The 72,089-nt window shown below is 37.5% G+C and overlaps 6 protein-coding genes across 6 annotated transcripts; 4 read left to right on the top strand and 2 right to left on the bottom strand.

Moving 5' to 3' along the window:
- The first annotated feature begins 40,302 nt into the window (after nucleotides 1–40,302).
- Nucleotides 40,303–41,982, top strand: LOC124177588 (tigger transposable element-derived protein 6-like). Its single transcript, XM_046560108.1, has 2 exons — nucleotides 40,303–41,355; nucleotides 41,494–41,982. Exons 1-2 carry the CDS (start codon nucleotides 40,303–40,305, stop codon nucleotides 41,980–41,982), a joined length of 1,542 nt encoding a protein of 513 aa, XP_046416064.1.
- A 1,219-nt stretch (nucleotides 41,983–43,201) lies between these two features.
- Nucleotides 43,202–43,923, top strand: LOC124177586. Its single transcript, XM_046560104.1, has 3 exons — nucleotides 43,202–43,415; nucleotides 43,572–43,648; nucleotides 43,732–43,923. Exons 1-3 carry the CDS (start codon nucleotides 43,202–43,204, stop codon nucleotides 43,921–43,923), a joined length of 483 nt encoding a protein of 160 aa, XP_046416060.1.
- Nucleotides 43,924–45,061: 1,138 nt separating this feature from the next.
- LOC124177585 (putative nuclease HARBI1) lies at nucleotides 45,062–46,086 on the bottom strand. The gene is made up of 4 exons (XM_046560103.1): nucleotides 45,853–46,086; nucleotides 45,452–45,781; nucleotides 45,218–45,359; nucleotides 45,062–45,117 (listed from the first exon to the last, which is right to left on the bottom strand). The coding sequence occupies exons 1-4, from the start codon at nucleotides 46,084–46,086 to the stop codon at nucleotides 45,062–45,064; spliced, it is 762 nt and encodes a 253-aa protein (XP_046416059.1).
- Nucleotides 46,087–52,270: 6,184 nt separating this feature from the next.
- LOC124178698 lies at nucleotides 52,271–53,552 on the top strand. The gene is made up of 4 exons (XM_046562257.1): nucleotides 52,271–52,593; nucleotides 52,721–52,943; nucleotides 53,044–53,157; nucleotides 53,245–53,552. The coding sequence occupies exons 2-4, from the start codon at nucleotides 52,757–52,759 to the stop codon at nucleotides 53,322–53,324; spliced, it is 381 nt and encodes a 126-aa protein (XP_046418213.1). The 5' UTR covers nucleotides 52,271–52,593; nucleotides 52,721–52,756; the 3' UTR covers nucleotides 53,325–53,552.
- LOC124178697 (putative nuclease HARBI1) lies at nucleotides 53,014–55,621 on the bottom strand. Its single transcript, XM_046562256.1, has 4 exons — nucleotides 54,756–55,621; nucleotides 54,348–54,644; nucleotides 54,018–54,226; nucleotides 53,014–53,919 (listed from the first exon to the last, which is right to left on the bottom strand). Exons 1-4 carry the CDS (start codon nucleotides 55,095–55,097, stop codon nucleotides 53,625–53,627), a joined length of 1,143 nt encoding a protein of 380 aa, XP_046418212.1. The 5' UTR covers nucleotides 55,098–55,621; the 3' UTR covers nucleotides 53,014–53,624.
- Nucleotides 55,622–56,843: 1,222 nt separating this feature from the next.
- Nucleotides 56,844–57,789, top strand: LOC124177582. Its single transcript, XM_046560101.1, has 5 exons — nucleotides 56,844–56,890; nucleotides 57,068–57,093; nucleotides 57,183–57,386; nucleotides 57,476–57,548; nucleotides 57,656–57,789. The coding sequence occupies exons 1-5, from the start codon at nucleotides 56,844–56,846 to the stop codon at nucleotides 57,777–57,779; spliced, it is 474 nt and encodes a 157-aa protein (XP_046416057.1). The 3' UTR covers nucleotides 57,780–57,789.
- The last annotated feature ends 14,300 nt before the right edge of the window (nucleotides 57,790–72,089 follow it).

The raw sequence follows: 72,089 nt of genomic DNA, 5'->3' as shown, positions 1-72,089 counted from the left end.
TACCTTGCAAGGTCAAGGACTAGCTCAGACTCTACAGGTGTTACTACCTCTGCGATTGACTGAGGAATAATGCTCATCGGGTCAAGACGTGCGATATTTATACTCTACGCTAGAAATACCGTTATCACCGCCAGTTTCAGGATGGCCAATCAGGTGCCGCCCTAATGAGCAAAGGGACTACCTGGCCGGCCGAAGGGTGTTTCGTGATTCGACGGTCCGCCCGAACCTCTGCTGCACTCGCCTTGCAGCAGACTTTTCGAAAATGTCGGGAGAGGGGCGGTGCGGTGTTAGATTTTAACATTTTTCGATCTGGGTAAAAAGTTAGAAATATCGAAAAATTGAAGGGTCGCAATATCAAATATTCAAAAACGTGAAAGCGTAACTCTTACATTTAAATAATGTAAAAAGTCGAAGTGTGGAATAAGGCGAAGCACAAGATATGGATTTGAATCATGACGATTGTATGTTCCGGTCTTAATCATTCCGAAGACTTTATATTTTGGCATTTCTACATTTTTAAATTCTATGAAATAGATTTTCGCGGTTTAGAAAATTCTATGCTGTGAAGCTTGGCAATTTTTATCCTTTAACCGAAAAATTTGCATACATCTTGTATTCAGGGAAAAGAAGAGATTTTGTGCCATTCTTATCATTGTTATCGGACGAAAATATTTCTCAAGTCTATCGGAAATGAATTCCGACGAATTCCGTTCTCGTACGTATTGAGCGGTAATGCTTTTTTTATCTATCTAACTTATTGTGTTTGTTATTGTTCAGGCTTCTAATTATTGACTGGAGCATTTTCTTTCACACGATTGTCCCAAGTTTAAAACAAGTTTATCATTTTTCTTGGATTTGTTTTTCTACAACGATTATACTCATTCATGTATCGTTGTACGAAGCTAAAAAAATGCCGACTTTGAACACGTCGAAAAGATTCTCCACATTCTTTGCCGGCAAACGATCATTTCGAGCAATCGTCCAGTCGCGAATTATTTTTATTTTTATTTACACGCTTCTGATTCCGAAAAATGTTCTCCTATCCGTTTTTCGAAATACGGACAAATTGAAAATGAATGATACTCTTTAAACAAGGTACACCGAGAAAAAAAGTTATCGGATTTGATAAATATTGATTAATCCAAATAATCCATGCGTTTGTCAAGTCGTGAAACCACGTTTATTCAAAGCGACAATTCATTTAGTTTTTAAATTACGTCCGAACACGTAATGTACTACTCTGGGGCATATAAATGTCGTGTAAATTTGCTGGGCTACATAATTTAAAAATTTTTTTTTTCAATACGTTGTGCTATTGTTATTGATTGCCACAGAAGTGTAGCAGCGTCACTCCAAAATAGTTTTTGGAAAACATGGCCGGATCAAAACTATGAACCAACATATCGCTTCGGATACCCTTACGAAAAAAAAACCCTCAATGTGGGGGTAAATTCGTACCCTCAATTCTTTTGTTATGGGAATTCAGCAATACCTATGAATTAGGGGTACGAATTGACACCCAAGTTGGGGGTTTTTTCCGTGAAGGTATCGTTGGCAGATTCCTATGAATCTAGATTAATTTAATGCTAAGGATTCGGGTACACTAGCATCTTTGAAGCTGCTTTTCAATCGAGGAAGCTTGCCGTCCACAAGGGATCGAAATTTGTACTACTACAAATCAATTATCATTTTGATTGAAAAAGGTGAAACATTCACGTCAACATCGGGGTGACCACTGGTCTGTGAATTCTGGAAAACCTGGAAAACCTGGAAATGTCATGGAATTCTGGAATTTCCGCATAGTCAGGGAATCGTTTGCTATATACTTTCTCCATACAAATACGTCCCAAAGTTTTTTTAAGCTTTAGATAAATTAGATCGAATACCAATTTGCTTAACATCACCGCAAGGTTCGCTTCAAACTTGAATTATTCCTGAACATTACATTACAAACGACTGCGCATCGGCTAGCTGTGACAGTGTAACTAAAGTTGCAGTTCGTACTTTCGTTTAAAAAAAAAAAAGTAGAAATTGTATGGAAAATACGTATTTTTTTTCAATATGTTTCAACAAATATAGTCAAATGTTTCAGGGAAAATGATGAGATTTTTGTCTGGAAAACCTGGAAAAGTCGGGGAATATCGTGATGGATATTCACTGGCTACGCTGCAGCTTAGTCGGACCGAGTTAAGTACGATCGTACACTCTTGGATACAGTGGTGAAATGGTTTACATGAATTCCAAGTATGACTCGTCGAGTCAATACATTGCTGGAACTTATTCGGGCCTTTCAATTATTCTCGCTTTAACATTGTTCCTGGAACTTGTATGGTCGACTCCGTTTGCAAATAATGTTCCGAAGTTTATCGGCGTCACTTTATTGGGGGTCAGGTAAACCGGACGTCTGGCAGCGTGACTCGTACCCCCGGGGTGGCTTTTTCTTGAGTGCGATTCCTGCCCAGTGAAATTGAAAATTCATCACCTGCCCCGGACAGGAAAGGTGAGAATCATGTTGGGGAATTATAAGCCGCTCGACATTGTCGGGTTAATAACCGCATATCCCTTGACATTCGAGACTTATAACTGTATCCTTCATTGACGGATTTGGATTATGGACTTTGCCCGGGCTCGTCTATTTGAAGAAGGACAAATTGCCGGAGTATCGAAACAATTAGCTGCGAGGGCACTAAATTCCAGACGAATATTGCTGTAAGGTTGTTAAATAGAGGCCACCGCTGCACACTTCTGGGAAAATGGAGTCATGGTGGCATTTTGGTCAATCCATAATCCTTAGCTGTAATTCAGACCAGAAAGGATTTTGCTTGTTAAAAGGAACGAAGTGAGTCCCTTCGTTGAATGTCGGACCAGATTACCGGCTAAAACTGAGGAAACGAAATTTTTGAAAGTCGAATTTTCAACACAGCGCTTACGGCGGTTTCAGCCTTTTTTTTAACGGAAATGCTATCACAATTATTACATAAAATTCGTATACCTTGACGAAGAAGATAATCGGCCTTAGTTTTTTTCGTTCGCGATAAATTTCGACATTCGGTTTCACACAAGTCTCGTATTCGCGGTGTCGCTTTTTCACGAGCCGCTTAACCGCTGGAGCAAAGTTTGAAGCCAGCTATCGCGCTTATTCGGCAATTGGCATGAGTGGATTGAACCAGCGTAAAATATCTTCAAGCTGCATTTCCTCGTAAAAAATTTTACTTCATATTCGAGCTGATCAAATAAACAATTGATCGATATAAACGCCTTTCCTTTACGTATTATAAAAAAAATTTCAAATCATGTAGCCCAGCTAATTTACACGACATTTATATGCCCCAGAGTAGTACATTACGTGTTCGGACGTAATTTAAAAACTAAATGAATTGTCGCTTTGAATAAACGTGGTTTCACGACTTGACAAACGCATGGATTATTTGGATCAATCAATATTTATCAAATCCGATAACTTTTTTTTCTCAGTGTACCTTGTTCCAAGAGTATCATTCATTTTCAATTCGTCCGTATTTCGAAAAACGGATAGAAGAACATTTTTCGGAATCAGAAGCGTGTAAATAGAAATGAAAATATTTCGCGACTGGGCGATTGCTCGAAATGATCGTTTGCCGACAAAGAATGTGGAAAATCTTTTCGACGTGTTCAAAGTCGGCATTTTTTTAGCTTCGTACAACGATACATGAACGAGTATAATCGTTGTAGAAAAACAAATCCAAGAAAAATGATAAACTTGTTTTAAACTTGGGACAATCGTGTGAAAGAAAATGCTCCAGTCAATAATTAGGAGCCTGAACAATAACAAACACAATAAGTTAAACAAATAAAAAAGCATTACCGCTCAATACGTACAAGAACGGAATTCGTCGGAATTCATTTCCGATAGACTTGAGAAATATTTTCGTCCGATAACAATGATAAGAATGGCACAAAATCTCTTCTTTTCCCTGAATACAAGATGTATGCAAATTTTTCGGTTAAATGATAAAAATTGTGAAGCTTCACAGCATAGAATTTACTAAACCGCGAAAATCTATTTCATAGAATTTAAAAATGTAGAAATGCCAAAATATAAAGTCTTCGGAATGATTAAGACCGGAACATACAATCGTCATGATTCAAATCCATATCTTGTGCTTCGCCTTATTCCACACTTCGACTTTTTACATTATTTAAATCTAAGAGCTACGCTTTCACGTTTTTGAATATTTGATATTGCGACCCTTCAATTTTTCGATATTTCTAACTTTTTACCCAGATCGAAAAATGTTAAAATCTAACACCGCACCGCTCCTCTCCCGACATTTTCGAAAAGTCTGCTGCAAGGCGAGTGCAGCAGAGGTTCGGGCGGGCCGTCGAATCACGAAACACCCTTCGGCCGGCCAGGTAGTCCCTTTGCTCATTAGGGCGGCACCTGATTGGCCATCCTGAAACTGGCGGTGATAACGGTATTTCTAGCGTAGAGTATAAATATCGCACGTCTTGACCCGATGAGCATTATTCCTCAGTCAATCGCAGAGGTAGTAACACCTGTAGAGTCTGAGCTAGTCCTTGACCTTGCAAGGTATCCCGAGTTAAAGTTTCGAACGGAATCTGTTCAAGTCCAGTTGGATTTAAAGTTTGATTTGTCTAGTTGTTGAGTAGGAAAAAAAAAATCGACTACGATGGCTTCGATGTCTGTTCCCTGCTGTTTCAGCAACACAACTTGCCAAAACGAGGAAGAAGACGTAAGTTGAAAAGTTTTGAACTTTTTTCATTTATTCTTTTGCTAATTTCACACAGACGTTGGTGTTCAAACGATATTAATAGACGTAATGGTTATTTCGAGAACTTTGGAGTGTTCGTCTTTTTCCGAATAAATGACACGATTATAACCATGTTTCTTTCCTACTTATTTCAGGAGCCACGTCGACCGAGCGAGATCGAAATGAGGGCCAAGAAATCATCCGAGCGGCTGACGGTGCCCGATTGGTTTAAGAATAGGCGTAGAGCTTCGCTGAAAATCCTGACTGACCCACGACCGATCCTGAGCCGCCCATCCCCTTGGAAGAGCTATCAATCGACTAGGACACGCTTGGGCAAACTCTGCAAAAAGCACAGTGCGGCAATGGAAGGTAAGAATCGATGTGGCATTACAAAAAAGCGGTGTAAACGAACCAAGTTGACCGACAGTTAGATACGCGGTTCAAATCTTTAATTGAATGCTCCATACTCATCGTCTGAAGGATCTATGTTCCGGGTATTGAAATATTTGCAACGAACGTATCTTTGTATGAAAAGAAAAGGTAAAAGAAAAATTAGAAATTTTAACCTCATGATTTTCGAAAAACTAGATTCTCAAATTCGGGAAATAAATTGAATTTAACGTCTCGTTTCTTGGGAAAAATCAATTTCGTGGCGGCTGACAAACGGTGTCTTATTTAAAATTGTATCATTTTATTTTTACAGCCGGTGCAATGCCGATTTTGACAAGGGCCGCACAACTGTCTCCACGTCCGGAATTAGACATGCGTGGGGAGATCATGAAACTGTCAGCGGCTTACTCGAAGATGCACGTGAGTAAGACATTGCCGAAAATGTCACGGTCACGGAAGGTAGAGAACTTGAATCTGGTCCTTCCGCCTGTTCCTACGGAGAAACTAGAAAACCTGAAGGAAGACGAGATGGTCACAGACAGCGTAATTCGCGTCGAGGAATTCGCTCCGGCGAAGAAGTCTAGTTCAGAAGACCAGGAACCGCCCGAGGATAACGTCGACGATAGCGAAGTCTCGTTGTCGGAAATTCCAAACTTCGAAAACGCTGAGCAAATACTACCACTAGCCACATCGACTCCGAAAAAATTTAATTGCCCGGTGAAAACGCAGGGCGAAAAGTGGCTGAGTGATATTGAAGAGATCCTGACCGATAGCCAAATGAAATCCGAAGAGACAGAAAAGAGGGACAATTTTCTCGAAGACGAATTGGACGCGGAGGACCTGAACCGCTTCTTCGTGTCGTCAAGGAAGTCGACTGTGATGGAAAAGATAATACGAAGGCACAAGCAACGATCTCCAACCAGAAGTTCTGTGGAATCGGCCCTTCTCGATCACCGCCAAGAGTTCGGGCAGCGCTTTCCGTTCCAGGGCTTCATGTTCGAGCAACCCACGTCCCTCTTGTAGCTTTCACAAGGCGGCGGGTTTGAGAACCAAACGTCCATCCTACAGCTACGTAGTGCAAGGGAGGGACAGAAACGGAGAGATAACGTTTACGACCTGCACCGTGGAAGGCGGTGCGATCTGGTCATCGCTACCAAAAGACAAGAAGAAGAATGGTCAAGAGCGGGGCGGAAGTTGCATTCGTTCGCCGCAGGCTGACGGGCAAGACGGCTGTGGAAGGACCTTCGATCGAAACAGGAAAGCCAGTCCCAAGAAGGTCAGGTTCCGCGACCCGCTGGTCATCGATTCAGGATTCTGTGAAGGCTCGCGAGCCGTTCCCTGAGTCAGTTCATTAATGAACCGGTTATTTTTGTATAACAAAGATACCACGTGCACCGAAAAGGAGACTGACAACATATCAGGAAACGGAGGAAATTTGAATGACGCACCGGACACATCCGATCGCCACATGCAGCTTACGACACTTGTGTAAGTTTTTGACGTGACTTAAGCGTCTCTTTCAAAAGAGCTTGTCTCATCTTACGACAAATGGTACGCAAGTTATTGACTAAGACTTATGCTTGTATCTATATATTAATTCTTAAGAATTTTTCATTTTTTCCATTTTTGTAAATTTCTTAATCCTAAGACATATTTCAAAGTTTCTCCATCTTTCTTCGACGGCAACTAGTAATTCTTTCGATTGACAATAAATGTTAAAGGCCGTGAAAGTAACGTGAACGATTTGATAATAATACTAGCGATATAGTAGAATAGAAAAAAAAAATTTAAAACACGAAAAAAAAAAAATTTCATCCCAGTATTTCTGTTAGAGGGATAGGTGTAACATATAGGTTTAAAACACGTAATGCTATATTTCTATGAAATTTATCATGCATTGATTAGAATGTGATGATAATTTTGAACCGATCACAACGTAATTCATATAATGATGTATGTACGTAACGATAAGAACTCGCATATTTAATTTGTAACGCTCTGTTGTCATTGTAAATGATTGAATTGATAAATAAATTTATAATACTAAGATCTGTAATTCTGATACTATTATTTCGCTTCAATTATCGTTTTAAAAACGGCCAGATTATAAATTGCAAATCAGGACATTTTCGTTGATTTTATAAAATCATCCTTGCAGACTGAATCTATAATCTAAATTGTAAAATTTCATCAGTTAGTCATCAAAATGCAAGTGAATTTCTCACTCGAAATATTTGAAAAAAACTTTTCCCCGAATATTAGATCAGTAATTATACTGAACAAGCATGCAATAACGTATTCTTCTTCACTTAGTTGTCAGTGAACTTCGGGTCGAGATTAAAATATTCGATTTTAGAAATATCACATTTTCTAAAAAAAAAAATAAAACCTCAAATAGAGAACTCGGTTACCGAGTCTTATAACTAACAATAAAGAACATACAAGTGTAAGTATAACTCACAGTAGATTTATTCGACACATCAAGTTCACCTAAATATTTTTCGCGCTTACTTACTGCTGCAGACTTGAATTAAAACTGTCTTTGCAATTATTTAAAACCGCAGGAGTGTAAATTGTATTTTATCGACGATCTAAAATATCAACTCGGTATCTTTCCATGAAATTTTAGCGACGTATACATGATACCTTGGAATTGTACAATCGTAGAAATCAATTGCCCGTATTCCGTAACAAATTCGGAACGCACTGCAGCCATTAATAATATATCCATATACCAATCTTCTAGTTGCCATTTCGCGCATCAATAAACGCAGATATTTATTTCCATCGCGCGATTCGACATCTCCAGCCCAATAAAATAAAGCCGTGTAACGGAACGTATACCAGATGCTACATCCAAGCCTCGGACAACGTCACAGAACCCTAGACGTAGTTCATTCTCCAGCGGGGTGATATTACACCCCATTCCGCATTAACCGTGCAAAGACAACAGCGGACGTTCAATACATCCCACGTTGTGTGTTTTACCACTGTGAAAAAACACGCGAAATAACTCCCGAGCAAACAAATCCACGCACTGACTCGGAGACGAATCCGACGATTGATTCAGATATCGATAACAAATAAGCCCCCAAAAAGTAAACTCGCGAAAATGAAACGATAGACAGACAAACAAAGCCGATGAAATAACGAATTAAATCGAAAAACAAGAATGAAATGAAAACTATTGGAACATTATTTACTAACATTAGACTGCTTTTGAAATCACTTCCGATTGAAACTGGATCGATAAATGGTAAGAGAAATCCAGATCGAGACATGAGTATCTTCAACACATCATTGACCATTCGATTGTAGACCAAAATTCCCTTATCACTAGATAATATTTTATCCAACTATTCTATTGTTGAAATCATTCAAATCAACCGATTGTTTGATGCTGATTTTCAAGTTTGTCAGGCGCCAAAACTTCCGGAATTAGTCGAATAGCACAGTTCGGAAAAAAATGCCGTTCAAACCTGTCCATGTCGACTCCTATAAAAGTTTTGAAACTCCAAAGTTGGAGCTCGTAGCGTAATTCGGAATAAATCTATATAGTCTGAAAAATAGAAATTCAGTTCTCAGAGCTTTTCTTCTCGCTTCAACTTAGAAGTGATCAGGTTCCGGATTTGTTCAGTTAAGTAGTCTTTGAGTAATTCATATAACAAGCTCTTTTTTATAAGTCATGTATGATTAAATTCTGAATCTAATCGGTCCAGTAAAAAATTTTTTACGATAAAGTATTTTCAGTTGAAAATAGATTTCAGCGGGAAATTTTATTCAACCTCATTGTACAGGTCGGTCCAACAACTGTTTGTTCTAATATTTTTTTGAGTGAATGTATATGCGGTATTCCAGTTCAACCGAGACAACAACAAAGTACCTACAACCCGTCCTTACTGAATTTTGTTTGAAACCGTATTTCTGAAATTTTTTTTCTCACTTGCTAAACCTAAAAAGTACTCTTTTCACTTCCAAACCGTCGAATAATTATCGCCAATGTCGAAATTTCACAAAAAAAATATATATAATAATAATAATAATAATAATAAACAAAACAGTAAATACGGAAAGCCCGAGTTGAGCTTTGGTAAAAAAATGCAAAAAAGAAGTTTAAAAACAGCCCAAGTGGTCTTTGAATTTTTGCAATCTCAGATTCGCAAGGGGTAGAGGAAAAATTTGAAAAAATTAGGTCTTTTGTTAACACGAGGAGTCTGGTTTTCCACTGTGGAAATCTATCATCAGCGACAGTGAGGGAAACAGTTGTCTCAGTTGAGCTGGAATATTCCATATTATTCGAAAATCGATTTGTTTCTAAATTTCGTGCATTGATGCCCATTCCGACGATTCAAAACGACTCGCCTCGTCAGATGTACAGGTTACATGTACAGGCAAAGGCAGACGACATCGGTGGCCTTGAGACGGTTACTATCCACAGCGGGAGGTGCGCACAAAAATTCCAGCCACACGATAGTCTCGGTCTAGATACATGGTAGAACCGAGTTTTGCAGTAGGGGGTATCAATGCTTGGGCAGCCAAGTGTACGGCTTGCTCTTCTTAGCGGTTTTCACACCATCGCCGCGTCTACATTGTCAGACATATTCTTACATTCCCTACAGACTTCTTTTGGCAGCCTTATCCAGACGAGCATTTTTTTTCAATTTTTTTTAATTCTAAATCAATTTCAAAAAAAATCAATTCGTCTTGACCAACAGCTGGAACTGAACTATCAAATTACTTCACCCTAGATTCGAAAGCTCATTCTTACGAAACTTTGGCTGACCGAACATATGACATGGTGATTTTTCAACGCGATAGTGAACTTCTAAGCAGAAACGTGAGTGAGATGTTCGTTACGCATGGACTTCACCGTCATTCGGCTCCTTAACCTTATTCCCCATAGAACGATCACCCTCGTTCCCGGTTTTGGACTTCCGAGTCAAAGTGCCTCTCTTACTTTGAATACCCAATTCAGTATAGCGATCGCGTGAACAGAAAATACGGGACACTTTTCTTTCAGGCGGAATTTCATTGGCACTTCATCAGCCAAAACTCAATCTCCCGGCTCCAGATGATCAGAAGTATTTGATGTGATGAATATATCACGGTCTGAAATACCACTTCCAAATACGTCAGACACAAAACATACACCTTTATTTGGAGTACATCCAATCAGTGCTTTACAAGTAATTCGAGCTTTGTCAGAGTATAAATTTCCTTGGTGTTCGAAGTTTGATTGTGACTGACATTGGAATTCCGTATAACGATAACTCCCATATTTTTGAAAGATTTGAAAGTTTTTGGTCAAGTCTCTGCAAGTTTTTTCCTGGACGGGAACATAAATGGCTTCAAATTAAGTGTAAATTCATCGAATAAATGCTATATCCAAAATTTGATAGTTTTAGAAACTAAAGCAGTGGAAATTTCAAATCTAAAAGCCAAATCTTCAATTAGTATGCCTAGACGTAATCGAATAAGCACTAAAATCAGTTGTTGTATTCAGGTTCATTTTTTGTGACAATAATCACTTTTCTTTTCTAGATTATTTTTCTCTGTAACACTTTTGCAATCCGAATTTACAAAATTGTGTAAAATAATAATTTCAGCATACTCCAGGCTAGTGTAAAATTTACTTTTTTCAATGTTACCTTTCAAAGACTCTCCAAATTTATCCATCACCGAAGCTGGACGTACACTGACTTGAATTCTTTCACTTGTAAATTTTTCAATGTCAGTTTGAATACCTTGGTCGCCTGTAAAGTACGGGGATATTCTATCGTGCTCGTGAGTTTCTGTTGTTAAAATCTCACAGTTGGCACTGGTGACTGTTGAGTTGGATGTGTCATCAGCAGTACAAGAGTTAGAATCCAATGTTGTAGTTACATTTTGACTCAACAAATCTTCCATAGTCTCTTCATTCGTACCTACATTAATAGACTCTTCATCAACATCTCCATCTGCACAATCCATGTTTTCTGTTGGATTATTTGACGTCTCAGTACTTTGATCGCTATCGTGAAACAAAAAAATTTTTTTTCACTAGTTTGGAGCAGATGTGAATTTTTTTCAACAAACTGCAATATTTACCATCAAAGTTGTTATTGAGAATAATCTTACATGATTTGTTTCTTTATATTTCTGATTCAACGAGGTCCTTGTGATTTTCATCTGAAAGCAAATCTATTATTTGAGGTTAAATATCACCAGTTACGTTAATAATTAAATGTATTTTAATTTCATGATTGCAAGATTTATTCTTTCCACAACTAATAGGGTCTGGATATTCTGTTGTTGGGCCCATTCCTCCTTCAAAATGAAGTGAAAAAATGTGTATCTTTATTAACATTATGTATCCGTTGAAATCGACCATCACCTCGTCCACATTGTTTAACCCATAAATTACATTTGGCACACTTAGGGCAAGTTTATAGATGATTTTTTATTGTTATGACACGTTGTTGACGATATTTGAAACACGGCTTTGGGAAACCAACAAAATAACGTAAACTCTCCAAAAAGGATTTACTTCGCGGATCACTAAAGCATACCCAATAACAACAATGTTTTTTGCACCTTTTTTGACCGATAACATTTTTGATTTAAAAAATAATACTTGTTCAATTTTGTTACAAGTTTGTATTAATCAAAATTTCATTACTTATAGCATATAAGTGATTGAAATTACTGTTTTTTTTTCAGCAAATTACATTGAAAACGTGGTATGTACTGCTTATTTATTCGTAAAGTGCCCGAAAAACATGGCGGAAGTTGGGGCATGCGCACAAAAATTTTCAACTATTAAAAAGGCTTTATGATTACGTATTTTACTAGGAACGAGACTAGTTGTCGAGTAATTATCAGCATTAATGATTATATTTTTTTCATTCGCAATTAAGTAAAAGATTTCATGTCATGAAAAAAAATGTCCACTTTAATTTCAATAATTCGTACTTTTCTAGTATTGTAATATGATTACGTATCATACTAGGAACAAGACTAATTGTTGACTAATTATTAATTTAGATTATTCTATTTTTCATTATAAATTCAAAAAAATCTCATGTTACATAAATAGACGTTTGAACTTTTCATGTTATGCTTTGTTCTTTAAAAAAAAAATAAACAGAACTTGCTATAATCATCAATATATTTTTCTCCATGTTGAGTATTCTTACTAAATTGTTTTAAAAGAGGAACGAACGAACTAATAGAGCGAATTAGTACGCCATTGGATAAAGAACTAACTTGTGCGCTCTCACAAGGGGAACGCAAACTTGGTACAGTTTTCTTACTCCATTAAAACAACGTAATTTGCAAGTAGCAAGGCGTACAACTTCGGCGTTTTCCAGGAAATCGCAAGGGAATTTTTACGTAATTCAATATCTACCGGTGCGTAGCGGCACCGACAACGAGGCGGCGGCGCCGGAGCGGTGAGCCTTCAATATCCGTGGTCGCTGGATCGCTGGATCGAATCCCGCTCATGTTTTTTTTTTTTTTTTTCTAATTTCATTTTTTTTCTCCTATAACACTGGTCATATTCTTTTTCATATATATTACAATTTAAAGGTGGTGTCATGAAAAAATACGTGTATTTGCATGAACCTTTACCGAATTTCCAATGTTATACTGCTATATTCAAAATCATCGAAAAGTAAACGACCAAACGAATAAGGTTTTCCTCAAAGCCTATGCCTGGCGAGATTTGCGAAATCCCTTATAACTGAAAGCGGGTAACGTACCCGAAACTGTTGTGCACGCTCCGACCTGCAGACACAGATTTGAAAGGATAGGGGAGGGCCATCAGGTTTGGACCTGGGCTCTATTCTTGTAGGAAATACAAGGTATGATGCTATACAACAGGCTTCATCCGACAGTTAACTCGCGTAGCAGTGAGACATTGCTAATGTAGCAGGAACGAATAGTATACATAAGAATTTTTTGAAAATCACGACATTTACATTTGTACTGCAAAAATGGAAGAGACTCCCGGTTCTTCGAGTACTGTGGATGAATTTCATGAACATTCAATGCATGATGCAGTTGCAAAACGTCGGTTGAAAGATGCGTTCGTTTACTGCGATAGTCATCTTTAAGAAGTGGGCCTTATTGTTACAGAATCATCAGCAACGATTCGTGAAGATGCAATGGCGATTGGAGAAGAACTGTATCAGTCTGTCATCGAAATGTTAGGAGAAAAGGTGCTTATTACTGGCGAGGACCTCATTCATTTCAAAGAAGTAGATGAAGAGAATCTATTCCGTGAAGTTGAAGGAGATTTTTCCGACGATGAGGATTATGAGCCAATAGAAAAGAAGACAAAAACCGAATACAATCCATTGAAGACGAAAATCAAAGTAATGAGACTGGTAAAAGAACACCCCACGTGGAGTCTACAAACTCTCCGGATAAAAGGATCTCGAAGTTAAAAAGAAAGGACGATTTGAAGAAATGGGAAGAAAAATTAAAAAACTGGAGGAACAACGATCGATAAATATGCAATAATTGATTCGTGGACCAACGACCGCTTCGTAGAGGTTCGCAAAAATTATCATCAAGTAAGTGTACATTTTTATCACTTCACATTCATTTTTTTTTTCTATTTTCTACAACAGTCTTTGAAGAACAAGTTATGGTAATGAAGTGAAACTTTGATTTGACGTTTCAGGTAAAAACAAGGAACTTGCAGGAGTGGGCTTTGGCGGCTGCGGGCCAATTTCAATCGGAGGGCTTCATCTTTCAAGCATCACGTCTATGGGTTGACAAGTTCAAATAACGGCACAGAATTCGGCAAAGGAAGATCACGCGATATATGAGTAACAGGGAATCTTTGACTTTGGAAGAAACAATAGAAGCCGCAAGGAAGTTTCAACTGCAGACAAACGCAATTATTCCAAATTTGGAAAAAAAATTTGTGATTAATACAGATCAGACAGGTTGCCAGTACCAGTCAACTTATGACAGAACTCTCGCCGAAATAAATTCGAAAACTGTGTTTGTTCAAAGGCGCGATATGAACAAAGTCTCACACTCATACACGGCACAATACGCGATTACAATGTCCGGTAAATTATTGCCTCAAGTATTTTTGCGTTTGCAAGAAGCCAAGGGCAAGTTTGGTCCAAGGGTTCAAAAAACTATTGACGATTTAACGAAAGACCTTCCGAATGTCGTTGTAACAAATTCGAAATCCGGGAAACTTACCACACAGCTTTATAATTCATTTTTAACCAGCGTCATGCTTCCTTATGTGGAAAAAAAAAATTCTTGCTATCAATAGATTCTTGGGGAGGTCAAACGAATCCTTGTTTGTACGATGAAATCTTTACCGATGACACAGGTCTTGGGACTTGCACGAATAAAGTCATACCCCCGAAATGTACTCCGCTTTACCAACCGTGCGATGTTTATCTCTATAGACAAGTAAAGAACTTTATCAAGCGCCTTCGAAATTGTTCATATTTGATTGAAAACGAACGAGAAATTGCTTCTCGTGAAGATGCTATCAAAATACATTCTATCGTCCACCATCAATTATCAACACCGAGATTTACGAAAATGTTGCGTTACGCATGGTTTGCATCCAAATTACCGGAAGAAAGAGAAATTTTTCAAAATGTCAACGATGTTTGTTTTTCCATGGAAACTATGAAGATTCCTGGCGCGTGCGGGAACATTGCATTTATTCAATGTAGCAGATGCCGTTATAATTTATGTTCTCCGTGTCTGTATGAAAAATATCATCCTGCAAATTGTAACGTCGAAAGCACAACCTTACACTGATATAGTGTGACTCATTGTTTTATTGAATAAGTTTAATTATAGCACATATATTTATCGATGTTTGACTATATAACATTGGAAATTCGATGACGGTTCATGCAAATACACGTATATTTCCATCACACTACCTTTAAATTGTAACATATATGAAAAAGAATATGACCTGGGTTATGGGGGAGAAAAAAAAAAAAAAAAAAAAAAAACGAGCGGAATTCGATCCAGAGATCCAGCGACCACGGTTAGTAAGGGCTCACCGCTCGGCCGCCGCCACCTCGTTGTCGGTGTCGCTGCGCACCGGTAGATATTGAATTACGTAAGATCTCTTTCGATTTTCTCGAAAACGCCGAAATTGTACGCCTTACTACTTGCACATTATGTTGTTCTAATGGAGTACGAGAACTGTACCAAGTTTGAAGAATATCCGTGGATCCGAACATCGTGCGTTCCCCCAGTCAGTGGTGTCGCCGACTAGTTTTCAATATACCGACATTGCGACAACGCCTTCCCGCATCAGTACTTCTGACCGAAGGATTGTATTCATATAGAGCACAAGTTGAACGTCGGAATATCTCTTAGACGGTTGCAGCCAATAATCATCATCACACAGATTCGTTACTCATTTGTTTACGATAATCGCGTATCAACGTCACCCGCTGACCGGCGTGCGGAATGACCTTCCGCAGCTCATCCTGGGTGCCCCCGGGGCAGTGGGATATATACCTGGCCGGCGTCGCTGGAGTTGCGAGAGACGCGCGCCCCTAGCGCGCGCGTGCGGTACTTGGACAGTGCCCGCGGTACGGCGCGCGGCGTCAAGATAGCGGCAGCGGAGGTCTGACCCTGAGACGTGAGGTGTTTCGGAGTGAGTTCCGAGTCGCTTCAATCTTTCTCTCGATAGTTCCGGGATATAATCAAACACAGCTCAGACCAGAAATATACTGAGAGAATACGCCTCTTGGATAAGTCTAGTGGCGCGGCTCGGTCGCAGATTCAAACAACACATGGACGTGCGAGTGCGGTCAGCTGTGCGATTTATGTATTAATTCAATTAAAACGTACTCTCCGAAATAAACAAAAAATGGGTGATACGAGGCACCATTGTGTTGTGGATTGCAAAAATACCCAATCGAAAAATCCAGAGTTAACTTTTTATTCGTTTCCGAGACGAAATTGGGGAATCAGCAAGAGAAATGAGTGGATAAAGGCTGTCAGAAGAATGTCAGCTATATTATGTACAACAATTTGATACAAGGAATTAACGTATTGAAAATATGCAAACGTCAGATTTTCTGTAATCTTTTATTGTTATAGTACACCAGTAGTCCGGTCAAATTAGACCAAAAAATAGGGGTAAGGTTACGAAATTCACACTCATCTGAAAATTGATAGGATTGTTCAAAACACTATTATACACGGAATATGAGAAGTCCTCATCGATCCGACGCCTGAAAAAGAATTTACTCAGGTTCAAAGGTCACAAAATCGGGTTTTTCGCGATTTTCAGCAAAACGGTAAGTTTTATCATAAAATTAGCCCAGACAAAAACTGTAGATCAGATGATTATCTATAAAAAATGTAAAATACTTGTTTTCTGAAAGCCACTGTTTTAGAGATATAACGATTAAAAAGTTGAAGGAGTTGTAATCGTTATAATATGTATAAGTACACCACGTATATACATCACTGAAACTGTAATGCAAGTAAAAATATCGTTCTATCGGTCAGTGTAACTTACAGATAAAATATTATAAATATGAGAATTTCGGGCAAAAAGAAACCCAGTCCCTCATTTTATACGCCAGTGTGACCTTGAGTAACATCTGTCTCCCATTCAACTTATAAGGGATTGTTTGTGGTTAACATCAGTTATGAAAATATTAGTGAGAGAACATTTTTATTTATTGGCGTTTTGACACAGAAACCGGCAAAATGGGTTTACAAGGTGACTAAAAAATAAGAAAAAAGAAACCATTCACACATCACTCACACCAAAAAACTTAAAATACGCCCACCAGCCTGTGGTTTTCCAAATTAGAAAGGCAAAAATAAGGTTATACTTGTAACTCTAAATACGAAAAGCAAATGACTCTAAGTTAAATGAAATATGGGTACAGGAAAAGATACTGGAAGGCGAGAGAAAGGAAAGTAGTAGATGACGTTACGTGTGACTCGATACAATGTTAAAAACTTATCTTTTTGGTGGTCTAATGGCCTGAGTAACGAACTGTGACACAAAACGACTACTAATTCGTTACTATCGACGTTGGCTCTCGCTGCGTCCCACGTGGCGACGATCGGAGAATGATAACGAATATTATGGTGTTCTGGTCTGATGACATTCCATCAGGATTCGACGTGCTTACTGGACAGTGTGCTAGCAGTTACATTTATACGATTTGATTTGACGAAGGAATTTAAATTAAAAAACAAAGAAAAATGAAGGCGGTCTACGAGGTATTAGGTGTGCGACTCATTGCCGCGGCGTCTTCTCGCAGAGTGTCTTTGCCGCGAACGGATATCCCGTGAGTATGACAAGTATTGCTATATTTGTGAAGTATTAGTGACCAGGAGGTGGATTGAAGAATGAGGAAGGTTTAGTCAAAATCCGGTCAGATAAGTAGATATGTTTAATTGTTGGGCAAACGAACATGTTGGCGTTTGCGATGCTTCAGCCGGGCCCTGCCGACCATCATCAGGCTATAATAATTACAAAATGTTTTAGAAGACAATTCTAGTTAGAACGGAAATTCTATTTTTTAAATGTTGTGACGTCTGTCCAATATAACTTTTGCTACAGTCTCGACATGGTATTTTATACACACAATTGATTTTTTCTAAATTAGGAGTTACAGATCTTAAGTGAGAAAAATGAGGATGTTTAGTAATATTATTAATTCTAAACGTAATTTCGATGCCTTCAATTTTCAAAACTTTTTCAATCTGGCTAGATAGATTTTCAATATAGGTTATAGAGATGGTGTTCTTAAATTTGTCATTATCATTAGGTTGATTGATAGAGTCTACATTCCAATCTATAGAATTGTACATTTTTTCAGCTCTATACTTTTGAATATCATTGCTGAATTTTAAAGGATAGCCATTTGGAATAAGAGTTGTTTCCACGAGTTTGAATTTTTTTTTTGGAGAAATTGAGGGTTTCAAATTTTGAGACAACGTTCGAAGAAAGCTATGGCGACAGATTTTTTATGTTTCATAGGATGATTTGAACGATAATGAATGTATATATCTATAGAAATCCACTTGAATCTTACTGTCAAATAACTTCCAAAGTAAATCAAACATAAGAATTTTTGAAACATCATAATCACTTAGTCGTTACTGATGCTGACAAAGGCAATATAACGGTCGTCATGGACAAGATGGATTTTGCACAAACGTGCCAACATATTCTTAATGATTCCAACACATACACTCTTATCTCTCGTGAACCCACCCATAAGATACAAAAACAAGTCAATGATATGATAAACCTGTGGCACCAGAAAAAATTTATAGATTCAAACTCGACAAGAAATCTCAAAACCTACAACTCTCTGCCTCCTAAGACATATTTTCTACCAAAAATACACAAAATCAATGTACCTCTCAGACCAATTGTATGCAACATCAATTCACCTACGTACAAAATCTCCAGGTTCTGCTCTAGTGTACTCTCTAACATCACAGATAAATCCAACTATCACATCAATGACACTTGGTCCTTTGTAAATAAAATCAGAAATACACCAATCCTCAGAGAACACCTATTGATCTCCTTAGATGTCAAATCACTGTTCACTAATATTCCAACAAATTTAGCAATTTCTATAATTAGTAAAAATTGGCCGAAATTAAAATCACACACTAACGTCAACAAAAAAGAATTTCTTGTAGCTACAAAACTTTGTTTTAACTCTTGCTACTTCGCCTACCAAGAAAAATTTTACCAACAATTTTTCGGTGTAGTCATGGGCTCACCAATTAGCCCAGTGGTAGCAAATTTAGTACTTGAACATTTTGAACAAAAAAATTTCTCGCAGCTTCCCTTTAGTCTCCCTTTCTACTACCGTTATGTAGACGATATTGTAACGTTCTTCGACGTTACGGAAATAAATATGGATCCGCGAGTTGCCTTATCAAGTCAAAATCAAAAGCGTGAATAAAATGTTGTGAAAAAACTTCAATTGCGTAATATGTGTGTCTCGTCTAAAGTCTGAAACAAGACTGTTTTCACAATAATGTTGGTTGACGCAGCAACCTTATTCTTTTGAAAGACATAAGAGGTTTATAAACGTCTTTTATCTGCGATGACTACTAGATCATTAAAGAGGGGGCAAAACGGGTGATTTTACCCTTTGTAACAGTACTCCCCCCCCGAGGAAAAGAGTCGTCCCTACTCGGGAAAGATAAAACAATTATAAAAGTGATCTAGCAGTCAGTGCTCAAAGGTGAGTTGGAGCTGTGACTCTAAAAATTTAAAGACTCCCTTTTTTACTATCTGGCATTTGCCCACAGTCTCAAGGTAAACCACAGAAAACCTTGAGCAGATGGTTGAGCGTTGAATAACTTCGAAAATTTATGTGCCTTGTTTTATGAAGGTAAGTGTTATTTAGTGTTGTGTGGCTTCATGAATTCGAAGTTATTAGCATCGGTCGAGATCGATGTCGAAAAGAAATCCATTCCTCTTCTCGAAGGATCGCCCAAACGAAACAGGTTCGGGTGAAAACATCGAGGCGGGAACCGAAAATTCCAGGACCAGACGGAATAAAACCAGACTCCTTTTCACAGGAAATAGGAAAATAGACGGGTGACTGATCCTAATCTTCTTGAGAGACAGCTCACCCTAGAGTTTTGGGAGGTTAAATGTGAGTGATGGTGTAACGATTCAAATTCACTAAGTGAATTTGGGAGAATACACGAATAAAATAAATCAAAATGTGTTCAAAAGAAAAGGAACGATCTTATCTGAATCATTTCTGCGTCCTTCTTCGAAATAAGGCCATCAGTCGTTCTCAGGAATCGAGGAAAGATTGGATGGAAAAAGGCTGTGTCAAGTAACCTGAAAAAGTGCTCACAAAAACTGACAATTAAGGTTAATAAAATGTGAAAATCAAGCAATCGCTCGACGACCTCGAAAAATAATCGTGGCCCTATTCACATCATAAAAGAAACCAAAGCCTATCCGACACAAAATCCGATTCAAAAGAAGTTTCTAGAGAGAAACAATCGAAGAAAACCAATTTCGAGTTGATTAGCAACCCAGAAATAACAAATCATTATCGAGTTATCTTTATTAAAAGAAACATGTCAGAAATCCATTATTTAATCAATGCCAGAATTCTGGCTCAAACTTTCAATTTTACGAAATTCAAAAACCTATCAGAAGAAGAATTGGAAAGTAAATTTCAAGACACATGGAAAAAGTTTTCCTGCGGTTTTTTTGAGGAAAAAATCAAAAAAGGGAAACTTGGTTTCCTCTGTTCGTCATGCTTCACCCACAGGTAAATGAAAAAATGAACACAAGAAACAACCCCTTCCTGATAATTAATGAATTTTTTTTTAATTGGTGGAAAATCTTTGAAAATTCCAGTCCCGAACATCTTCGTGGTGAAGCAGACTTTCATGCAACCTTTCTCAAGAATAATACCTCCTATGAAGACTGTAAAGAAAGTCTAATCTTCATTGAAAAACCAACCGAAGGCGGTCCAGAATGCGAGGCCGTAAAAACTGAATTAAGAAGTATTATCAAAACTGCCTATTATTTCCAAATTATTTAGTTTCTCCTGTTTAAATATTTATGAGAATGTAAATATTTGATTTAATAATTTTTTTTTTAATAAAAAATAAATTTAAAGGTTCAACCTTGTCCGTGTGTCATTGCAAGACAGAAACTAGAATATACTTGATCGGCTGTGGATTCTGCATTGATAACCAAAACAGGAGCCGATAAAGAAGATGAGGTTTGTTTTACTAGCCAATCTTCATGAACCTCATGAATAGTGCTGAGTAGCTCTGAAGAAACACTCGATTCCTCCTCACGAGAACGGGAACTGACTCGAGCAAAAGAGATTTCTGGGGAAACTCGCAAATAAACAATCAAATCTACTCTGAGTTCAGACGAGCGAATGAGAAGATCGAAATTTTTCATCAATGAATGAGATTCGTAGTCGCGAAAATTACCTAACCTTCGACGAGCTTCTACGAAACAATTGCTACTGAATATCGATTTTCCATCACCTTTGCAGGCAATGAAGTCGTTTCAAAATGTCTATCTAACATAACCATTTGAGCGAAATGCTGAAAATAACAGCAATAACGATCTGGGTCCTGATACATCAAATCTCAAAGATTGATTCCAGCTACATCTCGATATTCCTCAAGAGGTTCTAAAAGTGTACAGACCTGACGATCTGCTAAAAACCTCTTGGTGAAAGTTGTTTTTCCGCATCCGATATTCCCTTCAATAACACGACTCTACAAAAAAATTTTCGTTCTTTCTCCTAAAGTTTATACTATTATTTTCCAATTAGTTATGCACAAAAACGAAAAGAAAATACCTTTTTTCGGTATAAGGTTTGCTTTTGTGATAGTTATAATAATAATACTCATTTTCCAATTTTTTCATAAATTTTAATTGATTTTAATATTTTTAAAAAGACCGCGCGGTGAGAGTGGGGTATTAACGTTTACACTGTGCCGCTAGATGGCACCCGAGTGATAAACAACCATCAGGTGTTATTTACAAGCCCAGAATAACTTAAAATGTCGTCACGAAAGTGCAAATACGATGCCCATGCATTTTGTTTTATATGTGGTCAATTTATTAAAGTTCGAGACGTGAAATATGAACTAAAGACATCTCACGTTCTCTGTGAAGCCTATGAAGCATATTTTGACTGTTCTGTACGGAATCAAGATAAGCCATGGGCTCCACATGTTGCTTGTGGTTATTTTAAAAGGTGTTTGGAAGGTAAGCAATTTTTATTTAATTAAGCGATGAATCCAAAATAATAGACATATTAATTTTTATTTTTATATTTTTAGGTTGGTATCGAGGTGAGAAAAGGTCTATGAAATTTGCAATACCAAGGATTTGGCGAGAACCAAAAGACCATATTACTGACTGCTACTTTTGTATGGTGAATCCGAGTAAAAGACGTAGAGGTAAAAATGCAAAACCTATTGAATATCCTGACCTCGAATCTTCTTCTGCTCCAATTGCTCACGACCTGACACGACCAGTACCTGAGCCACCAAAAAAATTATCGCAGAAAAGTAGCTGATCTTTTAGTTCTTATAAAAGTAATTCCGATAAGGAGTTTTTGCCTACACCTGAACAACCAAAACACTATCTCATTACTTCAGAAGATTTTAACGATCTAATTAGAGATTTAAATTTGCCAAAAAATAAAGCAGAGCTTCTAGGCTCTCGGTTAAAACAGTGGAATTTGCTTGATGATGTTAAGATCACGGATCAGCGGACTAGGCATGAAATGTTTGCAACGTTTTTCACGAAGGAAGATGGACTTTGTTTTTGTAATGACATTAAAGGTATGTTTGAAGCAATTGGCATACCCTGTGTCCCTAGCGAATGGCGTTTATTCATTGACAGCTCTACAAAAAGTTTAAAAGCAGTTATATTGCACAACGGAAATAAATTTCCGTCTCTTCCAATTGCTCACTCAGTACATCTTGAAGAAAATTATGAAAGTGTCAAAATTTTGCTTGAATCTGTTAAGTATCGTGAGTATAACTGGGAGCTGATTGGAGATTTTAAAATGGTGGGATTTTTAATGGGGCTACAGGGTGGATATACAAAGTATCCGTGTTATTTGTGCTTGTGGGATAGCAGAGCGGATTCTAAACACTATATTCAACGGTCATGGCCTGTAAGAACAGAATTGTGTGTCGGAAAACAGAACGTCAAATTTGAGCCGATTGTTGAAGCGGAAAAAGTGTTAATGCCGCCTTTGCACATCAAGTTAGGGTTGATAAAACAATTTGTTAAAAAACTGGATGAAACTTCAGAAGCTTTTGGATACTTAAAAAAATTTTTTCCGAAGTTATCGGAAGCAAAGGTTAAAGCTGGGGTTTTTGTTGGTCCGCAAATAAGACAGATTTTCGCCGATCAAAGATTTCCAACGTTGCTGAATCGTACTCAAAAAGCAAGTTGGAACAGTTTTAAAGCAGTAGTTTCTGGATTTTTAGGAAATAATAAAGCTGAAAACTACGAAAAGTTGGTTGAGGATATGCTTACAAATTTTAAGGCCATGGGCTGCAGGATGTCGTTAAAAGTACATATGCTGCATGCTCATTTGGATAAATTTAAAAACAATATGGGAGCCTATTCCGAAGAGCAAGGAGAACGTTTCCATCAGGACATCATGAATTTTGAACAACGCTATCAAGGCCAATACAATGAAAACATGATGGGCGACTATATTTGCGGTTTATTGAGAGAAAGTAGCTATGAACATAAAAGAAAAAGTAAAAGTGTGCACTTTTAAGTTATTTTCCACTTTTCTGTAAGCTAATTTGATAGTAAGACTTAATAAAAATAATAAACATTTTTATTTCAATAGTTTTATTTTCAATCAAAAATTAAAATCCGAGATTTTTAACAATTTCGTTCAATCAGTCTTCTAAGCACGAAAGCAAAGTTTTTCACGCCATATATTTTTTTTCCGTCTTATTACGACCTAAACTACCGAAATTTAATGCTTTGCAATCAAAGTCAAATTTCATGTTGACCCGTGCAATTTTTAAATGAAATAAAAAATCATAGAAAGTTGGGGGGAGGATTCAATGATACTTTGACTAAATTTTAATGGTTTTTGATTTCAGATCATTTGCGACCGAGGTATAATGAACACCGCAAATTGTTTTTTTTTTAAGACGTTCTGGGGCAAGCTCTGTCACCGGCTTGTTTTTCAATATTTCCGCATGAAAAAATTACAGAATATTGTTAAAAGTATACTTAATAATGTACAAAAAGTTTGAATACATTTTCTCAACCGATATCCATACTTTTAAAAAAAATTCACAAAAAAGTGTTTTTTTGCGCTGAAACCCTTACCCCCCCCCCCTTAAATGACCGGTGATAGAATAATACGACTGAGTTTGTGACGCATGATGACTGTAATTGGGAAGTGGACAGCGTGTGACAGGCATTTGATAGAATAATTGGACTGATTTTCATTTCGATTATTTAAGCCCCTACCATTATTATCACGCTCTTCATATTCCGACTCATTACTTCGACCTCTCCAATTCTAATGTGTTTCTTGATCTCGATTTGACATGTATCTCTCATCGCGACGATATCCGCTGTTTTGTCCTCTCGTATAATCCGTCTCCCCATCTATTTTACTGACTTTATAACCACGATGCTGTGACCCATTCCCATTTCCAGATCTCCAACTGTCTGGATTTTTGTCGCTACCTACTTCATCTCTTAGTCCAAGAGCAGATGACAAATTAAAAAAGAAGTGTTTTGCCCACGTTAAGATAATAAAAAAACAACGCTAATACTATGGGTGCATCCGGAATGGTGGGTCTGATAGAAGACTTGCGGTTATTTCGCCATTGCGCAACCTATTAGATTTGCAAAAAAATAAACCCAAAAAATATCTTGTAGGCTAGTTGAAATTTCTTCATCCATTGCTTTAGTAGCTGTATAATATATAAATTATAATCCCAGACTAGTTTTTGAATTTTAAAGTACACGGAAAAAAAAATTCAGCTCGTGGAACTAAATATTAGATAGTTACTTGTAAACAGTTCGTCGAACTAAACGTTCTGTTATTGGAAGAGCACTGCATGGTTCGTATAACTGACTGTTAGTCAGCTGTCATAGCTGTACGTTGTTCAGCTCTCTCAGCTAAACAGCTTCGTTCGAAGAGCTAGACCAGAATTTTTCGGCTCCGCTCACAGCGCTTATTATTAAATAGTACAATTATATTGCTATTAGTATTATTTTTCATCATTATTATCATTATTCATTCAGTGTCATTTACATATTTGAATGGACTATTTAAACAATTATCTATCAACTGTATTTAAATCATACTCATGAAATTTGAAGGTTATGAAATATGTCAACGCACCAGAGCACGGCGCAACTTACAGCTCTTAGAGCAAAACCATTCAGCTGTGAGAGCTGAACAACTTGCAGCTATCAGAGCTGACTAATATATAGTTGCTGTAACTACAAGATAGACCGTAGAGTGCGTATAGTTACTGGAGCTGTAGAATACAGCTCGCCGAACAGAATTTTTTTTTCCGTGTATGACCTGACCCCTCCCCCCCCTGGATTATGTTCAATTGATATACCCAAAAAATATACTTTAGACATCCTAAAATTTTTATGGCATATTCAATAAACAATTTAAAAAATACATGTCAATTGCCAGATGATTTGAACGGTTTTTAACAACCCCCGACGTGAATAAAGATTTTAAATGAGTGCGACAAAAGCGTCTCACTTGTAGTTACAAGTGCGAGAGAGATAGTTTATCCACACCCGCCGGCAGCTGACGGAGCCCCTGGCACCTCGGCCTGTGATTGGTCGCCTCAAGACCATGCATCGAGTGATCCGTTTGGTAACCTGTCCAACACAGTCGAAATCAATTACTATTTCTATGTTGCTATCAATTTCGTTATTTTATAAATGGTCTTTTATTTTTCAAATTTCTTTTCTTCTTATAGCTGTCGTTGTCTTTTTCTATTATATCAAAATACGAAACCTTGTTTTGCTCAGGGACAAATTTGAGCTGTATCGTGTCACTCGACTATTTAGTTTGTTTCTGCTATTCGACATAAGGTCGTATGGACTGTTTATTTACACACGCTAGGCTACACATGCACACATAGGTATGGAGCGAGAAATGCCATTTGGTGTTTAAATCTACATGACCGTTTCTTCGAGGCTGCTGCTCCACTTTTTGATTGGCAAATTTTTTTAGCCTTTCTGAAAGCTACTCGTAATCTAGGCCATGCCAGCTTACAGTCTTCAGCTGAATAAATTTTTTAATCAATGTCAAAATTAAAACAATACACTTCATGCAATACTATTTTTTATTGTTGTCCTTGTTTTCGGATTTCTAACGACAAGTGACTCATTCAGAACTACAGCATTTAGCTATCACATGGGACATACTACAGTTCGTTCAATTATACACGAGACTTGTGAAGTAATCTGGAGGCGGCTGTCTCCGATAGTTCTACCTGTACCGTCCTTGGAAACGTGGAAATCTATTGAAAACGTATTTTCGGAAAGATGAAATTTCCCAAACTGTATCGGTGCCATGGACGGAAAGCTAATTGTGATAGAGTAGCCCGGTAACAGAGGTTCCTTATTCTTCAATTACAAGAAGACTTTCAGTATTGTGCTGATGGCACTTGTGGATGCCGACTACCGATTTATTGCAATGGATGTCGGTGCATACGGTAAAAACAGTGATGGGGGGATTTTTGCCAACTGCGCTTTTGGAAAAGCAATAGATGATGGTAGATTAAATATACCACCTGCTAAGCCTCTGCCCGGCAGTAATGTGCCAGTACCTCACGTAATTGTGGGTGACGAAGCATTTCCATTGAAAAAAAATATTATGCGTCCGTATCCAGGGTCTCAACTCAAAGATGACGAAGCTAAAAGGATCTTCAATTACAGATTGTCCCGCGCACGAAGAATATCCGAAAATGCATTCGGAATTTTATCACAAAAATTTAGAATATATCAAAGACGGATAAAAATGAAACCGGAACACGTGGACAATGTCGTATTGGCAACATGCTGCCTACATAATTTTCTACGGAATGATGTCCTCGGAACTCAACTTCATCATGTAGAAGGTGACATTCTAGCATTACAAGAAATTCGAAATGTGGGGATAATGCAACGAACAAGGCTATAGCTGTGAAGGAAACATTCAAAAACTATTTTGTGTTGAAGAAGGTTCGGTCGAATGGCAGACTCAAATGGTTCGACTAGGAAGAAGAAATATTTGATAGCATGTTAGCAGTCAACTGTCATTTCAACCACATTAATTCAAGAAACTAATGCCAAAATACTAATTCAAACCCTGGTAATTATGAATCCGATGTATGGTTTGTCATGATTGTGGTGGGAATTAAATGACTTTGATTTTAATTTTTTTTGAATAGCGATTTCTTACATATTTTCGGAGCTGAATAACTTTCTAACGAAGGTCTTAGGGGTATAAACATGGTCAATTGGCCCTGGAGAAACATATTTAAAGTATTCTTAGTAGATATGTAAGTACTAATAATATAATAAGGTCCTCATCTCTAACACAATTGGTATTCCAGAAATATCAAAATATTGAAAATAAAAAAAAAAAAATTATTTCACAAGATTGACTGAACTGATTAATTATTATTATTATTATTTTTCAACTTTTTTTTAGGCCCTGAGGCCGAAGCTTTTTAAGGGCCTTACATAAACAAAATACATAATTTTTGATGCAAGTAGAAATAATGATTAACATCCAGAAATTAATCTGAATTTTTAATAAAGAGATGCCCTCGAACAATTTTCGAACAGTTTAATTTTACAAAAAAATTCTCAATAGTAAATATCATAACATTGTAGGGTAATGTGTAATACTTTAAGAAAAAGATTTGAAGTTATACCAAAATTGTATCACGGTGAAAAAATCAAATTTATAGAAAAATTTTTTTTGTAAGACGATCTCATGAAACTACATAGTTCCCAAGTTTTTTGATACGATCTATTATCAGCCACCAAAACATATTGAAAATGTATATAAATCGGTTGAGTCATTACAGATACAATTTTTTTTTTTTTGTTTTTTACATATTTTGCTTGTTCTCGAAAATCAATTGTGTCAGGGATCTGAAACTTTCAGTATCTCAATATTTTATTACTACCTGCATATTCTCCAAGTATTATTTAAATATCTTTCCGTGGCCAATTTACCATAAGCACGCTCTTTCTATGTGTAAAGTTCCATAAATTGGTGGTTAGGCAAATTTTTAATCATTTGAACAGTTTGAAAACAAAATTCAGGTATTTATTTGAGTTTTATTGGACATACTCTAAGTTACCGTGCCTTGGCACTGAAATATCATATTTACGACAAAAATTCATATCGTTTCCCATACAATCAGGGTTACCCAGTAGCTTGTGCATGTTTTATCCAATATATATTATGTGTTTCTGTTGAGAAATGTGTTAGTGTGCAGGGACGGCTATTTGTATTTTGAGTGTTTGCGGTAGTAAAAATCCCATGCCCTCTGACCGCTCGGAGCGTGCTGCCGACCGATGTCGCCAGATCGCAACAAACCTTTTTCCGGTATACTACTATCGAAACATGCGATGAGCTGCAGACATCTGCAACTGCAGTTCCTAGTTCAGTCAGTTCAGTTTCAGCACTCAGCAGAGTAACAGCTCACCCCTGAGTAGCTCCGCGTTTCTATTTTCATACTCTGTACTGAAACTATTACTTTGTACCACTTTTTGTATATCAATAAATACTTTTCTGCTAAAGGATTGAGTTCATTTCTTATGCTAAGAGATTAAACTCAATAGTTTCGTTGAATAAATTTTATTTGTAAAACATTAACACAGAATCACGGATTTCGATGAATGGGTAGGTTAAGACAAATTGTAATTATTTTTTTTTGGACTTACCTGTCTCTTTTATTGCTTTAGCAATATCTTCCCAGCATTGGTTTTTCCTCTGCTGATTTCAATACTTCAGGTCACTCATGTCGTACAATTTAGTGTACGGCTGAATCAGGAGGAATAATATTTCTTCATTCATTATTCAAGTAAATTAATATGCACAAACTATTGCAACGGAAAGACCTATTCAAGAGCTGAAAATATGAATTAACGCAACTTCGTTTTGCAGCGGTAGCGTTACTTATTTTTGTTCGTTTTCCGATAGCTTTTTTCGTCATGACAACAATATTATACGGATTTTATTACGTCTACATCAAATATCATTATTTCGATTGCCGTTTGTTATTACGTTACGTTAAAACGATGCGATTCAATTAACTATAATTTTTTAAATTATCATCACACATGATGCTATAAGAAAAACATTAGTTTAGATCGAAAAATGACTTTTGTTAATTTCAACGAATATCTTTAAATTGTTGGCTCTCTAGTATCAAAAAAACATGCTTTTGTAACAATATCGATTTCACCACAACCCTCAACAGACACCCTTAAGAATGTCTTGCGGTATGGTTCTAGCATTAGGAAAACGATACAAATTTTATATATAGTTCATCATCAATCCATCGTCTTCATCTTCGCTTACGTCTGGTCCAGATAGAATCTCTGGTTTCAGTATTTGCAAAGCGTCCGAGGTCTTAGCGAAGCACTCAAAGATGCTTTTCAACCTATCGATTGAGAACAGCTATTTCTCGTCTTGCTGGAAAAAAGCTTTCATTCGCCCACTATTGAAGATAAAAACTCCCACGTCACATTCGGATACACGCCCTATTGCAAATTTATCTGAACCTTCCAAATACTTGAGCGGGTTGTTCAACAGCACATCACGAGATTCGTTGAGTCTAACAACATTGTCAACGAAAGGGAACCAGCATATTGCAGTGGATTCAGTACTCAAACAGTGTTAATCAGACTATACGATGATGTTAAACACCCCGTGTAGAAATTTTACTGGGCTTGCCCACTATTAGACTAGCCCCCGAACGGGCGGACCCAAAGATCGCCCTACTGTTGGGGCGCTAGACAGTGAATAGACAGTTTGTCTGTGAATAATTTCATTTAGGCGGGCTGTACAGCACCTGATTTTGAAAGTTATTAATCTTCCCTGCAATAGTTTCTACAACAAAACAGGCATGGGCCTGGACTGGGAAATCCCTAACTTATATTTTTAATCCTCATAATTATATCATTGTTTGATTCCTTGACTCAATTATCTCACGACTTTAAGTGGACATACTTTTACATTTTTTCTTATTGGAACACTATTGTGTACACATATGCTTCATTTGGAATTCAAACCTCATTGTTGGTATCGTTTTTAAAGTTCCTCGATTTTTAGTAATCACTCGGTTCTCTTGACCGCTTTAACAAAATTATACGTCGCCCCCATTTTACATATCCGCATGTTCCGAAAAGCGTGACCACGTGGCGAAATATATCGACGGACGCTGTACGCGTGTCGCGATTCCAGGTTAAGCAGTATATACACGCCTGATTTGCACGCAATAACAATAATATCACGTTTGCAATGTACTTTTTACACGCGTTTGTATTTATATATTTTACGCCGTATCAGTATAATTTATATACTGTGAAATCGCGCGTCGAGTAGTTCGCCCACAGTATACGTGAAGTTAGGTTAAGTGAAGTGCACTAATGGATAACAAAAGAAAACGTGAATTAACTCGACTCCGTGTACGAAAATACAGAGCTGTGAAAAGACAATTACACGACGACCGTCTTACCTTGGGAAAAAGTGAATTGTCAGCCAATTCTGACGAGGAAAGTAAGTTAATAGATATTATAATTATGCATTTTAATTTTTAAAATGAATATAGATTGCAAACGAATTTCTTGTATTTTCAAAATTTTTGCAATTTCGTTAAATGCATGCTCGTTTATTTTTCATGTAATTTCAAAGGTAATGATAATGCGGAAGGAGCAACTACTTCTAGTTCTGCACATATTGATGTCGAAGGGACTGACGTGCATCCCAAATCAAACAGTTCTGTCAGTGAAAGTGAAGACATACATCCTCACTGTGAGCTTCATACCAGTGTTGAACACGATAGAGGAGTAATGGAGCGTCGAGTAGAACAGGAAGATAATGTAGAACAAGAAACCGAAGAAGATACAGTAGAAGATGATGAAGAACATGAAGAAGATGAAGATGATGAACATGATGAAGATGAAGAGGAACATGAAAGTGACAACGATGAAGAAAATGAAGCAGAGAAAGTGAAGGAAATCAAAAGATGAGTTATTGAAAGTGGCATTAGTTTCACACACGTAGATAGTTTGCTAGCAATTTTACACAGACGAGTGCTTCCTCAATTGCCAAAGTCACATAAAACTTTTTTGCAAACATTGGCGGCAGCGTACAATTTAGAAGAAATTGAGGATTCTAGTGAAGAAAATGGACAATTTGTTTATTTTAGTATATGTGAGGGGCTTCATGCTTGTATAAATGAAGATTTACGTACTGACAATGAAATACAAGTTCGGTTTAATGTTGATGGCATACCAATTTTTAAATCTAGCTGCGCTCAATTCTGGCCTATATTGTGTAAAGTTTTTCACAAGCAAGACGTGTACAAGCCCTTTCCTGTTGCTATATATTTCGGTTCATCAAAGCCGAAAAGTATGGACGAATACTTCGCAAAGTTTGTTGAGGAAATGAACATCTTGTCAGCAGAAGGCATACTTATTAAAGGTAAGATGTTGCAAATTTCGATCCAATGTTTTAACTGTGATACGCCAGCTCGATCTATGATAAAATGCGTCAGAGGCCATACAGGATTTTATGCGTGTGAACGATGTCTTGTACGTGGGTATAAGGTCAATAGAACTATGGTTTTCCCAACAGCCGATAGTCGACGTAGAACTGCTGGAGCATTTCGTAATCGAGAACAACCACAACACCACAATGGAATGTCACCACTATGACATTTATATCCACATATTAATACGATAATACATTTCTTATTGGATTCTTTGCATCTATTTGCGCTGGGTACAGGAAAAAAGTTAATTGCAGATTATTGGCTGTATGGAAATCTGAATGTAAGATTAAGTCGTAGGTATAGATTGGCTTTATCTGAGCGAATGGAATATTTGCAATCGTTCGTTCCATGTGAATTCCAACGCAAATCAAGATCCATTAAATATGTTGCAAAATGGAAAGGGACTGAACAACGATTTTTTCTATTGTATTGTGGCCCTATCGTATTGAAAGATGTTTTGAGGTCGAAATTGTACCGACACTTCTTACTGCTGTACGTGGCTTATAAGTTATTATCTTCACCAGAGCTTGCTTTAAAGTATAACGAACATGCTAATAAATATCTGAGATCATTTTTCATGGTACTGAAACAATATTACGGAAGGGAATCTCAAGTCATGAATGCACGTTTAGTGAAGCAGCAGCACGCAGCGACATAGATGTATTACAACTACAAGTTAGAAATATTTGGACAGCAGAACACAATAATATTCTCGTTTAAGAAAAGCAGTACAGTTGTGTTCAACACAAGCTTGAGAATCTGCAGTCGTGGGACATACTTCTGCAACCCAAAGTTCAGATATTCTGACACAGGTATTGTATGTGAAGGAGCCATAACTTCGAGAACTACCCTAGATTGTCGTTTTAGAGTGGAGACTAGTGAAGACAACTGGCAAGAATTATTATCCAGCTTAATTAATACAGTGCAGGTCGGAAAGGCCGAGTTGAAGCATATTTTCGAGCTAGCAATTAGAAGATTCGAAGTCACATATACACAGACAAACTATGTCTACAGAGTACCATGCATTGGGGTCTAAACCAGAGACCCTAATGTCTCATGTTATCGAAAAGAATTATGATATCTTAGGGGTAACCCCAGAAGACTTTGTAAAGGAGCATGCATCTGAGCAATTCGTTTATTCTGATCTACAAGCAGAGTTCAAGGTGCATTGCCATGATTATGATCAAGATCTGAATGCAGGTGTCAGTTCTAAGGCTGTTGAATTCTGCGAAAAAATTATGTTTGAAGTTGGCCCTGAGTCTCGTAAGGTAAAGAAGGGTAGTGCCAACAAGACATGGAAATTCATCTTTACGTACGGTTCAGCAAAGCACACAGTCTTTGTAGCCACCTATAAGCAAGAGGGATCTGTGTACAACAAAACTACCTCTGATAAGCATATGGTAATTTCTATAAAGCAGGCTGGCCTATTGGCAATATCTACTTTCAACAGACTGACAAACTTCGCAATGGCCATGCCAGTGCCTCAATATTTGATGACTCCTTTAGCTGGAGCAGTGTTTAGCAGAGATGATATCCATGCCATGGCTGATGAACTAAACACACCTATTCTGGATGTCTTGGAGAAGATTAATTCTAGCTGTCAAAGCGGTGGTCATCATCTAATAACATCGGACGCTAATTTCGCCATGTGTGGCTCAATATCAGCTACTGGAAACCTAAAGGAGGCATCACAAAGGGCTGCCATTGTTACAAAAGTGACAAAACAGTACATAGCAAAAAACAAAAGACCTAACATGGATGTCTTTAAAATAGTTGCAAAGTATGCAACAGGTGGTGTGCCACATGAATTCCATTATGAAAGAATAGTAGAAGAGTTTGACAAGGCTCAGGCATCAAGGATTAGTAGAACGCAGATACTAAGGCTTGTCAGTGAGTCTTCAATAGGCGGAAACACCACTTTCATGTCAGCTCATGGAAGTGCTCCTTCGGATCCAGCACCAGGAGTGCTGCCAAGGCCGCGCTAGGACAGGCAGCCTAATGCCACAGAAGATGTCTAATCTAATCTAATTCACGTAGCTGAAGATGTTAAAAACATGAAGTGTCATTTGTCAATAATATCTGCATTTCCCTTTGAAAATACATTGGGCAGAGTAATAAAAAAATGCATTCGTACTCCTAATCGACCTCTGGCTCAGGTTTGTCGACGATTACACGAGCAACAAAGGCTGGTTAAAAAAGTTATGTTACCACCTGCGTTGGAAATTCTGAAGTGGAGGAGCGATGCTACCTTGCACAATGTATTCTCTATTCAGAAATTAAAATTCAAAGGCTTCACGCTATCCACAGATGTTCCTAATAATATGGTGCTTCTGAAAACTGATAAAATACTTAAAATTACTAAAATGCATTGTCCAATTGACGACATGAATAGTGTTACAATTGAGGGATTCCTTTGGAAAACCAAGCAATCCGTTTACACATATCCTTGTGACTCTAAACATTTAAAAATGTGTGAGCTCACTCACAAGCCATCATCGACAAAACTGAGCTATGATATTCATCGCATTAAACATAAGATGATACTACTAGGATTACCAAGGCAACCGTTGCTGGGCAGGCATGTGAGGAAATTTATTATGCCCCTCTTACACACTAGCAAAGTTTAAATTTTTCAATGATTTATGGCACATGTAATTTCTAATTTATCTACCGAGTAAGGTATTGATTTCCTTGCAAAACTTAAACTTTGTTTATTTTAGAATTTCTCTGTGAAAAAAATTGATATGTGAATAGAAATCTTGACATCCACTAAAATGTTATGCCATTTATATATTCCGTGATCTCTTGTAAACGCAATAATTTTTTATTTCATTTGACGGGCAACTTTCAATGTTTATGTAAATGACATTGATTTATAATATCGTAGACTTAAAATAGAAATAGAAATTGCGAATCTTTCAGTAAGTGGTGTGATACGACACGTGTCTCGTGGACTCGCGTATTCTATGCTCGATATAAGACACGTATCGTTGTAGATCATGGCGCGAGACATGCAAACATTAGGAGTAGGTTAGGTTAGGCATCACTACCCAACATCCATTGGAGCGAGAGAGAGGGCTGACAGGGTGACCGCCGCATGACGTATCGGTGTCAATTTTATTAAGTAATGAAGTGAACAAACCTAACAAAATACCTATTGAAGAATCGTTCACAGAGGGACAACACAACATTAACGAAGGTGATAATATTGATTATATAATCAAGTTCGGAATTGTGATTAAATTTTCAGTTAAAACAAGAAATTAAAATATTCTAAATAACCTCGAAAAACCCAAATAAAAATATTACTCATCCACAAATCGCGGCGTAGATTGTAAATTTGAATTAGCATTGAACTTTACACCAGTTGACACGTATTCGGTTGAGAAAGAATATAGTTTGTCTTCACACGTGCAATCCAGACTCTACTCATTGTCAGTCGTGAAAATTCTAGAAAACGTTTACAGAAACACTAGAGGCTATTGCAAAAGGTAATAATTCTTAATTGTCGCGTCAATCTCGCAGTAGTCGTCATTTATCATATTGAAGTTAATAATGTTATCGTAACAATTTATGCTGAGGAAGTAGCATTATTTCGCCATTTTGGAACTGTTTGAAATTCAGTAAACCGTAATGAAACAAAACACTCAGATATTTCGAAAACTTAGTTCCTGAAAAATCATTGTAAAATTAAAAAAATAGTGATTTTTTCCCCAATGTTTCCTCATTACGATAACGTTACTAACTTCAACCTTCTCAAGATTAACCTTTTAACTGAAGCAAATAATTAAACATTCACTTACTAGGTAATTCAGAATAATATCGTAGTAATAAATGAAGAGATTGGAAAAAAAAATATCTCATCATTTCTACTTACTACTTTAACCATTGGTTTCTCTGCGAAATAAGTATATTTTATTATTTATAGATAAAACTATGGACATGTATCCATCTCAATTCGTACAGATTTTACCCAAAGGAAAAGGCGTCGATATTGACTGTGTGCCGCTGAGTTGGCTTGATAACAATTCTGAGAAGAAAGAGTGTGTTGCAAAGTTTATGCCTCCACCATACACTAAAGCTAAAAGTAAGCTTTTTAACTCAATGAGACGAGATCTAAAAGATCCGGATCCTGACTGGCCGCTTTACGAAGTACTGATGCGTGGCCAAGCAAGTGAGTTCTAATGTGAAATTCTTTCAAATCTAAATTCGAGCAATCTTTCATTTTTCAATTTCGACTTCTTTTCTGTGTTTGTTAGATTTGTTTTATTTGTTTCTTTGGCAGACTAAATTTAACTATGATAAATATTTTGATAAGCTATTAATTGCTATTTCTATTTACCAGAAACATATGACGAAGCTATGTTACGTCTAAACGCTTTGCAAACTCAAGAATATGCTTACACAACTGACTCTGATTTAAATCAAGAAGAAAAATGTAAAAAATTAACTAAAATAATTGCTCTCAAAAAAATAACTGCAGATGCAACTCTTGTTGAGAATTTAATGCAAGTACCGGCCATAAGTTCTGCTAGCGATTCTGAATCTGCATATTCTCGATGTGAGTTGTCTCTTGGAAAAACCACGTTAAACGGAGGGTATTACGTTCTAAAAGTGGAGAAAAAAAAGAAACATTTTTCAAAGTATATGGACATTTCCTTTCACAAATTTTTAAATTAGTTTTTTTGAATACGCGACTGTATAAAAAATTTTGTTGCTATCAATATTTATTTCACCAACTCCGAACAAAATCAATAGCTTTTCCGTGCAAGATTTTTACTGATGTCCGATATGTTTTTAGAAATCATTTGTAACCTTGTATCTTATGTGTCATCATTAGAAAATTATAATTCTACCTCGGAGGCTTCTGCTATGAAAGAAAATCAAAACGTGAACTGTAAAAAAAGCAAAATATCTCATTCCACGCACAAACAGACTCTCAGAGATATTTCAAATCGTCCGACATCTCACGTAACTAGCAATAAAACTTCACCACGAAGACGTGTCAAATGTAATACAAATGTGTTATCATCGGATAAAGCAACTAGCTCCGGTGAGTAATTATTTTCCGCAGTTGTACGTATGGCAACTAATTTTTCACACACTACCCTCCTTTTTTTCTTGCAGATTATTCCAAGTCAAAAATGAAAAAAATCTTAAATACGCAGCTTGATAAAACATTGTTGACAGATAAATCTGTACAACCAAGCAAGTTTAGCCGAAAAGGTATCAGAATCAAAATTTTTATTTCATCATTTCCTTTTCTTTTCTCGAATCCGTTCATTTAAGACTTTTTTTTCAACAGATGTAACCAACCTCGGAAGTGAAGGAGATGATTCACTGTCTGACATTCAAGGTTAGTTAGCCAAACTAAACCAATTTTATTTATTTCGATTATTCATATCTATGTTTTTTACACAAGTTTATCACACGATCACAGACTCGAAAATAGCTCATAGATGTAGATCTGAAGGTTATTCTCCACGTATACCTAAAGAAATTGATACTGAAAGCCACCCATCAACTTCTGTGCATCATTTCACACCACGTGCAGCAAAAATATCTCTGTGTAGCTCTGACACACAGTCTTCAAAAAATTCAAAATCCGTTTATACTCGAAGTTGTATAGTTGCTGCACTATGAATGATTTCGAAGCATTCAACTCAGAATTAATAAATAATGACAGTTTTCGTTCTGATTTTGTAAGTTCAATTTGAAAAAAAAATTCAGTCAATATTTGTAATCTATACCGTAATAACTGTTCATATGTTTTAGGCTCTATCACCATTATTTACAATAGATTCGTCCAACAGCCTATCAAGAAACGTTACTAACATAATGAAAAAATTCATATCCAGGGTTGGGGCAATGGAAAATACAGCTTGTAAGTCCATTGCTAACAAAAAAATTTTAAAAGTAACACCTTTTTGTAACTGCTTAATAGGTAAGACTAGTACCTAAATAAAAGTATCTTAAAAATAAACTTGATTTTTGAGGTGTTCGTAATAGATAAATATCCTAAAATATGATTCCAGAGGCATTTAAAACTATATCCGAAAATGATCAGGCTATGTGCTGGATTTCCGTAAAATCTGTCCTCGATAAAGTAGGTCAAGTTCTTGCGAACGCGCGAGACTGGGATGGCTATAGAAGCCATCGCAAGGCAAAAGAACCTCAAGATAACAATTGACTTCACAACAAATGAAGATGTTACCGACTTCAAGTACAATATTATGAAAATTTTGCTGTGATAATGATGAGACTGAAGTTTCAGCTTCATGTGATAGTGTACTGTCAACAGATTTATTAAATAATATGTTGAATATTTAAAAAAAGTGACTTGTTCATGTATAGTATATAAAACCCATTGAATTGACTGGAAGCGGATCGGGCGCTGCATAGCCAGCCCCATATAATGTCCAATATTAGTAGGGAATGTCAGACAGAGCCCAGCTAGTCTAACTAGATTTGGGCTATACAGCTCAGCGTTACACGCCTTGTCGGGCGCTAGAGAGTCTGACCAGATAGCCCCCATCCAGTGTATAACCAAACTAAATATCGCCCACCTAGCGCCCGGACCGAATTTCTACACGGGGCGTGGTGGATAGAGGTCAGTTAACCATTTTTTTTAGGTACTATCTGACTTTACCAAGGCGTTTGATAAGGTACCTCACCTACATCTCTTACGTAAACTAAAAACCATGGGTTTCGCTGACTCGGCGCTTGTTTGGATATTCTCATACCTCACGTGTCACAGTCAAGCGGTGATCGATTCTCAGGGTAGACCTTCTCAATGGTTGACGACTATGATAGGGGTACCTCAAGGGTCGGTTCTTGGACCTCTCTTGTTCTCTTTATTCGTAAATGACATCGGTGTCGGGTTGCGCTACTCTAGTCACTTGATATGTGCAGATGACACCCAAATTTACTCAAGTTGCGAACCTCACCAGCTTAATGATGCTCTTGGGAAGATAGCTCACGATATTAATGTGATCTATGATTACTCTGTATCAAATAGTCTTAAATTGAACATTACTAACAATAAGTCAAAAATAATGATACTAGGTAGCAATGCTCGTTATACTAGATGCAATGAAGGGTCGCTATGAAGCGACGCAACACGAAAGGTCGCTTGCGAAAGCGACGCTATTATAAAAAGCGATTCCGTACCGGGTGCTATTTCGCGTCAGGCGTTACAAGCAAGCGGTTTCGCCAGCCCAATGGTTGCGTTCAAACCGTGGTTTGAACCTCCCGTTCTAAAAGAAGCCGTGAGCCTAGACTTGTCAGGCGGCGGTATAAGTTTTTTCATATTACATTGCCATTTGCAGTAATAATAAATAAACCATCAAAATTTTTGTGATTTCGAGATTTGTGACATAAGAATCAACGTACTAAATGTAGTAGGTAAGGAAATAATATATGAGATTAATATTTATATGAAATTAATACATAAGTAATGAAATAATACATTTATATTAATATTGTAACGTTCTGGACGTTACGTTAATAAAATATGGATCCGCGAGTTTACTTATTAAGTCAAAGAAATCAAGAGCGTGAATAACAAGCCAAAATCAAAGGCGAAATTAAAATGTTGTCAAAAGCTTTTAATGCGTAATATGTGTTTCTCGTTTAAAGTCTGAAACAAGACTATTTTTGCAATAATGTTGGTTGGCGCAGCAACCTTATTCTTTTTAAAGACATAAGAGGTTTATAAACGTCTTTTATCTATGCCGACTACTAGATCATTAAAGAGGGGGCAAAACGGGTGATTTCACCCTTTGTAACAATATATAAGAGATCATAAGCTTAATTATGATCTCTAGAAAAGTTTTGTTTCATTGTTCTGTGTGTTAGTTCTGTTAGCTACATTTATTCACAAAATTGCTATTTAAAAAATCTGTTATAAGACGTTATAAGACTAGGCATATTTATAAGATGATAATGGCAGGTTTTATGATGTCACATTAATATGAACATGGATTTGTTACAGTCCTACTGTAGCCGGATTCTGCAACTCTTTACCGAGTACAATCGATAACGTTAAGTGGCGACGTTCGTCGCTTGCACTATCGATGGTTGAGACAGACAGTGATTCTGTAACTACGCGTCATCGAACAAAATCGTTGCAAGATGTGCTGTTCGTGAAACGACAAAAGTCGACAACTTTTATTGAAATGTGACAACGTCGCATATTATTACTTTGAATTTTATAGGGACTTGGGTGATTTTAGGTAATATAATGTAAAGTGTCAGTCGCATTTGTGTAAATTTATATAAGCGCGGATAGCTTGCCCATTGTGTCAACAATAGTGAAACTCCTTATTCCTTTATTTAAACTACCGTACTTAATTCTTTGAACCTACCTTGTTACGTATATCTTGTTTCAAACTATGGCATCGTAAGTATAATATAACAATTATACATCATTTTATAATCTGATGATATTGAATATCAGTAAGACATAATTTATAAACGTACAGTGAAACCTCGTTTATACGATTCGCACTTGTACGTTTTTCTCGTTTATACGTAACATTCATTTGGCCCCGGCGGTTTCCGCATATAAACCATGTAGAAAGATTTCATTTCTACGTTTCTCGTTTATACGTTTTTCACACTTATACGAATACTTTTTCGGTTCCCGAACGGTATTTTCTATTCACTTATACGTCATTATGACAGCTGATTTTCTGATGGATACTCGCGTTACTGTATTTCATTATCCTACCGCTAGATGGCTGAGCCTAATGTTTCGCTTCGCAACCGCTAGATGCCGCGGCTTACAATTTATGCGTATTCGCGTATAAGTTGTCTTGAACAAGTTCTGGCGTGTTCTGGTGTGTAGTGTCACCCAATATCGTGGTACGTCATGGCAAATCCAGCAGGGGGGAGGAAAAGAAAAGCAATATCGCTGCAGAAGAAGCTAGAAATTTTAGAGGAAGTACATGATAACCCACAAGAACCGAAGATCAGTGTTGCAAAGCGGCTCGGTCTTCCATATTCAACACTGATGACAATTATCGCCAATTCGGCAGACATTAGGTCAAGTACATCTAAGGCAGGACCTTTAGGCGAGAAAAGAACACGAACTCAAGAGGGCCGATTTTCAGACTCGGACAAAGCATTGCTCACATGGTTCCAACAAAAACGGGCCGCGAACATACCCGTTAGTGGTCCAATGCTGCAAGAGCAAGCTTTAATTTTTGCAAAAAAATTAAATGTAACTGCTGACTTCAAAGCATCGGCTGGCTGGGTGTTCAAATTTAAAAAACGTTGCGGCATAACCGGCAGAAGTGTTTGCGGGGAAGCTAACAGTGTCGACGAGGCTACTGTAGAGCAGTGGAAGAACATCGATTTGCCTCGAATCATAAAGAACTACGATCTCCGAGATATTTACAACACCGATGAGACAGGTCTGTTTTTCAATCTCCTACCATCTAAAACATTGGCTGAAAAAGGAGACCCCTGTCACGGAGGGAAACAGAGTAAACAGAGACTGACGGTGCTTTTAACAGCGAATGCAGATGGCTCCGATAAACTTCGTCCCTTGGTCATCGGGAAATCACAGAAGCCGCGTTGTTTTAAAGGCGTAAAAAGCTTTCCTACAGAGTACGCAGCAAACAAAAAAGCATGGATGACTGGAGCATTATTTGAGTCGCAATTAGATAAGCTGAATAACAGAATGCGTCGTGAGAAGAGGAAAGTCTTGTTGTTGCTTGACAACTGTGCCGCTCACCCCCCGGCACTCCGTTTTAGCAACATTGAACTGGCTTTTTTTCCGGCCAACTGTACAAGCCATCTGCAGCCCCTGGATTTAGGAATCATCGCTGCTTTGAAGGCCAAATACCGCAAGATGCTGGTACAGCGGGCAGTCGCGGCACTCGACGCGGGAGAAACGATGCCGAACTTGCATGTTCTGCAGGTGAGTTCGTGATGTTTGGAAATTTTCAACATAAGCACATGGGCCTATGAAATCGGTATTATGCATTCAAATAAGAATGTTTCCGACACGTGATGTTTAGGCAGTGTTTAAATCTTGGAATTTGTTTCTTGTCTATAGGCAATGCAACTGACCGGTATTGCATGGAACCAAGTACAGTCTGACACCATTGCCAAGTGCTTTCAAAATGCAGGAGTCGTAAAGGCGAATGATCTCGATGCCTCTTCTAACGAAGAGAATGAGCTTGAGGGTTTCGAAGAGCCCGGAGATTGGGCACAAGTGTGTGCTGGGCTTCAGTTCGAGGATTTCGTTCATTACGGTGAAGACTTGAGTACATGCGCGGTACAGGATGACGATGACATTGTAACTGAAATTCTTGCACAAGACTCAGACGGGGATTCAGACGAAATAGACGAAACTGTCAAAGAAGTCCCGGTGAAATTTTGTGAAGCTTTGTCGGCACTGGAAATTACAAAGCGATATATAATGTCCAAGGTTATCGATGGTAAAGACATGCAACTCGTCAGTGACTACGAACGTTTCATGTACGAGTGCTCGTTGGCAGAAAAGAAACAAGCCACCATTGACAGCTTCTTCAAACCTAAATAACTGAATCAGCTTTCCTTATCTGACTTTTGTTCCTATTTTACTGTGATTGTTTTTAATCCGTACTTAAGACTAGATAATATATATGATACATATCACAAATGTAAGAAATGTGCAATATGTACAATACAAATACATATTACTGATTAATTGCGGCGAGTTTCGTTCATTCAATAATGTGTGTGGGTGTATGATTCTAACCTCGAAATGTACCTTGATTTTCTTCGGAACATACAAAATTGGGTTATATGTATATTCCAATATTCGAAATTTCACTTGTACGATATTCTCACTTATACGTAATTTTTAGCGTACCCCTTGAAATACGTATAAGTGGGGTTTCACTGTATATCTAAACGCTTCGTAAAAAAAGAATTAGAAGCGGACGGGCGACGGATGCGCAATTAGCGGCAATGGTGCAGTTTTTCGAAACACACAAAGGGATTGCGGAAGGGAAATTCCTAATTATGAATGAAAAGAAAGAACTCCGTAAAAAATGGAATCAATTGGCAAATACTTTAAATATGACCAAAGGTGCAACCAAAACCACAGCTCAATGGCAAGTAGTACGTATAATCCAAGACATAATATTTTTAATTATATTCTACCAATTGCGATATAAATAACTTCAACGATCAAATTTCATGTACACAGACTTGGAGAGATATGAAAAGTCGAACATCACAGAAAGCACGTAAAATTAGAAATCAGCGTAATGCAACAGGCAATAAAGAAATTGACGAAGTTCCATTGACACCATTAGAGCTAAGAGTCATTGGAATCATTTGCAAAAACTACGTTGAAGGTAGCTCTGACTGTCCTGATAGCGTTCCTGAAGAAGAGGTATTTATTATATAGTTTATGGAAATTACATTTAAGTTGACATTGAAGTAGTTGAATACATGATTTGTAATACACTATTAATACTCCCATTGTACCATTGAGTTTTTGATTCATTGACTTGAAATAGGAGTTACAAGAACAGTCGCTGCAGGCGACTCCTCGCCATTATTAAAACCTCCACGTGTAGTTAGCATCTTTGACCACATAGCGAGTACATCAACATGCACTGATGTTTTTGAATCAGACATTGCCAATAACTATGGAGATAACGGTATGACTTTGTTATTATGAAGTATTCTGAATCGTTGTTCCATTTCGAACATTATTATTTTTAATACCGATAGAAAACCCCAATGTTGACCTCATTGACTGGGAATATATGGAATTGGGCAACACTGAAGAAGGCATTGCAGAAAGTAAAGTGCAAGTCAAAAATATAAACGAAAATATAGAAAAACACGCACTAATAGAAACATTGGATGTAGAAAACAAATCGGCAACAGTCAATGCCAATAGCCGCCGATACTTCAAAGATTCACAAAAAAAAAAACCTTACACAACCGACAGTGCCCCAACTACAGGAACAAGAAAACGTATGTATTCTCAATTTTCATTGAACTTAGAATGTTGTACGTGATTCTGTCATAAATGTTACATGTGTACAATATCATCATTTATGAATTTTAAAGAACACTGATACGATATCGAATATAGACTATGTACCAACAATTATGCTATTCTATTTCAAGGAAGACAATCTGAACAATTATCTTCTACACGGGACCAGTTTGCAGCAATTGCTAAGTCACATGTCCAATCAATGATGGTTAGATTGTAATTTCAGTAAAACTGCTATCGATTTACTGTATGACATAGGATAATTTTCATTTACATGAACTATTTTCGCAGATGCTAGCTGAAGCTGCAAAATTACAGGCAGAAGGGACAAAGCGTCATGCCGATGCTATGGGTCGATTGGCAGAAGCGATGGAACGGCAAGCTGATGCAGCTGTGCAAAACGCTGCCAATGAAAAAGCGAAAATCGAAGTCATGTCTCAGCTAGTAGAAGTACTATCACAGATTTTACCAACTTACCAATAATAGTACAGTATAGTGTAGTGTAGTGTAGTATAGGACTTCATCGTAAACAACAAACTATTGAACATGGACCAAAGTTTATATCAATAAGTATTATTTAAATTCAAGATGCCAAAACGTATTATAGTTAAAATATAGATATTATGTACTCGTTTTATGATATACAAATATAATATCAAAATGTTGAACCGATAAGTAATATAGTGAAAATACAGATATATGTACTCGTCTTACAATATACAAATATAATATTAAAATGTTAAAACAATAAGTAATATATAACAAATTTAAATACACATTATAGTTTTATAATACTAATGAATATATATATTATTATTCAGATTTTACAATTTATTTAAAATTCGGTAAACCAAATTTAATATTATGTCGTATTACATTGTGATATCCCTTGGTTTCACGGACGCGAACCAAGCAAGAACTACCCATCCCTTTGCCCAGGATACTGCTATCCCTAAACGGCTAGCAGGCCCATACACCCGTATACTTGAGTATAGCCTACGCGCCGCGTCAGCCAAGTCAGTGGTACGGAGTTTATCAAAAACAAAAACATAAAACCACCCCTGACTTGTGCCACCTCCACTGCGGTACGTAAGCATATCTTGAGTATATAAAAAACGGCCTGACCCAAAAGTCCCAGTGTATTGACATTCATAGTAGTCTGCGCTCCGCTCAGCAAAACCTCAAACTTAAATCAATCGATGAAGAGTAACTTGTTCCTCCGTACCAAGATTATGCCTCTTATGGTCTACATCCACCGTAACAACATTATACCTTTCATAATCTAAATTGTATATGTATTAACCGATCTTGAATACGGCGAGCAAGTGCAAGAGGCGGAAGCTTACTGCCGTCATCATCATCCATGTTCGCTATGTTAGGTATATTTGTCACATATTCATCTGGATCCTCATACATATCTGGTGGTAGCCCAAAATCAATACGCATATTGCGTAATACTGCACAGGCATTAACAATTTTTCCAGCCATGCCAAGCTCATATTGCAAAACTCTGTGTTAAGCAAGACACCTCCACGTACTTTTAAGCACTCCAAACAATCGTTCAACTTCAGTTTCTTGCACTACAGAATGATTGATTATAATTGAAATGTGGAGCTCCTTCTCATTCGTTAGATAATGGAGTCATCAGCCATGGTTCCAAGGGGTAACCCTGGTCACCTGATAAAATATTCAACATTACGAGTAATTTATCTATCAATGAATCACTATGTTGAAAACTACTATTCATAAATGTTACAAGTAACAAGTTACAACTTACCAATAAGAAACGTTCTTTCACCTCGATTGTATTCACGCTCCATTATGCGTCGTACAGGGGATGTACTCCATATGTATGAATCGTTTCTTGCCCCAGGATAACGTGCATTGATGTTTAATATCTTCAAGTTAGGATCACATATCTGCATGAAAAACGTTTTCATTATCCACAGTTATGTGTTCTATTACACTCGTATTTGCTACGTATCTACGTGATAAGGGTTAAAAATCGTACCGCTTGCACATTGAGTGAGTGATATCCATGGTGATTAACATATGCCTCCTCCTGTTCTCTAGGCCCAAGCAATGCGACATGAGTGCAATCAATTGCTCCAATAGCTCCTTTAAATGGTTGACGTGCGGTGGCAAATTGTGACGCTACTCGTTGCCGGTCTTCCGGAGTCATGGGAAATTGTACCCATGGCCTTAGTAATCGTTCATTGATAGCATTTGTGACATCATGAATGCACCGGCTCACTGATGACTGACTTAATGAGATACCCCACTGGTCTCCTACTGGACGTTGATAACAACCGGTGGCATAAAATCTCACAGCTGTTAATACCTGACATATGAAAATACTAAATATAGTTCACAATAAAATGCAAATTGGTAATTGGCATGCAAACATAATACCTGTGTTTGGACTGAGAGTCCACCGTCCCTCACACGTTGCAAACTAGGCTGTAGAGTGTCAATCAGGTCTGCTGCAAGTTGTGGGTTTATGCGGTATAATTCAATAAACTCTTCATTTGTTAAATCAAATGGGTCTTTCTCTCTTCGCATCAACTTGCGTTCTAATGTACGTTCTAAACGCCTAACTCTATAATCTAAATTTAATATATCTATCGCAAGATAACCCTCTGCCATCCTGTAAAAATTTGAATGAATTAAAAATTTAAAACAACTTGTATTACACCTCATAATAAGTTTACACGGATGACGCGTAAACATCGGAATGCTTTATAAACAAAATATAATACATAAAATCTGGCACTTACCTCAACTATAGCCAATATACTTCAGTATTAATAACCGAATAAATTAATTCACAATGACACAGAAAGTTCGTGTAACTCCGTATAATGGCTTCTTACTCTTTTTCTTTAAATAAGGCACCTAGAGCGCGTAGCTTATGTATGTAGTACTACAAAACACAACGTTAAAGCCTAAACGAGCGTTCTTCAGCCCTCGTTAAGCTAAGCAACATTCGTCGATAGTTAGCGACGCGGCCGTCCGACAAATATCGACATCACGGCTGTAGAGAATCACTTCAAACGAAAAACGTCGATAGTATTGGTTAACGATAGCGATAATTATCGATATCGAGTTACAGAATCCGGCTACTGAAGTAGTAAAACGTCCCCACAAGCACAACAGTAAGCCAAGGAAATATTTGATCGAATATATGTTGTAACGTGGCATTTTTACTGCGCGTTCCACACGGCTCCCCGAACCCTAGACGGAATCCAAAATTAGGGAGCCCGCAGATCAGACCGCGGCTCATTTCGAAAAAGAGCGCCAGGACAACGGTCACGCATCCGAGACTCTGAGAGGGGACCATTGTCGGTAGCGAATACGACTTTTCAGGATTTTTGTTTATTTTTTTTTTGGTGGCGAGTAAATGCGGCCTCAGACAGGGGATCGGCAGCAAATTGGAACAACGTTACCGGACGGCAATCGCGGCAGATCGCGACGAAAGGAGAGCCTCACACGAGGCTACGGAGAGAGCGTCAACGGAGAGCTCTGCCGCGAGGGAATCCAAGGCGGACGAGATTCCCGTTGGTGGCCGGCGAGCCGTAGCCCCCCCCCCCTCCGTCGCCCAACTGACGACAGGTACCCTCGCGAAGTCGTCACCACGCCACTGTCGAGCTACGGGGTACTAGAGACTGGCCAGCCAATCAACACCCCGCGACAGCGGAATTTAACGATAGCGATAAGCTAGGCTGTAAGAATTTCGTAACGAGAACCCCAATTAGATCGGGAGAATTTTGACTACGGATAGCGCCTATGTTCGAGGCATGTTCGAATTGCGGCTCCGATTTGCAGAGCTCGTCACTTGAGTCTTGGCGACGTTTCGCGGTGGTCACGATTGAATCAAGCAAAAGTTAGAAAATTGCGTGTGACATGGCGGAGACCGGTGTCGGAGAATTCATCGTGTGGATGCGAAGCGGTAAGCGCTTGTAATTCTTTGCGAACATATTTCGAGCACAAGTTAGATTGGCGCACTGGTAAACGGTCGGCCCACTTGATTATTGAGTTAGTGTAGCGCTCGAAATTTGTTTGCCGATCTCCTTGATGATGACCGTAGCCTGAGTTTTCGCGGTAATGCGTAGAATCAAGTTGTTCCCTGTAAAGTCTCGCGTAAAGTCACGGTTTCGAGTGGGGGACAATTTCGGTTCGAAATTGAGTGTGACCAAATTTCGCTGCACGGGGTCTCGTCGAGTCTGCGTATGTAAAAAGTGTCACCTTTCGTGTGGGTCGCGTATCACTGTGCGTGGATGCTCGGTTTAGCGAGACGGGTTGCGAACTTTTTGGAAATAGGGACTACGACTGGAGCTCGGATGCGTCATAATACGCTACACACAAGCACGAAAAGAAAAGCTTCCTAAGTTTATTAATTTGGTCGCCGTTAGCGCGTCGAGTCACGTCCTTTTGGTTTAGTTCATGAATTATTGTGTATAAGTAAGGTGGCGACTAGCGCACGTAGAAGTAAGACATCACCTAGATTTAATAACGATAGCGGTTAGCGCGACGATTATGATCTAGATTACGTTTTTGTCTAGCGGTTCATGATTGAGTGACGATTAGCGTCGTAGTAAGTAGAGGACGATCGCGGACAGCGCATCGAGGCAAAATTTTGTTTTTGGTTTTTGTGAGTTAGGGTATTATTAAGACAGCGACTAGCGCACGTAGGCCGTAGCGGTCTTCTAGATCTATTCATTTTTTTTAAATATTTTGTTTGTTCTTCCTTTTTTTTTGGTTAAATCTAAGCATTTGTATTTCGAATCGCGAAGAACGACTTTCGCAGTATTATTATTATTTTTATTTTTTTTGTATTATCGCTGGCTAGAAATATATTATTGGAATTTTATAGTGAATTGGCCAAACCACGTGTTGGCGTACGTGTGTTGTATCTCTCTCTACCCCTTTCCGCGGTACTGAGCTATCGAGTATATGGTCGCGGTATTTCGCAATACCGATTTCGAGGCGTGTTAATCACGCCAGTCGCCCAACAAATTTCGCGATATTGTTTTAGGTCTAGGGTACATCGTGGACGCCGATTATGTGTGCGCGCGGTAAGTTCTCGGTCATTTTCTCCGAGTGACCGAAGAGCGGGAAAAATCCACGTCACAATGTATAGCCATAGAGAGTTTGCAGCAGGACGGCTTATAGGTGCTTGAGGAAAAGAAAAAGGGGACGAATTGTGGAAGGCACTAACAAGGGAATTGAACTCCTTAGGGTTTGAGAAAACACAAATTCAGTGGCAGAAGGTGAGTAAACTTGGAAAACGTCCTTATAAAAACGTTGATTTTTTCAACACTGTTTATTTGCAGTTAGTATAATTTACTTATAGGTGAAACCATAATAGGTAAATCTTTTTATTCTCATTCACCAAGTTTCTACCAGAACTAAAATAAAAGTTTTGAAACGAGACTGAAAGTTTTGTGACGGTGGAAACTCTGTTTTTGAAGAACAGCTGTTATGGCATTTTTCAGTCTTGGAAGGATATAAAAACTCGAGGCAGAGCCAAAGCTGTGTGCCTTAAAAATGCCCGCATCAAAACTGGCAATTTTCCTATGGATAATAATACGCTATCGGAAGAAGATTTGATGATCCTCGGATTGATAGGACCTGCTGCAACAGAAGGGCGCAGGCTCCCTGATTCCATGCCTGAAGAGATGGTATGTAATGAGAACATTAAATACAAAGACTGCTTACAGAAGATATTCTTTTAGATAGATTACATACCGAGTACAAGACGAGATCAAAATTGTGGCAAATAATTTGAAAAATGTGCGTGAATGAACGATAATAACTGATGGTATTAAAGTTTAATTTAACGCTGAACAAAACAACTCATTTATATCGGATCAACTGCTCTAGCTCAGCCCCCATAAATGGTATACAAATTAATCCCTTCCATTTAAATGATTGAAAAGCCAATCATGTTTATTCATGTACATATTTCAGTCTACAATTACACAACTGCGGGAAGCAGACGAGTCGGTGTTAAATGAGATACCTACTCATATATCGGTATTCGAAGAGTACAACATAGTTTCGACAAACACCATAATTGGTAAGCGTATATCCCGAGCAACCACGTGTATTACTAACAATAATGATGTATGATATGATGTTGCAGCAACGTGTTTTATTCGTAGAATCAGACACGGCAATAGGACAGGAGGAGGAACACACCATACAAGAATCTGATAAATTAAAGCACCTTTCAGAACCCAAAACATTTGTAGAAGTTGTCCGCGGTGATGATGGCTTAGGCATAGCATCATCATCGCACACACTGTCACACCCATCATTGCAGCAGACAACCCCAAACATAAAAACAGCCACACACCCTGTCAGAGCCTTGCGCAAGAAGAAAAACAAAAGAAGAGATGATGTCTTTAAGACGGTTGTAGAAATGCAAGAAAAGCAGAACGAAATACTTGAGGTATTTCTGTTTAAACTGTACATGAATAAATCGATCTGCAAATTATTATGCCAGTGGGATTGTGCAAATATTTGTACTTACATGTTTTAGAGAATGTCACAGGCGATATTAATTTCGGCAAACAACGAAGCCAAATGACTGGAGCTGGAGAATGATGAATTAGAAGTGATGAGGCAGATATGCCAGGCTCTAAACTCAATAGCGGTAACGATGACAGGATTTCATTAATCTCTATCATATTCGTATTGAAAATTTTTTTTTTTCATAATATGAAACTTTATGTATGATTTCTTTTCTTACACACGGACGTGGTTTTGTTTTTGAGAATTCTGTGCCAGTGACATGCTCAGAAATTGAGATGGAAAATAAAAACGCCGAATGAGTTCAGGTTAAATGAAGTTTTTAATTTTTTGAACTATTTTTTTGAACGCCCATCTTTTTTGGCAGGTTATGCACATTTTTTTGTTCGTTTTTTCTTAAATTCCGTAGGATTGCCATGGGAACCTTAAAACATAGTCAGCCGCAGAGTAAATCACAGAAGTCACTTTTCATAGTGAAAAATCGATGAACAGACAGTAGACTCTGAGGAAGCAATACAAATTTAAACTCACACGCTTCTTCTCATTCAAAAAAATTCAAATTATATACAATTTTCGTCATGTACAGGACATCTCAACGCTAGAGATATTGTGTAAGATATACATATCCCTCCCGCAACCGACATTTCACAGAATGTTCAAGTTCATATCATAACGATTTATATCATTAATTGTGCGATAAATTTATGCAGTTGCACTTCCACGATGAAAAAAAATGTCATTCTTATATTTATATGTCGCATGTATAACGAGCTCATAAAGCAACCGTACGACAGTGACCTGGCGAACCTTCATGGTTACTTCTTGGTTTGAAGGTGGCGGCTAGGTAGCGGAAGTACGCAAAGTACGTAGCTAGACCCGGTTATAGCTTAGCAGCCGCCATGTGAGGGATTCGTAGCTTTTTCCCGGCTATTACTCTGCAACGACAGCCAACTTATGCGGCAACCGTATGACAGCGAGCTGGCGAATTTTCTCAGTTTTTTCTTGGTTTCGACATGACATCCAGGTGGCTAAACTAGCCAGCACCTACTTGATTTTGATATAGCCGCATGGGAGCTTGGCCTTGTGAGAGCTCGGTTAAAACCAGATTGAAGCTGACTATTTTGGCCATATAGCCACCACCTCGAAACCATCAAGATGCCATGAAAATATGCCATATCATAACCTCATGTTTGCCACATGTGTTAGTTGTCTTTGTCATGTATATGGCGGGATAAAACCACGAACTGCCTACATTGCAACCACATAGCTAGGTTGGTTTGGCCATGTAGCCGCCATATAGTTGTCGCCTGAAATTGTTACCCAGGTAGTGTTAAAACGACAACACACACTGTCATCTGCTACTCAACATGTTGCCAAATTGGCACCAAAATTTAGTGGAACCTACCGAATCTTTCGTTTTCTCTCCCCGGTGGTGGTTGAACTGCAAAAGGTAGATGGGAACAACGTAGTGGGAAAGGTGCTCAAGATCTATAAAACTTAGTCGTCGTAATTTATCATACTAGATAATGGGAGACGAGGCTCCACCGCCCGCCTACGTCCTGCGCGGCAGTGGGGCGATTCTGTAACTCGTTATAAGAATAACGATTCCGAACGTATCGTAACGATAACGAATTTCGCCGCGTGTAACGACTATCTTATAACGACGGTGCGATTCCGTAACTACGAATAGCGACACTTCGACATTACAGAATGGGATAACGAATCGTCGTTGTGGATACCGACAGGAAGTGCCGTATTGTGACAGATCTTTAGTAAATAACTAGAATTTTATCGAAACTCGCCTTAAAATAGTTGAAATTCGTGCCGCGGTGGCGCGCATGAAGGCTTAAATCGACGCACGCACAATCAGTCAGGCCCGTATTCATAGTCAGGTCTCAAGGCGGTGCTTAAGACCGTCTTGGTGAAGATCGTCTTATTCGTTCAAGACCGTCTTGAGATGCTATGTGTTCATAGTCGGAAAACAAGACGGTCTTCGTCAAGAATTTGGTCTCAAGCGCTAGCTTATTTCATTCAAGACCGTCTTGGCGAAGACTGAGCTTGAGACGGTCTTATTCGACGTTCGGTGATGTTCGGAATATTTCCGATGTATCCCCCAATAAGATGCTCGGATTTTATTGGTCAGCCTGTGCAAGATATTCGTATAGGCATGCAGCTCTTGAGTATTTTTATAGTTTATGAACACAACAACGTTAGCGCCACGTAGAGGAACTAAAAAACGGGAACAAATCGCGTACAATTTTTTGTAGTGGGGGTATAGCTATAAAACGAAGAAGAAGAAGAATTTTATAGTACACGAGCAGCAGTACTGACGAGCAGTGGTGAGTGTCAGGGGTTGTCCGTATACTTTTCTAACCTTGTCTCAAAAACTTGAAGTTTACGGTGTGTGGAGATTGAGGTTTGTAATACTCCATGGCTCCGAAAGGCAAAAGCGGCAAGGATTACACTGCGGTTGATAAAAAAATATTTTTAGAAATTTTGAAAAAATAGAAAAATATTGTTGAGCAAAAAAAGAGTGACGGAGGATCTCTCCGTGAGAAAGAGTCAGCATGGAATGAAATTGCTGACAAATTCAATGGTGTACTACAAATCAGTGAGACGGTGAGTTATTCAATTCACTTATTGGCCATATTTTTTGTACGTTTGATCACTCAAATATGATAATAAATTTTTCGACGCTTCATTAAAGTCTACAGAATTTTCTTATATTTTATGTTCATTCTTTTAGAGAACAGTGCCACAACTTAAAAAGCTGTGGTCTAACATGAAACAGAGCCAGCGGGATGCTTTGACCCAGGAAAAGCAAGCACGTATGGCTACTGGGGGTGGTCCGGAGATTCCAGAGGCACAGGTAGACCCTGACATTGCAGCAATTGTGCCGCATTTAATGACTCTTGCCCCGACCGAGTTCAGTTCCAATATTATTCCGGGGGAGCAAGCAATAGCCATGGGTGATTACAACTTTTATTATATTACCAAATTATCTATCATATTAATACAAAATTGTTTTTTTGAAAAAACTACATTTCAATAATGTTTTTCATATTCCAGGTAGCGTTCTGGAGAATGACGATGATTCACTTTTTGAATTTCAAGATGTCGAATACTTGTTAGATGCGTCAATTGATAGACCACCGACAGAGCCTATTCCAAGCTGTTCATCAGGTAAAAATCTCACACATTTTAACATATATCATTATGTAAACCTCTATACCGGTTATTGATAAATAAATTGTATTGATATGTTAAAAGGAATCCCGGTGCAGACTTGCAAAAAAATGCGCGTGAAAGGGACAACCTTTGATCTTCAAAGTTCAAAAGAGCAACTTTAGTTCTATTTACTGGCTGTATTTATAATGTATTGAATATTTTTACGTAGACAAATTTTCATAAGTATTATCGTAACTATAAGACTGACGCTTAGTACAATTACGTACATATCAGTATTTTCATGAGTAAGTGAGGGGTTTAAAAATAAAATGAGAACCAATGATAAGTTATGAGTAAAATATGTATTCTAATGTTAACTGTTTGTACAAATTAAATTCAATTTTATTAAATATTTGGAGTATATTCATTGTAAAATCAATTAGTCTTTACAATTAAATTAACTTGATATACATATATTTTGATTAAATGAATAACCGTTCGATTTGAGCTTCGCGTATTGCAAAACCCTCTCCAGGCTGCCAATGCGGTGCTTGAGGTGGCAATTCATCCGCTTCTTCTTCTTCGATGCGATTATCTTCCGGAAGAGCATTATCCAATGTTTGTGATAAATTGTGTAGTACGGCACAAGCTACAACAATTGTGGTAGAGCACAACAATTTGGTTCCCAAACCTCGGGATAGGCAAGGAAAACGTCGCTTCCAAACTCCAAATGTTCTTTCAACAATTTGCCTTGTTCTGCTTTGTACGTTGTTATACCTATCGAGATACCGACTTGGTTAATTCACACATGTATACTTTGTCAATTTTATGACTACTTATCGAAATCTAAAGTAATGCGATAATCTTTATCTTACCTTTGTTGAGCATCTGTAATTGGATTTGCCAGTGGAGTCAGCAGAAATGGCAAGCACGGATAGCCGGCATCTCCAACCAGGGTTCCGGTAAGTTGTCTCTCATGATACCGCATGTAAATTCGTGAATTTTGGAATATTCGACTGTCGTGGTTACTTCCAGGCCATTCCGGAACCACATCCAAGAATTCCATATTGGGTCCGACAACTGCCTGTGGTATCATTTAAATTAAAAGTACCGATTTTCATAGAATAGTATTGTTTATTTGTATCCTAGATAAAATTATTTGCAACTTATGGTATTTGTAAACGGTTATCGCCAACGCGACATACCTGTACATTGAGGGAAAAATATCCCTTACGATTCTTATAAACCTCCTGCAGGTCTGCAAATTTCGTATGACATAATCGAATGTGAGTGCAGTCGATAGCGCCATCAACGCCAGGTAAACCGATACCCTCCCTGCGTGCACCAGGTTGTCTGAATAGATCTCTGTTTGCGATCATAGCAGCTTCCGTACTAGGAATTTTGATAATTGCGTGAATCAATGATGCAATTTGAGCCGATACTCTGTGTATTATCCTCGATACTGTAGACTGCGATATTGTCATCAGATCTCCGTTGACGAGCTGTACAGTACAAATGTATTAGCAATCATTTATTCCATGATCACAGGAAGCAATTAAATCACTTTATATTTTCAGTAGAATGTCAGGAATTATAATCACAATGATCCTTACTTGAAAGCTAGCGGTAGCGTAAAATCGTAGACATATTAATAATTGCATGACAGGTGGAATTGGTAGACCACGGTTATTGGCACTGACTAAGGCAGCTTCAATTCTAGGTAGTATTCCGTACATAATACCATCCTTTGAAAATCGGAATCGCCGTTTGAACTCCTGCTCGGAATAAAACTCGAACGGGTTTTGACCATCTCTGATGTATGTCTTCGGAGCTCGCTGTACTTCACCCTCGTCTTCGTCATTCGGCCCAACGTTGACCATTGCAACCACCTCAATCATATTATTCATTTCTTCGATCTGATCGTAGAAATTAAACATATCTTGCATATTCGCCATGTCAATAGAATTTCACTATTTACTTCACTTCACAAATTTTTCAAAGCGAATGCTCTCATAACCTCTATTTCAATTGCAAGTTTCCGTTGCTACCCTTTTACAGTAAATAATCCCGTCCCAGCTGCACTTTCCCAAACATTCCTTCACAATCTATTCCTGTTAATTTATATTGTTCGAATATAATATTTTCCAAACAATTCGTAATTATCAATTTCGTACGCATCAGAACAATTGATTAATATTTAGGCAACAAGCATTTGCTTAAGTGCAGTCCGAACTCGACTTGATCAAGATACGTAAATAAGACTGCGTTAATTGACTATGAAACGTTGCGTGCTCAAGACCATGCTTATTTCAAATAAGACTGGACTATGCAACCTTGTAAGCACGCTTCGAATAAGACCGACTTGATGAAGACCGTCTTATTTGCCGCGTCTCAAGACCGTCTTGTTTGACGTCTATGGAACCAAACGCCATCTTAAGGCCTCGTATAAGACCGTCTTATTCGAGTCCGGTCTTAAGCACTGACTATGAATACCGGCCTCAGTGTAAATCCATCGTATAGTGAACATTGTAAATATAAATATCAACATCAATTCCAGTGAAGTGAATTTTTGCTTTGTTTGCATCATTACTATGGTTTCGGTTGGGAAGTTAGTATAATCAACGATGTTTATAATACATGTTATGTGTGATCTTGTGAATTATATGTTATGTTTTGTGTGGTTTATAGGTTATGAACATGTGAAAATTTAATTCGTTCATGTTTCTGATATTCAATACTGGTGTTTGGTGAGAGTAGGTATGGATAAACTGTTCGTTGTTACAGTTAACGTTTATTACAGAGTAATCAAGTAGAGATAAAGGTGCAAAATAAAAACGTTGTAATACAATAGGTGCGTGGAATAAATATACACGTGCTGAATACAATACACTCAGTTACTGAGTCCCGTCTAATCCAAGACGACCCGGTCAGTTTTGACTCACTCGACAGACTACTTCTATCGTTCGCTCACAGTCGTTTATTACCTATGTATAAGTGACATCTATACTTTCACACGCATTGTACATTTGTATATTTCTCATGATCTTCGCATATATCAACAGTTTCCGTGACTAATTTTGATTAATTTTTTCTAGAAACAAACAGAAGAGACAGGCGAAGGCCACGCCAGCCCAAATCGATTATATGGCCGATTATTTTATCCAGCATCCGCACATCGCAACAGGGAAATTTCAATCTCTCCATGGGAAATCGGATTTGGCCGCGTCGTGGGAGTAACTCGTGGCGGAATTGAACAAGATGGGAGAAGATGAGAAAGGGAAAGACGTAAAATCATGGAAATCAGTAAGTTAATAAGAGTATATTATGTTACTTTGAAAGGTGCTTATTGAAATTTGGTTGGCCAACATTTGCATTGAGTCACGATGCTCAACGTTGAGTTGTTCTGAACACGTCCTTTATTTATCGTACAGAATCTTGAAAAATAAATTTGCAAATTTAAATTTGCACCCCTTTACACATCGTTTCATATGGCATTTATAAATTTGCATATTTTATATAATCTGTAATTTTTCATAATGAATGTTTCAAATTTTTATTCTAGACGTGGCGAGACAACAAGACCACTGTGTCGCAAAAAGTAGCGAAAATTCGAGCAAATCGTTCGAGGACAGGGAATTTGGGTGGCCCTCGAGTGAAACTGACCGAACGAGAGGAAAAAATTATGGGCATTGTAGGCTTCGATGACGTGGAAGGAGTGGAATGCCTTGATGCCTCTCCCGAAGAACAGGTAATATTGGTTTTGCACTGATGAAGCAAAATATCGAATGTCATAAAAATTATTTTGGAAAGCCATTTGTTTCCATAAAAACCATTTCAGTTAAACGTCATAGAGCTACTGGCAGAAGGAGACGAGAGCATACTCGATGAAGATGGCAGCATCTTGACTTGGCGAGACTACGTCGAGGCCAGTGCTCTCGATTACACTAGTAAGTAATCGTTTTTGAATATGTCATTAATTATTTGTTAATGAATCAAAAGTTGTTAGTCATATCGCTTATTTGACTTTTGTGTTTTTTCAGATATAGAATTTCTCGAAAACTTTGATGGCGGGGAGGCAACTTTGGAGGAAGGCTCTTCAATACCTGAAGAAAATACAGACGCTGCATTGCCACCACCACCGCCACCTCCTCCAGCAATAACATCATCTCTAGCAGATGCATTGGCAAAACCTGGCCCGAGTGGCCTTAATCAACAAGGAACAGCCTCGAGAGTCACAAGACCTAGTAAGTATCACAAAATCGTAACTTGTTTGTTACAAAATATGGAAACATGTATTTAATATTGGTTTCAACAATCTTTCGCATAATCGAAGATTCGGCACACAGCTGGAAAATTCACGAAACGACTTCGCAACTCTGGCTGAGACACAAGTTTCATGCATGGAGGTACTTATTATTGAAATGTCTTTAAAGTTGTCCTCATCGTACATATTAAGCGACATTTTACTATAAATTCTGTGTCGAAAATAACTGAACAAATTTTTTTTACACAGATGTTTGCAAAATCGATGGAGAAGATGGCCGAGAATGACAGGCAGAGAAACGAAAACGAAAGAGAAAAGAACGAGATTCTCCGCACACTCGTCGAATCTCAAAAAAAGCGGGACCAAGTTATGAATAACTTGACGGAGTGCTGCAGGAATATGTGCAACATTTAAAAAAATAAAGAATTAAGCACCAAAGAATTAAGACATAAGCTAAATAATGTATTGTTATTATTATTATTGTCGTTAATAGTTTTTAAACTGATTTATTGCGTTGTAGAATTAAGATTGATCTTGTCAGAATATTTACTATAAATAATTTTTTTCCCACAGACGAAGCTATTGTGATAATAGAGATTATTATTATCATTGTTTCTGCATTTTTTATTACGCTTTTCAAAATTTTTTCTCAAAGACGATGTTCTGAAGATATTTATCATTGTTATTATATCTTAGCACCGTTCAATACTTTTAATAAATTTTAATACGAGTGAAAAAATTTATTTGCACTCATATTCTTAAAAGGAGCCTTTTGACCACGTGTCGTGAATCCCCATGCAGCGTTTGCTGCGTCTACGTTTTCCTCACTATTCTTGTTGCATGGACCACCAACGGGTTCTTCGTGTAGAACCAATATTCTGAAGAGTAAAATCATATGGGCATTTCTCCATTAAATGGAAAATCGCTGTCCCAAGGTAAATTTATGAAATAAATCTCAAAATTTCTCAGTTTTTTGTATCAATACCAACACAGAATTAGGTATTCTTGGCACGCCATAGCTTATTTAGTAATTTACTAATGGAATATTCGAATAAACGAACCTCAAACGTCTCAAAACACAGTCCCCTGGTACGTCCCTTTTCCAGAATTACAAATTTTGTTACAAATATTTATTTTTGTGCCGTTGATAATTGAATAAAAAATATCCAAATACATTAACAAAAATAGTTAGCATCTTTATACATCACAATTATATTTTTACAATAGAATTTTTATTAAAATATCCATGTGCGAATGCTGTCCTCAAATTATTAAAACAGCCCCCTGTTAAAACTTTAAAACCGCGCTGAAGTTATATGTAGTTTTGGCGCGAAGTATTTAGATTGCGAAACGAAACGCAATCGGTGTGAAGTTTGTTCGGTTGCGTCGCTAGCGGGCAGCCACCATTTTGTTTGGTGCTACTACTGCGTCTTTTGGTGAACCACGCGTCTCGGCCGTTAGTAAAAACATTTCCCTGGTAAGCCTTTTTTTGGAACGAAGTTCCTTATCGCTCGTTCACCGTAGGGGCTAGGCGGAAAAAAACGACCCCAAAAAACCGACACTTTTTGGCTATAGTGCTCGTTTGCTATAGTGCGCGCGATCTCCCTCTCTCTCTCTCTCTCTATTCCAGCGTGTGCGCGCTCTCTCTCTCTGTCTCAGCGCTTGGGGTGGGAGACGGCAGCAGCGGTCTCTCTCACTCACAGCGCACGACTATACTTCGCCCCTCTTTCTCTCTCCTACAGCGTACAACTATACTTTGGGCCGCAGCGCGCTCTCTCACAGCGTACGTCTATACTTTGCCTCTCTTTCTTTCTCATAGCTTTCCCACTTTCTCTCTCTCTCTCTCACACAGCGCTCGGAAAGAAAACAAGCGGCATCAGTATAGCGTCTCTTTGCCTCTCTCGCGCGCGCTCACTAAATCTCTGTCGTTTTCTTCTTAATAAACAATGAATTGTGAAAGTGATTCAGCAGAATTTGAGGATACCAATGCTGGAGTTAGGTAAGTACCACTGTTGTACAGATATTTTATTTTATTTTACTACGTTTTTCATATAAAATGCGTTTGCTATGGCAAGCCGTGCGCGTCATAACCTAAAACGTGTGTGTTTACCAAGCCGTGTTATATATATATATGTATATTTCTTTTTTTTCAAAAGCAATTCAACTACGAAAACAAAAAAAACAAATGCGCAAAGATGTAAAGAATACCGTGAAAAACAGAAATTACACAAAGTTAAAAAATCGGAAGAACAAAAAAAAATTAATAAACGACAAATGAATGCATTAAAATGTAAAAAATATCGTCAGACAAAACAAATTAAAGAATATCGATATACCATGCTGCAAAAACCTCATTCAGACCCGTAAGTTCTATATTTATATTTATACTATGATTCATATTTGTTCAAAATTTTTAATTTAAAATTATTTTTAGATCAAATGAAAGTTGCAATTCTCCAATGGAAATAACTCAACAAGAAATACAGCAAAATTGATATTCAGGAATTTATTCATAGAGCACTTTTAGAATATTCTAAAGATGGATCTCGGATGCTTAGCCGATACAACAAAAATTTAGATAAACTTCCACTCATTTTGGCTGGTGATTTTAACATAAATTTTTCAGATGAAAAGTCAACACCATTACTACAATTTCTTTCGGATGAATTTGATTTAAAAATTAATAATGAACCAACAGAATCTACAACAAGATACAATACCACTATCGATGCAGTATTTTCGAGAAACTTAGATAAAATTAAATCACAAACATACGTATCCTATTTTAGTTACCACAAACCAATTATTACTACGATTGACTGTACTGATTAAATTAGTTCTTATATAATTAGTTTATATTTGTATAATAATTGTTAATAATAAATTGTCAATTTTTTATATCTTTCAAAAACACATTCGTACGATTTTATTACCATTCCTTCATATATTTGATTTTTCATTTAATTATTCTTCAATTAAACGTTCTTAATTTATTCAATGAGCAGTAATATAGCGTAAGGAACTTCGTTCGTACCGGCTGTCCCATGACAGCTCTCATGTTTTTTTTACTATTTTAAGAGTTTTAATAACGATAATTTGTTTAAAATAATTGATCATTTAGTATGTAGCCACATCTGTTGCGTTTATCTGAATGTTTGTAATGATATTGTTTTATTAAGTATTCATGTAAAAATTACAGTCCCCTGGCCAACATTCCCCTGTCATTTCATAGCACAGGGGACTGTTCATACTACTGTTTTCTTAGGTTTTGACCACTAAAAGTAACGTCTCTTTTTTAGGTAGTATCTCAAAATGCCACCGAAAAAGAAGTCACCCAGAACAAGAGAAGAAATACTTGAACAAAAACGTATAGCTGAGCGTTTGAGATATCAACGACTTAAAAATGACCGTCAAAAAAAAGAAGAATTGGAAGAAAAAGAAAGGCAGAAGTATCAACAGAAAAAAGCAAAAGGTAAAAGAAAATTTAGTTAAAGATATGAGTCGTCGTGAGCATAAGGCTGTAATAAAGGTTTGGAGAGAGCATTGTTCTAAGTATCGTGTAAAAAAAAAGTCATGAGTAACTTTTATGAAAATTTGTGATAAGAAGGGCCACAAGTTTAGAATGGCCGAAAACGATATTTCTGATGTCAGTTTTGACCAAATATTGCAGAAGTTACCAGATCCAGATCTAAGTCTAAAAGGGAGAACATTATTTTATTATTTTCCTGTATCTGTACCGGTCTTTCAGAAGAATTAATTAATTTAAATATTTTTCCCCAAAGTACAATGTTAAGACTGATTTGTTTGTACGGTGTTGTACAAACAATGTTAATTACTTTAGTTACTTCAAAAGTATTATGTCGACCTAAAATATCGGTTGTGATAATTAATTAGCAGTAGTAATGTTTCTTTGTTTATTATTTTTTATATTTTTTGGTTGTTTTAAAAAGCAGGATACCATATTTTTCATTATTATAAAGATTGACTTTAGTGTTAGTTAGTAGTGTTAGCTTTTCGACCGAGCCGCGTGGAAGGAGTTGATCGCTGTGGTGTCAAAGATGAGACTTTGATTATGTTGTATGTACACCTTATTTACTTACAGTTTAATATACATATACACAAAAGCAGTCAGTTAATTGGTTGCCACGCGAGGGAAGGGGTAGTCGTGGTCTTGTTGCACCGCGGTGGGGGCTGCAGCGATGATGTGCGGTGCTGAATCGGTGCGGTTCTCGGTGCCGGGTTGTAAAAGTCCGTCATGCAGTTGTCCAAAAAGCCTGCGTGCTGGTCAGTGACTGTAGCGTACTCGTCGCGTAACAGTGTAGGTCGTATAGGGACCGTGCACTAAATATAGAGGCAGCACTTTAGCCGAAAGTAGCGCGCCCTGGTGTTTAACAAAAGCAAAAAACGGGCAAAAATGTCAATATAGTTAATGTATTCATATGGATTAATATTAATTAAAAATGGACAAAATTATTAAATACGGTTTTCAACCAATTAATAATACTAATATTCGAGGTCAAAACGACTTCAATGGTAGAAAACTCTATGAATCAGGTCATGTACCTAATGTCGTGGAAAAAAGGCTTCTAAATAACGTTGTGACAGTAACCGGTGAGGTTCTTTCTGCGGTGTATAAAACTAAAAATTATAATGTCAAAATAACGGTATGTATTTATATCTCTTATATTTTTTTTTAACTTTGAAATGAAATTAATAAATGTTAATCAGTAAATTATTTTATTTTAGTTAAATAACGAGCGCAATATTAGTCATGCTGTGTGTACCTGCAAAGCTGGATTGTCTGGTAAATGTAAGCACATGTGTGCTGTGATTTATTATGTCAATTCAGCTGATACAGCGGATTCTAAGACTAGTCATGGTCAAGAATGGGGTAAGCCCTCTCGTCGACAGCTTTTGGATCACGATGAAGGAATAAGAATGAGTAAATTGTTCCCTCTACCGCCTTACTATGTCAAAAATCCAAACATAGTGCCATGTAAGTTGGAAACTCTAGTCTTTCCGAATGATTTGGCTGAGACACCTCTTGCAACAATGATAAATATTGACCGAAGAAATGAAAATGAAATCATAGCAGCTGAATCATTGGTAGCTTTAGTTAAAATAAATGAACAACGTAAGTGCGAAATAGAAATTGAAAAAACGCTGTCGGAAATACTTCAGCTGCAGTCTGTAAACGAACTTTATTCACAAGAGAATATTATAACAAGTGATATTTATGATTTTTATATAAGTGAAGTGTGTTGTGATAAAACAAAAATGATAAACATTTGCATGCAAACGATTTTACAGTCAAAGACGGATGAGTGGTACAAACAACGGATACTACGAATAACAGCAAGTAATGGCCAAAAATTAAAAGGGGACCGTTTTGATATTGATAAAGCTATTAGAGAGTTAATTACACCTAGTAAAGTGAAGACAGCAGCCATGGCTTATGGTAAAAAAAATGGAAAAGACAGCATTGAATGAATATAAAAAACTCATAAGTCCAGATTGCAAAATTGTTCAAGTCGGCCTTGTGATTAATATTCATCAACCTTGGTTAAGCTGTTTTCCTGACGCTATTTTAGAATATGGTCCTGATATTTGGCAAAAGCGATTAAAAGAAATAAAGTGTCCTCACACGTGCAAAAAGACACCAATTCACGACGCGACAGCAAGAAAGTGTAGCGTGCAATATTTGAAGGTAGACGAAAATGGAATTCATTTGAGTGAAACTCATTCCATTTATACCCAAGTCCAGCTGCAAATGTATGTAACAAATATCGCTTTCTGCGATTTATTTGTTTACTCACCTCTGGGCTGTGTTCTTATAACAATTGCTCGCAATAATTTGTTCTTGAGTAAATTAGTTCCTAAACTAGAGCAATTTTACGAAACGATCGATTTTACCTACCCATTTAAAATTCCCTAAGCTTATCTCGAACGTTATTAGTTTTAAAATGTCTAAGTCGCGTACTGTTTACCAACATAATGTACACAAATTTCAAAGGTCGTTACTTAATCTCGAGATCAGTGATGCTCACGCGACCATCGTCAAATATCAAAATATTTTGTTGTCGCTTGAGAATGATATTTTAATTGAATTACCTGTTGAAGTGTCAAAAAAATTCTTCGACACACAATACCTGAAATTGGAACCGGCCTTCAACGCTTACAAGGCGGCTAACATCAACAAGTTAGCTAATCTAATTAACAACAAAAAACGTCCCACTTCTAATCCAATTGACTCGACCTTTGAAAATTGGATCGTGAACCTTAGCAATACGGATATTCCTGTCAATGTTACCGACGTGCTAAAAATGGGACCCAAATATGGCATTCCTTTTAAGCCTAACTGCATCCCAACCAACAAACTTATCTCTGATTTCGAATCAAAGATTTCCTTCATTTCTTCTGATTCTCGTAATACGGCCCACCAAGATTTTACCAACACTATAAAAAAGTTCATCGACACCCCTTCTCCCCTTCACGCTGACAAGAATATCCTTCACAAAATTAAAGAAACTAAGATCTTTCAAAATAACAACCAGGACTTACTTTTCTTGAAGGCTGACAAGGGAAACATGACTGTTGTGATGAACAAACAAATTTACAAGGATAAAATGTTGCAACAACTCTCCAACAACAACTCTTACAAAGTTGTTAGATACGATCTCACCTGTACCTTGCAACAAGAAGTCAAAAAACTAACAACGGATTGGTCTAAAAGCAAACTCATCTCTGATCAACTTAGACGTCAAATTGCAAAAAGTGATTGCCTACCACCTAGAGCCTACACGGAAAAAAAAATTCTGTTCGGCGAGCTGTATTCTACAGCTCCAGTAACTACACGCACTCTACGGTCTATCTTGTAGTTACAGCAACTATATATTAGTCAGCTCTGATAGCTGCAAGTTGTTCAGCTCTCACAGCTGAATAGTTTTGCTCTAAGAGCTGTAAGTTGCGCTGTGCTCTGGTGCGTTGACATATTTCATAACCTTCAAATTTCATGAGTATGATTCAAATACAGTTGATAGATAATTGTTTAAATAGTCCATTCAAATATGTAAATGACACTGAATAAATAATGATAATAATGATGAAAAATAATACTAATAGCAATATAATTGTACTATTTAATAATAAGCGCTGTGAGCGGAGCCGAAAAATTCTGGTCTAGCTCTTCGAACGAAGCTGTTTAGCTGAGAGAGCTGAACAACGTACAGCTATGACAGCTGACTAACAGTCAGTTATACGAACCATGCAGTGTTCTTCCAATAACAGAACGTTTAGTTCGACGAACTGTTTACAAGTAACTATCCAATATTTAGTTCCACGAGCTGAATTTTTTTTTCCGTGTACGGGCTACCGAAAATTCACAAACCGGATACACCGGTAAGAATTATAGTTTCTTTCACTGATAGTCCGACTATCAATCTGGCTCGTTTCCTCAGTCAATGTATAGGTAACAACATCGTACCTCCCTTGTCACGTATAAGAGATAGTTTTGCTCTGGTTAATGCTATTAGGGACTTTCGTCTCCCACCTGATCATATTTTAGTTTCGCTGGATGTTGTGTCATTGTTCACAAATGTTCCACAAGATCTTGCAATCAACGCTGTTAAACAGCGCTGGCATCAGTTGGTGGACAAAATTCCGGTCCCAATTAACGACCTCTTAAAAGCATTGCACATATGTTTTAAGGCTGCCATATTCAAATTCAATCATAACATATATACTCAAACTTATGGCTTACCGATGGGCTTACCGCTCTCTTCAATTTTGTCGGATTTGGTTTTGGATGATCTTGAACAATATTGTCTCAACAAACTGGACTTCAAGCCTTCATTCTTTTTCAGATATGTAGACGACATAATTACAGCTGTCCCTTCGGATAAAGTTGCAGAAATGCTTTCCGTCTTCAACAGTTCCCATCCGAGACTACAATTTACCTCTGAATTAGAGTCTAATCACCGAATTAGCTTTTTAGATGTCCTGATCATCAATGATAACCAGTTCATTAAAACTGATTGGTTTCATAAGGCTACTTGATCACAAAGGTATTTAAATTACCATTCTCACCATCCCAGATCATACAAAATTGGAACGATTAATTGCTTAGTTGACAGAGCGATCCGACTCTCAAGTATGGAATTTCACAACAAAAATTTGTCCTTGATTCAGCAGGTACTAAGTAAAAACGACTATCCACCTCGCCTGCTCAACAAACATATACAGTTCAAATACGATTCCAGCTTGTCATCGACCAGCCCTAACAATAATATCGATGTAACTACTACACAAACCAATCAAAAAAGCTATATTTCCATCCCATACGTCGCGGGGTTGTTTGAGTCACTTAACAGAACATTCTCCAAGTACAAAATTCAATTTGTGGGTAAATGTGCACATGATCTATCCTCGATGTTTGATTCGGGTAAGGACCCCTAACCCCTGGGTATGCGCTCTGGTGTAGTTTACAAAATACCTTGCAACCATTGCAACATGTCTTACATAGGCCAAACTAGTAGGCAACTATACACCAGGATAACCGAGCATAAACGCAATATCCATGAACACGAGGATAATTATACTGCATTGACGAGACATGCCATCGATTTCGACCACTCTTTTAATTATTCTCAAGCCAGCATTATTGACGTCGAACCGTTGTATTACAATAGGCTACTGTTAGAAATGTGCAATATTGTTGCACATTCCAATTCTGTCAACCGTAAACAAGACATAGAACATCTAAGTAATATTCACACCTCTGTGATACGACCATTGTAATTGTCCATTACCGACTGAGCTTGCTCTCGATTTTACCTCCTTAACAAAAATTTTGGTTTCCTTTTAACCCGCTGACTCTGCGTTTGCTCTGATAACTATCGAGATCGACCTCCCCCCACTACACACTGGACGTTCCACTTGTGCTTATGTGCTCTGGACTCAACCTATAAATTTCATCTACTTCCTCAGGTGAAAATTGATTTTTTGTACAAAATGGAGGCATCACAAAGATTGCGTTTTTTTCTTCGACTTTAGTTTGTATTTGTGGGAATCCTTTATCTGCTAGCACAACATCTCCAGGCTCAATCAAATCCACTAAACCACAATCATTTGTAATGTAACAATCACCAGCACGACCACCCTAACACTTTGACAGAAAACTTATAAATCCATTTGGAGCACATCCAACTAAAAATTTTATTGTGTGATGATGTTTATAATCTGAATACATTAGAACCCGATGTTTAACTTCTGGTGGAACTTCTGTCTTGACTTCGGTGCAATCAATAATAACACGTGTGTTGGGGTAATGTATTTTAAATGCTTCTGGTAAGGTTGTTTGTACAGCGACTTTTGATGGCCAGAAAATGAAGTTTTTCATTATTATGTTCATCTGCTGCAGATTATTTATAAATATTCGATAAACAGTAGTGCGATGAATATCGAACAAGACTGACATCGCGGTAAATGTCCAACCGGTTTTTAGTTTCACCAATGTTATCAATAACTTTGTTTTTTTATCAACTTTAGAATTTTTGCAGTCTGGGAGTAGATTTAAAAGGAATGAGAATATAGACAATGTAACACCTGTTAAGCTACTCATAGCTTCATTAGTTGTGATAGATGAAAACCCATGAAAACCTCGACATTGCGATTTTTCGGATTCAAAATCGATTGGATCGCAACTGGAATCTTGCACCTTTTTCTTCATAAGTGGCATCGAAGCTTGACACATTTCATCCGTGGTTTTTGTCACAGATATATTGACCTGGACGGCAGCGGTACTAATGGCATCATGATGATTCAAATTACAAAAAAATAAGTACAAGTATCAGTCGAACTATCTGATATAAATTGCTCAGTTTGACAAGTTATACTTCGAAAAACCCGAGGAGAAGTATTCATATCCGAAGCATTCGTATCATTCATAAAAAAGTCTTCCTGAACTTCTGTGTCTTGCTTCATGACAATGTCACTTAAACAACTAGTATCCTTATATGCTATTGAATTATCACTGTTTATACTGTTGTTTGTATTATTAATCACTACAGATTTCGAGACGTTGATTTGTTTATTTAATTGACGTATTCTTGACCGTTCAAATCGTTGCAGCCGTTGAATTGATTTCTTAACATTTTCTTTTCCAGGAAAAATAGAAGGAATGTATGATGGGTGATTGGAGTTATCTGATTTACTATTATTTATGAAGTGAGCACTACAAATTCTCGTATGTTGATTTGGCTCCCAGTTTTTCGGATTTTTTCTAAAATAAACAACAAAATTTGAGGGTTAGATTTATACTACTCCATAAATTTAAATCCGATTATTGCATGTAATTTTTTTTTTTAATAAAATATCACCGTATTTCGTTTAAAAATTTTAGAATAATAACATTACTACTGTTGCTAATAATTATAATTCATTACTTACACATAATTTTTCACGGCATTTATCCACTTGATACGTTTGTCACACTTCCATGAGACTCCACGTTCACTCGAAGGAAAACAATAAAATTTTACTGGCGAATTGACTTGGTGCATCCGACGTGATTTTTCTGTACATCCTTTGATACAGCAAGACTTTACGGATGAAGACATTATGACTAATTTTAGTATTTATATTATTAAAAATAGAGAAACAAAATATCGCGTGCTTTTGCCTAACTTTTTTGCCCGAATTTTTTACATTTCTATCACCAGTTAGCGTGACGGTCTAACGCACGGTCCCTATAGCTGGTCAATTCCGGCGAGAACGAAGTTGTCCTGCCGATCGGTGAGATCGGTGGTCTCTTATCACAGCCTCGGTTCCACTTCAACAGCGGGAGACCACGTTGGCTGATTGCGGAACGCGCTCGGCTGCGTGGATGGCGTGAGCGGCGCGTGTGACGTAGTGCTTTCTTCTGTGGCGCGCGACTGGAAAGCGTGAAACGCTTGTTGCGGTGCGTGAGTTGTACGGCGCGCGACCGACAAGTTGGTTTTACAAGGTTGTTTGTGAACAGTTCTCCTATATTTATGAATTTTCTGATTGTTTGCGAATTTCTATTAGTCTGCTTCTGTAGTTTCTATCGTATTTTTAGCCCTAGTGGCTTTACCTTTCGTTTCGTAATTATTTGTAATAGCAGTGTTCCTTATATTTTATTTCTGTTATTGCTTAATATATTTTTATTTATTTTCTGCTTATTGTGTCGTACATCGAGTTCCTTGAAGTATAACCGAGCGTAGAATCAACCAGTAAATATTACCGCACCTTTTTCTATTGCTATTGGCAATTCTATAATATTTTTGCCTCTGTATCTTGTTATGTCAAGTTCTGGGTATTATTCTTGATTCTTTTGTACTGCGGTATATTTAGTGTATCTCTTTATTTTGTGAACTCTCCGAAATTCTCACTCTCTCATAATTTTGTATTTTGTATTCTCTCGAAAATTGTGTTTGGGAATTCATTGTTCAATTCCTCAGATCCGTAATTATTGGAAATTATCCATTTTATCAATGATGAACAACTTTATCAATAATCATCTGATCGATCGTTTACGCTTCCGATTTTGTAAATTGGTAATGAATGTCAATTTCTCGTACTGGTTGTAATCTATGGTAAATTCTTCGTATTATCTACCGAGCTATCGTTACTTTGTTTTCTACCGATTGCAGTCAAGTTCTCACTCTCGTTTTTGATTGACAGAATAATAATTTTCGTAGCGTCATTTGAACCTTGGGTAAGATCACGTCTCCCAGTGACGTGTAGTTTCAAGTAAATTCTTGCATTACATCGCTTCTCCAGACCTACCTTCATTTTTCTGTTAACTACCGTCTCTCGTTTCAAAGCTAGCGTTTGAATTCTATTCTACCGAAATTTTTGTAAACAACGATTGCTCATTTTATCAACTACCGCTGTCGATACCGTTTCATTTGCCGGTCTCAAGCCTGTAACCTTCTCGACAATATATGATCGATTGACCTGTTCATTTTTCCGGACTTGAGTTCATTATTTTCTTTAATTCTGTCATTATTGTTAGTTGCCTTGAATACCGCCACTCTACCAGTTCGTGTGAGTACCTGAGCCTAGCTAGCCGTACAACCGATTCTCTAATTATTTTTCGTACGGTTTCGTGTCAATTTTATTGATTCATATTATTGCTTGAAAGTCGACGCTAACGCGTCTGGCACCCAACATAATTGATTTTGTTATAGTTTGATGGTCCGAATAAGCGGAGAATCGCGCCAAAATGTCAACGGTGAGTCCTCATCTGAGGGTAACAGAATTTAGCGTTTCAATATATATATTGTTATAAAAGGGTAAAATCACCCGTTTAACTCCTCTTTGTAATGATATACTAGTAATGTTAACAAATGAATAAGGTTGCTGTATCAACCTATATTCTTATTCCAGACGTAAAATGGAAAGAACGTACTTCTTTATTCATGTATCATTACAACATTGTCGAAGCATTTTCAAAGCATTTTCTTTCCTCACTGTAATTGGAATACAGTCAAGCTCGTGAACCTGTATTTTTGCGCAACTTCTCCGAAAATTACAACATATTATCTCAGTTGTCTTATTCTTAGCCTCTTATCTCTCTCCTTTATCGCAGTTTCGATTACATTGTCTGTATCTTTCTATCTGATTCGATCAATGTGCCTTGCCGTCGATCACTAATGAATAATTAATATAGTTTATAAATCGCGTGCGCGATCTTCCATCGCTACGCGGTCTAACACGTCGTTCTCGGTACCTGAAGTATTGCGCTGTACCGAGTTACATTTTTCTGGTCAACTTTCGCTTTAATTATCGCTGGCACGTAATTTGCCCGTAGTTCTTCTCGCTAGTAATATATCGCATTATCGTGCCTTTCGTATAATCTCTTTTCTTAATACGTTAAGAATATTTGTATCTTCCCTTTATCTTACCATTATTCATCTCATATCTATCCGCATATATTCCAAGCTAGACACTACTTATCAATTTGTCTTCGTTATTATAATTTTCGAATCCTGAATTCTGTACCGAGTATCGTGTTTTCCTAAATTGAATTTCTGAACCTCTGATCTAACTTACAAGGAAAGTCTTTCCGCTGACATCCTTCGATATTGATGAAATTTATGTATGGTATTCTACATCAAAATCTAAGAGACGCGTATTTTTGTTTTATCGGCGGGAAAACGTTTTTAGGGGGTGAAATTATCGAATATGAGTAAGAGTTTCTTCTCTGCATGCACGATGTATAAGGAGACTGTAGTGTGTAGATGTTGTGTTTACCCTTTTTGAATCCTTGCTTCCGATGAGAAGCCCGTAAGACAAGCAATGACGTCTAATAAATGAGATGCGGATGTGCAAATCATTAATCTACGAGAGAATTTTGTTAAAAGAATGTAAATTTGAAAAACTGGTGAATTCGAAAAATTAACGACGGAGCCAGGAATCGAACCTGGTATGTAGAGATGCTTGACCGGAGCCATACTCCACTAGACCACCTAGCCGCCCTGACTCTGTTGTCGTTAATTTCTCTCATCGCCAGTGAGTTCGAATTTGTTTTCCTGTGCCCGGTTTAAGTATGAGTAAGAGTTTCTTCTCTGCATGCGCGATGTATAAGGAGACTGTAGTATGTTGATGTTGTGTTTACCCTTTTTGAATCCTTGCTTCCGATGAGAAACCCGTAAGGCAAGCAATGTGCAAACGGTGAAATTATCCTTTGAAGTTGAGACCTTCGAGGGGTACTTTTCAGGTTTCACCTATTTTCACTTGAGATAATCGAATGCACCCAAATGGATAATTACCTTAATGATAAACTCTGAAAAATGCAACTGGTTTCATATCACGAGGAAAAAAGTTATAGGGGTTGAAATTCATAAAATCGTTATAACAAAAAAATTATTGCACCTATCTCGATGGATACAATTGCACTTTGAAAAGCGAAAAAAAATAATACATATGGGTTTTTGCGTTTTTCTCGCAAATTAAGTTGAGGGGGTGAACTACCCCTACGTATGTTTACATTTAATCTCAATAAAACGGCAGTAATCCTTTGTTTCCTTATTTCGTCTCTCAGTGATACGTATATCTGTAAATTCTCAACATCTACGTATCAAACGATGGACAGATTTTTCTCGAAATTACATTTTCATAATTGGTGAAAGTGATATGACCAAAAGTATGCATCCAATCTAAATGGTTTGTTTTTTCTTCAAAGGCAATTTGAGACTCTTCTAATTATACTTAAAACGTTTTTTTAAAATTCATATAAACAATGGATTTTACCTAACTGAGCAAGAAAAATTGGAAAAAATCAAATTTTTCTGCTGAAAATTGTACAACTATATCAATTTTTCATTTTTTGTAACTTTTTACGGTATTCATACGAATCACATTCACAGTTTAAAAGAATTTGCTCCTTTATTTTTGCCGCCAAAAATGACAGATTGGATAACTTTTAGGGATAACAATTTTTTTTATTAGTCAATATTGAATATACCACAAGACGAATTTCGAAAAATATCTATTCCTTATATTTTTCATAAAAATTTATTGAATACTGACATATTTTCATAGTTGTTGTAATGCCCCCCCCCCCCCCCCCCCCCCCCCCCGGCCCCCTTACTTGAAGGTGTTATCTGGGAGTCACCTCTGTTTAGTCTGTGACTCGCTCCCATAATCAGGTTTGAAATAC

The sequence above is a fragment of the Neodiprion fabricii genome, chromosome 3 (genome assembly GCF_021155785.1).
Source record: "Neodiprion fabricii isolate iyNeoFabr1 chromosome 3, iyNeoFabr1.1, whole genome shotgun sequence".
NCBI lineage: Eukaryota > Metazoa > Arthropoda > Insecta > Hymenoptera > Diprionidae > Neodiprion > Neodiprion fabricii.
The sequence above is the reverse complement of the archived record's forward strand: the minus strand, read 5'-3'. Positions and strand labels throughout refer to the sequence as shown.

Bases quoted from the DNA above. Each gene is read 5' to 3' on its own strand.
- LOC124177588 (XM_046560108.1), top strand. From the start codon at position 40,303: ATGGCAAATCCAGCAGGGGGGAGGAAAAGAAAAGCAATATCGCTGCAG. The intron at 41,356-41,493 runs GTGAGTTCGTGA...TCTTGTCTATAG, and splicing joins CGAACTTGCATGTTCTGCAG to GCAATGCAACTGACCGGTAT.
- LOC124177586 (XM_046560104.1), top strand. From the start codon at position 43,202: ATGGAATTGGGCAACACTGAAGAAGGCATTGCAGAAAGTAAAGTGCAA. The intron at 43,416-43,571 runs GTATGTATTCTC...TTCTATTTCAAG, and splicing joins AACTACAGGAACAAGAAAAC to GAAGACAATCTGAACAATTA. The intron at 43,649-43,731 runs GTTAGATTGTAA...CTATTTTCGCAG, and splicing joins CACATGTCCAATCAATGATG to ATGCTAGCTGAAGCTGCAAA.
- LOC124177585 (XM_046560103.1), bottom strand. From the start codon at position 46,086: ATGGCAGAGGGTTATCTTGCGATAGATATATTAAATTTAGATTATAGA. The intron at 45,782-45,852 runs GTATTATGTTTG...TTCATATGTCAG, and splicing joins GACTCTCAGTCCAAACACAG to GTATTAACAGCTGTGAGATT. The intron at 45,118-45,217 runs GTAAGTTGTAAC...ATATTTTATCAG, and splicing joins TGAAAGAACGTTTCTTATTG to GTGACCAGGGTTACCCCTTG.
- LOC124178698 (XM_046562257.1), top strand. From the start codon at position 52,757: ATGAAACAGAGCCAGCGGGATGCTTTGACCCAGGAAAAGCAAGCACGT. The intron at 52,944-53,043 runs GTGATTACAACT...TTCATATTCCAG, and splicing joins GGAGCAAGCAATAGCCATGG to GTAGCGTTCTGGAGAATGAC. The intron at 53,158-53,244 runs GTAAAAATCTCA...ATATGTTAAAAG, and splicing joins TATTCCAAGCTGTTCATCAG to GAATCCCGGTGCAGACTTGC.
- LOC124178697 (XM_046562256.1), bottom strand. From the start codon at position 55,097: ATGGCGAATATGCAAGATATGTTTAATTTCTACGATCAGATCGAAGAA. The intron at 54,645-54,755 runs GTAAGGATCATT...TGTACTGTACAG, and splicing joins ACGCTACCGCTAGCTTTCAA to CTCGTCAACGGAGATCTGAT. The intron at 54,227-54,347 runs GTATGTCGCGTT...ATGATACCACAG, and splicing joins ATTTTTCCCTCAATGTACAG to GCAGTTGTCGGACCCAATAT.
- LOC124177582 (XM_046560101.1), top strand. From the start codon at position 56,844: ATGACGTGGAAGGAGTGGAATGCCTTGATGCCTCTCCCGAAGAACAG. The intron at 57,387-57,475 runs GTAAGTATCACA...GCATAATCGAAG, and splicing joins CTCGAGAGTCACAAGACCTA to ATTCGGCACACAGCTGGAAA. The intron at 57,549-57,655 runs GTACTTATTATT...TTTTTTACACAG, and splicing joins CACAAGTTTCATGCATGGAG to ATGTTTGCAAAATCGATGGA.